Source organism: Panthera uncia, chromosome F2 (genome assembly GCF_023721935.1).
Source record: "Panthera uncia isolate 11264 chromosome F2, Puncia_PCG_1.0, whole genome shotgun sequence".
NCBI lineage: Eukaryota > Metazoa > Chordata > Mammalia > Carnivora > Felidae > Panthera > Panthera uncia.
The window spans coordinates 17,166,018-17,228,783 of record NC_064812.1 but is presented as its reverse complement, the minus strand read 5'-3'; the positions used below and the strand labels follow the sequence as shown (position 1 = coordinate 17,228,783).

Here is a 62,766-nt window from a genome sequence, read left to right as displayed (position 1 = left end):
GTTATATATATATATATATATATATATATATATACACACACACACACACATATATATATGAATGCTCACTGAGGGACACCTGGGTGGCTCAGTGGGTTAAGCAACTGACCTCAGCTCAGGTGATGAGTTCAAGCCTGTGGGTTCAAGCCCTGCATCAGGCTCTGTGCTGACAGCTCAGAGCCAGGAGCCTGCTTCCAGTTCTGTGTTTCCCTCTCTTTCTGCCCCTCCCCCACTAGTACACTGTCTCTCTTTCAAAATAATAAATAAACCTTTAAAAAATTTACAAAAATACTCACTGAGCTTTTGAATTCTAGAGAATTCAGGTAAAAAGAAGAAAAATGTTTCAATTCTGCTTATAATGGTATAATTTATCAAATTGCTATAGGTCAGTTAAAGAGAAAAGATTTCCTTACATCCACACAAAAAAAGGAAACATTTTAAAAAATCACCAATGTTTTAAAGTCATAACAATTACTATTCTCCTCTTTAGTTTATTCAGTCCCATGTTATTGATTGTTGTTTTGCTTGAATCCAGATTTTTCATTAGTTTCGGAAATTCTTTAAGTCAGTTTTATGATCTTAAGGTTATTAGAAACTGGTACTCAAGAGTTTTTTTTTTTTTCCTCTAAGTCTCACTGAAGATAAAACACATTTGTAATAGTATCCATGTAAACAGGAAAGTAAAGGACAAGACTTAAAATGGCCATGGTTGGGGCATCTGGGTGGCTCAGTTGGTTCAGTGTCTGACTCTTGATTTTGGCTCAGGTCATGGTCTCATGGTTTTATGGGTTCCAGCCCCGCATCAGGCTCTGCACAGCTCTGCACACTGACCGCTTGGAGCCTGCTTGGGATTCTCCCTCTCTTCCTCTCTCTCTCTGCCCCTCCCCAACTCTCACTCTCTATGTCTCTCTCAAAATAAATAAACTTTTAAAAAATGGCCAGGGTTAAAGATTTTTTTTAACTTTTATTTATTTAAGTAATCTTTACACCCAACATGGGGCTCAAACTCATGACCCCAAGATCAAGAGTTACATGCTCTTCCAACAGAGCCAGCTGGTGCCCCAAAGGCTAAAGATTTGATATGAGTTCATTATGATGCAATTGGCAAGGAAATTTAGTTATTTCTATGGCATACAACACTCAAAATAATAATATATCAGGATATTCAATTTATAGTTTTATACAGTTTTGAGAACACTTATTTTAATTACGTATCTACACAAATATAATCTTCACAGAGATTAGTATCACTTATTTGACAATGTTTCCTATTTAATTTAATGTACCAGGTATGTCTAATTTTTCATAAAACCTTTGAAATCTTCCAGGAACTCTGGAACAGCTCAGAATGTGCTCAAAAGATTTTATTCTATAGAAAAGGAAAGAAAATTTCCAAATTTATTCTATGAGGCCAGCATTATCCTGATACCAAAAGCAGATAAAGACATCACAAAAAAAAAAAAAGAGAGAGAGAGAGAGAGAGAGAACTACAGGCCAGTATTTCTAATGAACATAGATGTAAAAATTCTCCATAAAATACTAGCAAATCATATCCAATAGTACATTAAAAAATCATTCACCGCAATCAAGTGGGATTTATTCCTGGGTTGCAAGAGTGGTTCCATATTCACAAATTAATCAACATGATACATCACCTTAATAAAAGAAAGGGTAAGAACCATATGATCATTTCAATAGATGCAGAAAAATAATTTGACAAAGCACAACATCCGTTCATGATAAAAACACTCAACAAAGTAGGCTTAGAGAGAATATACCTCAACATCATAAAGGCCACATGTGAAAAACTCACAGTTAACATCATCCTAAATGGGGAAAAACTGAGAGCTTTACTTCTACGGTCAGTAGGAAGACAGGGATGTCCACTCTCACCACTTATATTCAACATAGTAGTGAGAGTCCCAGCCTCAGCAATCAGACAACAAAAAGAAGTACAAGCATCCAAATCAGAAGGAAAGAAGTAAAAACTTTTACTATTTGCAAATGACATGATACTATATATAGAAAACCCAAAAGACTGCACCAAAAAACTGCTAGAAATGATCAACTAATTCAGTAAAGTTTCGGGATACAAAATCAATGTACAGAAATCTGTTGCATTTCTATACAGCAATAATGAAACACCAGAAAGAGAAATTAAGAAATCGATCCCATTTACAATTGCACAAAAAACAAGAAGATACATAGGAATAAACCTAACCAAAGAGATGAAAGACCTGTACTCTGAAAACTATAAAACACTGATGAAAGGAATTAAAGAAGACACAAAGAAATGGAAAGACATTCCATGCTCATGGATTGGAAGAACAAATGTTGTCAAAATGTCTACACTACCCAGAATAATCTACACATTTAATGCAATCCCTATCAAAATACCAGCAGCATTTCTCACAGACCCAGAGCAAGCAATGGTAAAATTTGTATGGAAGCACAAAAGACCCTAAGTAGTCAAAGTAATTCTGAAAGACAAAAACAAAGCTGGAGGCATCACAATTCAAGTTCAATTACAAAGCTATAGTGTTCAAAACAGTATGGCACCAGCACATAAATAGACACATAGGTCAATAGAACAGAATAGAAACCAGAAATGAACCCACAATTATATGCTCAATTAATCTCCAACAAAGCAGAAAAGGATATCCAATGGGCAAAAGAATGTCTCTTCAACAAATGGTGCTTGGAAAACTGGACAGCAAGATGCAAAAGAATGAAAGAAAAATTCAAAACGGATTAAAGACCTAAATGTGAGACATGAAACCATAAAAATCCTAGGAGAGAACATAGGCAGTAAGTTTTTAAAAAAAATTTTAAATGTTTACTTTTTTTATTTTGAGAGAGAGAGATTATAGCTGAATAATATTCTATTGTATATATATATATGACATCTTCTTTATCCATTCATCAATATGTAGACCCTTGGGCTGTTTCCATAATTTGGCTGTTGTAGATAATACTGCTATAAACATCAGGGTGCATGTATCCTTTGAATTAGGATTTTGTATTCTTTTTTAAAATTTTATTTAAGTAAAGTCTATCCCCAATATGGGGCTTGAACTCATGACCCTGAGATCAAAAGTCACAGGCTCTTCTGACTGAGCCAGGCACCCCAGGGTAGTTCTATTTTTAACTTTTTGAGGACAGTACATATTGTTTTCCAGAGTGGCTACATCAGTTTGCATTCCCACCAACAGCATAAGAGGGTTCCCCTTTCTCTACATTCTTGCCAATACCTGTTGTTTCTTGGGTTGTTGACTTTAGCCATTCTGACAAGTGTGAGGTGATATCTCATTGTAGTTTTGATTTGCATTTCCCTGAAGATGAATGATGGTGAACATCTTTTCACGTATCTATTGGCCATCTGCATGTCTTCTGCCCATTTTGTAATTGGATTTTTTTTGTGTGTATCAAGTTTTTTAAGTTTGTTTGCTTTTTTATTATTTATTTGTTTGTTTGTTTGTTTGTTTAATTATTTTAGTAAGCTCCACACCCAATGTGGGGCTTGAACTCATGATTCCAAGATCAAGAGTCACATACTCTACTCACTGAGGCAACCAGGCACCACCGAGTTTTATAAGTTCTTTTTATATTTTGGATATGAACCCTTTATCGGATACGTCATTTGCAAATATCTTCTCCCATTCCACAGGTTGCCTTTAAGTTTTGTGGATTGTTTCCTTCACTGTGCAGAAGCTTTTTATTTTGATGTAGTCCCGATAGTTATTTTTGATTTTGTGTCCCTTGCTGCAGGAGACATATCCAGAAAGAAGTTGCTATGGTTGATGTCAAAGAAATTACAGCCTGTAGAGGTGCTTGGGTGACTCAGTCAGTTAAGTGGCCTACTCTTGATCTTGGCTCAGGATATGATCTCAAGGTTTGTAGGATTGAGCCCCATGATAGGCTCTGTGCTGACAATGTGGAGCCTGCTTTGGATTCTCTCTCTCCTTCTCTCTCTGCCCCTCCTCTACTCATGTACTCTCTCTCTCTCTCTCTCTCTCTCTCTCTCTCTCTCAAAAATAAGTAAACATTAAAAAAAATTATTTTTAATTTTTTTAATTAAAAAATATTTTTTTAACATTTTATTTTAGAATTTGATTTTGAGAAGTATGTCCAAAAAATCAAAACTTTTGATTAAATAGGATCACAGATTATTATAAAGAACATGTAATTATGCATTTCACCAAAGTGACAACAAAAGATATCAAAAACAAACACATAAAGTTACACACTTAGGAACAAGATATAGTTGGGATTTTTTTGTTGTTATTGTTCTGTGTTGTTTTTTAAGTAAATCAAAGTCCTGATTAAACATAGGAAATTATTTTGGCAAATCAGATTCCTTACTTTTTAGGCAGATAACATTAAAGAAAACAATATTTACAATTTATTATTAAGAACAGATCAATAGTTTTTTTTTAAAAAAAAACTTTATTCTTTTAACAAAGAGAAAACAAAAATTTTAATTTTTGCACCAGTGTATTTTTTATATTAAAATTAATTTACTTACTTAAATGTATTCTAATTTTCACCAGTGTAGACCACACACAGAATTCCCTTTTAAAGATTCCTTTCCCAGAAAACTTCTGCAACTTTCCTGTTTATACTCAGTTTGTCCTAAGCTTTTCTTCTTTAAATAACTAGTCTCATTTCACTTTCTTTTCCCTCAACAAAAACGTATTCCCATTCCACATATTTTTCCCCAAAACACATATCTTACTTGGCCTGTATGCAGAGTTCTCTTATTTCTAGTGGTCTCAACTTCATTTATTAGAATTCGTCACGCTTAGGAACCTTCATTTCTAGTGTAAACTAAATAGTGAATAATTGTGAATCGTTTCTCATACCAGTATTTTTGGTTAGCAAATTTATGAGTATATTTTATAATTTCTAAAAATATATATTTTCCATAATATAATTTTTTAATAAAGCACAAAGTTTACTAATAGAACTATATTCATCTTTTTTTTTATAGAAATCTTTTTTTTTAATTTTTTTTCTTTAACATTTATTTATTTTTGAGACAGGGAGAGACAGAGCATGAACGGGAGAGGGTCTGAGAGAGAGGGAGACACAGAATTGGAAACAGGCTCCAGGCTCTGAGCTGTCAGCACAGAGCCTGACGCGGGGCACGAACCCACGGACCACGAGATCATGACCTGAGCCGAAGTCGGCCGCCCAACCGACTGAGCCACCCAGGCACCCCTAGAACTATATTCATCTTTAGTTTGTTTGCAATAAGCCAAAAAACAGACAAACCTATGTTTAGTACTTAATATTTCATTATTTTATCTTATTTAGAAATGATCTAGCTATTCACACTCAGCTCATCATTTCACTCAGCAAAATGCCAAAATTTCAGGTTACCACCCAAAAGTTTACCTATAAACATTTTAATCTTATTTACATCTATTTAATCTACTTGTTCTTAACAATTACGTTAAGATTGCCCACAAAATTTCATGAGGCATTAGACAAAGTCAACCATTATCCTAATTTTTTGTGACAAATTTGCAACAGAGAAAATAAGAACCCATTTGACCTTTGTTAAACATGGGTAAAATAAAAGCCTTACATGTTAATGCATAACTCTAAAGACAATTTTATTTTAATTAAACCAACAGCCTTAAATTGGCTTTGGTACCAAATACTATCCCAGATTCATGTGAACTTGAAAAGACATTTGGGTTAGTTTGACTTTTGGAATGCCAGATTCTTACAAGGTGTTGCCTTCAAACCAACTAAATAGAGCTCTTATACAAATGAATTTTAGCAATAGCATCCAGAGGTAGAAAAAATATAACACAGATAGATACACATACAGACGAGATGGATGGAAACACAGATGAGATGCAAATAATCTTCTAGATTTTGTTTTTGCTAATATTTGTGGGAAAGACATTAAAAGCTCAATTTCCAAGTATCTCCCTTTCTCTCTCTCTCTCTCTCTCTCTCTCTCTCTCTCTTTTTAATGAAAAATGTTTCACCAAAGTTCCTAATCCTTTTTATTTCAAAGAATTGCTCTTAGGCCCTCTAAAAGATGGGGGCAGAAAATTTACATCACCAAGGCAGAGAGAAAGCATCTACATTTTATCCAAGGTAAAGATTTGGAGCATATCTGTCTAAGAGATGCTATTGTCTGGCACAAAAGCCATTCTAGAAGTTAGTATTTTTTTTAATGTTTATTTATTCTTTGAGAGAGAAAGAGAAAAGGCACGAGCAGGGGAGGGACAGAGAAGGAGACACAGAATCTGAAGCAGGCTCTGGGCTCTGAGCTGTCAGCACAGAGCCCAACGTGGGGCTCAAACTCACAGACTGTGAGATCATGACCTGAGCCAAAGTCGGACGCTTAACCGACTGAGCCACCCAGGCGCCCCGAGTTAGTATTTTTTTTTAATTCTTTTCCCCTTTTATTTCTTCAGTTTCAGGTAGTTTTCTTTTTAAAGATGTAAGATTTATAGTTTCATGGCACAGAAAGAGTGCAAAACAGTTTTTGGGTTTGTTTGTTTTTTTCTCAGAGTTTCAGGGTAATTGCGATTTAAAGTTCACCTTCCTTTCTCCTAAGTACAGGACAATTTTGTTCCAATCTTGATCTTTTTTACAATATCCACAAACATTTAAGAGGAATAGGCAAGTTTGGGGATTGGTAAATAGGTGGGACTTGACTCGTTTCTGTAGTTCCATTTGGGTCTCATATAGATTTGCAAGACAATGAGTTGTTTTTAATTGCCCAAAGAACTAGATTACAGCCTGAGTATTAAGCGATTGGCCTGTCTTTTTAACAAAACCTGCTTCCCTATATTAGAGAGATTTTTAACTAAAATTGGAATCAAAAGGTTTTTGTCTGTATAAAGCATTTCAGTAAGAGCTTTCTAATTCAACCTTGGCTTCTATTAGTCCGTAACACTGGTCTTTTCACAGATCATTTGTAGGAGGGACGAGGAGAAATGTTGGTCCCCTTTTCCTCTGAAGGGAAAGTAGTGAATAAGTCATTAACCTTTCAAATTTCTCTCTGCATTTTGTAGGACATTTTAAAAGTGGAAGTAAAAGGGCTTATAATTTAAAAAGATATCGCCACTCTCCAGGAGACACAAATTCCTTGGCACCGGGGGGTGGAAGGGTGTCTAGGATGCACCTGCAAAGGGCATCGCATATGAACGCCCAAAGCTGGCAGAGCCCGATTCTCAATCCCTGGAAGGTAGGAGCCAGTCTCAGATACTTTTGTTAAATTTATTTCCTGGCTTTCAGCATTTACATGAGCAACCTGTACACTTTGAACCTAGAGATTAGGGCTGAGTGCTCCCTGTAAATCTCATAGGGCAGATGAGGCCCTGTAGGCAAATGAGGCCAGATTTTAAGGGAAATTTACATTGGATATGGACATTTATTTCTGAGACTTAAGCCTAATTTCTGTCATTTTATCTCATCAAGGGAGTCCCCAACGCTAGCCATTATACTACTAAGAAAACTGAAAGCTTTCTAGAAAGAATATTTTCTTTTAAATATAGCCAATTTAAAGGATCCATCATCTGGCCATTGGCAAGTAGGATCTAACAGCAACTCAAACTAATAAGGCTTAAAGCGTTTACCAAAGATGCAAGATGCATCCGAAGAGGGCATAGGTGATACAGTTCCACAATCCAAAAGTTCATTCCCAAAATTAGCCTAAGAGAGCAAATATCTTCATTGCACAGATGGTAAGAACGATGTGGTGAAAATGGTGTCTCAGGTCTCACAAAATTGTGAGATGCCTCCGGTCACAGACTTGCTAACCTGTAACACCAGGTAGGCAATACTGGAATGGGACTTTCCAGCACTAACAAGCAACAAAAGTTTAGACAACAAAGGTTCCTATGGGCTGGAACCTCTCATGACAAACACCCCTGAGAGCTGGCACAGTTGGACAGAAAGAGAGAGAGAGAGAGAGAGTCAGAGTTGGTTCCCTAGTCTGTTTGGCCACCAAAGTGCACCCCAGTAAGTACACCCTACAATGGTGGAAAACGAAGAGAATATTCTCATTGGTCACAAAGCCAAGCTCTGAGGATATAGAATGAGACAAAAGGAAAATATATGCATATCAACAGTCTTGGTCAAGCCTGAGTCTCTTGGAACCATGCTACTACCTAAAAGGGATGTGCCAGGGGGTTGGAGACTGTGTGATGTTTTACAGCGTACCTTGATGCATGGAAGTTTTCTTATTTTTCTTTTTTTTTTAATGATATTTTGGGATTTTTAAAATAAGTTTTAAATATTTTTTTTAATTTTAAACACAATCTAACCCCCAACATGGGGCTCAAATTCATGACCCTAAGATCAAGAGTTGCATGCTCTAGTGAATGAGCCAGTCATGTGCCCCCACAGAAGTTTTCTTGAGGTTGGTAGGTGACCTAGTGTCAACCTAATCCATTCCACGACCAATTTATCCTATGACGGGAGTCTTCTTGAAGTGGTGAGCACTCTAACAGCTTTTAAGTGCTTGACCTGTGCCCACCAATTTTGCAGCTTTGGCTTCCAGGATGGCCCTTTGCAGTAACCTTTACCTCATGTGCACATCACATGACACAGACAAAAAAATACAAAGACCATATCTGGGAGGAAATGGATCAGTAACCAAAAAGTACTCTACCAAATTTAGCCAAAGAGTCACTAGGCCCAAGGAACTAGTTCCACAAATATTTTCTATTGCTAACCTAAATTTTGAAAGAGAGAAAAGGACTCTCACCATTCTTGCTCCTTTGGATTCTGCAGATGGAGATTCTTGAAAGCTAACATGGTGATATGGTACGAAATCTCACCTTCTGCCAGCTACTTGTCAGATGTCCCAAGGATCTCTCAGCTCCAGCAGAGTCCAGGGTAAGTGGTGTCCAGCAAGTTAACATCATCCTGCCAACTCCACCGACTGTCTGGGAGGCAGAACTTCCTCTGTCCTATGGTCCTTCTAGCTAGACTTAGAATCAGGTTGACATGATACAGATTAACAGGCAGAAATCAGGGTTTGACTGGTTCAGTCAGTAAAGCATGCAACTCTTGATCTTAGAGTTATGAGTTCAAACCCCACACTGGGTGTGGAGCTTACTTAGATTAAAAAAAAAAAAAGAAGAAAGAAAAGGAAAAAATCAAATTTAATAGGCATTCGTACAGGGAATCCACACAGACATGAAATTACCAGCTCATACAACTTTAGAGTCAGGATTAATTTAAGCCTCAGATATGGCTAGATCCAGGGGTACCATGATAACAACATGTCTCTCCACTCTGCTTTTCCATGTTCTGACTTTATTCTCAAGCAGGCTCTCCTCCTAGAGAAGGTAGTCTCTCACAACTCCAGACTAATGTGATACTTAAAGCCAACTGTCTCCAAAAAGAACTTGCTTTCTCCATAATTCTAAAATTCCCAGGAAAGTCTTTAAATGTATCAGATGCTGGCAGGACTCCCTATCTCCTTCATTTTCACGGAGGCTGAAGAAATAGGAAGTTTGTCCAGCATCTGATATATTTATTCTTTCCTGCATTCATTTATTCATTCAACAAATGTTATGAAGCCACTACCTGGCCAGGCACCAGTCTAGGTTCCAGTGATCCAGCAGTGAACAAAACTGACAAACAAAATCATGGGTATTAGATGCCCCTGATACATGAGTTTGGGCTCTCCTAGGGAATCTGAGCTATGCACTTGACTCCCAGCTCCTTCTGGGCCCTCAGGCAGGTGTTCCTGGACACTGGGCCCCATCTCTGGAAGTTGAGAGGTTAGTCCCCTAAACCTCATAGCTGGCAAATCACTTACCCATTAGCTGAGCAAAGAGAGAGATAATTTCTGTATTATCCCTTCACAAACTTTTTTCTCTTCCTTGTAGAACCCAGAGGAGGTCAGGGAAAAATAAAATTTCCCCCATCCTCAGCTGCCAGTAGTATTCCCAAAATAAGATAAACTTCTCCAGGGGACTCACCTAAAAAACAGTCCAGACTTCTGTGCCCCTGAGAAAAACAATAATGAGTAGCTATTATTCTGGGCTACAGGTGGAGATTAAAGATGGACATTCAGCTTAACAGGGGCCAAGAGTGAGCAGAGAATATGAACTTCAGAGTTCCAATCCTGGTATTCCCACTTAGCAGCTTTGACACCTTGAGCAAGTTACCCTGCCTGAGGAGAAGCCCACCCATTTGCAAGTGGCAGTAACAATAATGATGGCACCTATATCCAAGAGCTGTGCGCAGGAGATGCAGTCATTCACTCAAGTGACCACAGGGGCTGAGGGCCGGGTGTGGTGCACTGTCACATCAAAGTTGGGGGCTGCAGCCAAAACGGAAAGACAACGAATGTCACAAAAGCAAACATCCAACGCTGTGAAACAGTATTTACCTAATAGCTCACCCTCCTTCCAAACAGCTCAGCCTGGACAGGAGAAGCAGGAAGAATAAGATTTCTTTGTCTGCTTCAGACACCGAGGTTGGTACAATGTGTACTTAATTCTTCATTCTGGGGCCAATTGGCTTATGTCATATATTTAAAGAAAATCTATCTTTCTCTTAAAAACATAACTTGGTGCAAACGTTAGGTCAAAATTTCAGCTAAAGATTGGTTTCCTGCAAAATGTCAAGTAAAGTGTCCTACCATTTATGACAGGACAGCTGTTGCCTCTTTTTCCAAGAAGGAATTAAAGGATCTTATTACCCTAAATGAAAATGACTAAAGCATGATTATTTTCCTTTTAATCTTTTTTTCCCCAGTGGAAATTTACATAAGATGGAGTTGTAATCCGTTCCTTTCATGCCAGCAGTGTGTCAGAAAATCTCTACTCTTGTAGTCCCCGTGGCAGCAACCCTTAACCTGAGCTGAGGCTGCGTTTGCCTCATGGAGTAGAGCTGGCTTTTATCTGGTGAATGCAATCAATGTAGACAAGTGCATTGGATGACTCAAACTGGAGATTATTTCGGGTTTTGAATTCCGTGTGTATTTTGGCCCTCTTCTTTGGCTAAATCCACTGAATGAATTCAAGTCTGTTTGTTACTTGATGTTGTGGTGAAATGGCCTGAGAACCCTCCTGACATTAGGAATGCTGGCTTTCATCACTCCATACTGGTGATGGTGCATTTTCCAGTTTTCTAAGAAGGGATGATTCTCCAGACTCACTTCCTGGATCAGTGAGGACATGCCCTTTGAACCGTTCTCTCAGTGGTGGACCACTCTTTCACAGCTCACCTTTTTGCGATGTTCTGAAAAACACTGATTTGTGGCCACTGAATAGAGTTAACCCCTGGGGGGCGGGGGCATGGGGGGTGGAGGGTCAGCCATTTTAAAGCTGAATGAGCACACCTAAATGGGAATGAGACCCATGATCTGCCCTCAGGAGCAGCAACCAATGGAGTGACCGTGTCCAGCACTCTCGAGTAGAGGCCAGGCTTTTCTAAATGGGAATTTAAAACCTCCACTCGTTTTGTGCTGCGAAGGACCCTGTTTAGAGGATGAACAAATAAACTACAGCGTAGGAGAAAATATTTGCAAGTCACATATCTGATGAATGCCTTGTATGAAAACTATATAAAGGCCTCTCAAAACTCAACACTATAAAAGCAAAGAATCAAATAAGAAAATGGCCCAAACACATGAACAAATATTTCAAAAGAGAGGAGTTACAGATGGCAAGTAAGCACAAGAAAAGCTATTGAACATCAGTAGCCATTAAGAAAACGCAAATTAAAACCACAATTATATATCCCTACACACCTATTCAAATAGCTAAAATAAAAAAAATAGTGATAGTATCAAAAAGCTGGTGAGGACCCAGAAAAACTGGATCTCTGGGGCATCGCTAATGGCAACGTAAAATGGTACAAGCACTATGGGAAACAGTTTGGCAGTTTCTTATAAAACCAAACATGCGCTTACCATATAACCCAGTAATCACACTCCTTGGGCATGTATCCCAGAGAAACGAAAACTTATATTCATGCAGAAACATGTACACAAATGTTCATAGCAGCTTTATTTAAACTAGCAAAATACTGAAAACAATTGCAATGTTCTTTTCTGGGTGAGTGGTAGAGCAAACTCTGAGATATGCATAAGGAGGGAATACGGCTCAACAAGAAAAATGAAGTATTGGAATGTGCAACAACCTGAATGATCCTTGAGGGCATTATGCTTAATGAAATAAGTCAGTCTGTAAAAGTTGCATACCTTTTGAAGTATGACTCTACTTCTGTAACATTATAAAAAAATGACCCAAACCCCCCACATGGAAATGGAGAGTAGATTGATGGTTGCCAGGGGAGGGAAAGGATAGGAAAGTGGGAATACAAGAGGTAGCATGAAGGAGTTCTCCCATGGTGACAAAGCGGCTCTGTGTCTTGATTGTGATGGTAGTTATATGAATCTATTCACGAAATACAATTACATAGACACGGACACACACAAATGAATGCAGTCTTCAAAAATGATAAAAACAAGGGCACCTGGGTGGCTAGGTCGGTTAAGTGTCTGACTCTTGATCTCAGCCTAGGTCTTGATCTCAGGGTTGTGAGTTCAAGCCCCATGGTGGGCTCCACCCTGGGCATGAAGCCTAGTTTAAAAAAAATTATAAAATGTGCTCGCTTTGGCCGCACATATACTAAAATTGGAACGATACAGAGAAGATTAGCATGGCCCCTGAGCAAGGATGACACGCAAATTCGTGAAGCGTTCCATATGTTTTAGGGGTGTAAAGCGTATCGAGGAGGGTTAATAAAATTGGAGGAATAAGAATCCAGAATGGATTATAACAGTGATTACTTTCTTAGCCACAGCTCATAGGGTTTTTGTTCTTTGGTGGTGAGGAATAAAAAATTTATAGCAGACTTTGACATACTCATTATAATTTATAAAATACATTTGTGGCAATGTCATCTTCATAATAAACTACATATAAAATCAAAAAAATTATAAAAGCAAAATGAGGTCTGTAGTCTAGTTAACGGTAATATACTAATGTCAATGTCCTGGCTTTGATATCACACTACAGCTTGTTATCACCATTAGGGGAAGCTGGGTGAAGGACATATGTGACTGTGCTATTTTTCGCAACTTCCTATGAGTCTATAGTTATTTCAAAATTAAAAGTTACAAAAAGCCCTCTATTCGTCATTTTCATTTATCATTTGCTTAATCATTTATTCATGGTGTTAACTCTAATGATAACCCTCCGTGTCAAAACAAAAACAAAATGGGGCGCCTGGGTGGCTCAGTCGGTTGAGCGTCCGACTTCGGCTCAGGTCACGATCTTGCGGTCCCTGAGTTCGAGCCCCGCGTCAGGCTCTGGGCTGATGGCCCAGAGCCTGGAGCTTGCTTCCGATTCTGTGTCTCCTTCTCTCTCTGCCCCTCCCCCGTTCATGCTCTGTCTCTCTCTGTCTCAAAAATAAATAAATGTTAAAAAACAAAAACAAAAACAAAACAAAAAACCCAAACCCTCAAATAATCAGCAGATCTCCTTGTTTATTCTCAAAGCATTGCTGGGAGCTGTCCCGAGCCTGCCCGTGATCCATCTGCGCACTTGTCTTACCCTCCATCTCTGACAGAAGCATTGAGGGTGGACGCGATTGTCCTTTGTTGGCAGGGCTTCATCTAGACCGTCCTCCGGGGTCGGGAGATTCACTCTTGGTCTGTCGTCCGTGAATTTACGCAAATTCTTAAGGACTTTATCTTTTCAAACACTGTTCCTTCTAAAGTCACTGAATTTCATGTGTTTATCTCCATTGTTTAAAACACTCACACTCAATATTTGTAATTCTTTTAGCCCTTTGAAACTTCATGGGTGCCCCTCTTATTTGGGTCCATTGAAATTTGGTCAACAAGTTTACTTACAGACATACTTTCTATGTCTTTCGTGAATTCATAGCATTTGCTTATTTCTTCAAAGCTTTGGTCTTTCCATACTTGAATCCATACCTTTTGAGCTCTTGCTCAGATGTAGGTTCCTCTTAATAATTTAGTTTGCCTCTTCTGACGTGTCCTCTGCATGTCCTTCCTTGAGTGGCGGAATGACTAAAATCACACACATTCCTTCAAGTGCTGACCCATCTAGGTGTTGTACAAGATAGATGGAACCAAACTTTTAGAATCCAGGACCGGTGGAAGGCTCTTTTACATGCTAAGTTTTACAGGTGTAAATTTTTCTTCTAGACTTTTTTCTTCACTCGTACTTTTTTTTTTTTTTTTTTTACCAATTGAAATATGCATAAAAGGAACACAGAGGGCAGCCTCTATCAAAGGAATTGAAAGCTTTGCCCGAGAACACCAGGCACTGGGGAGAAATGTTTCCCAGGCGCCCATAGCAGGCAGAGACAGTGAAAGAGGAAAAGTGAAGGTAGCAGACATTTACATAATGACATCAACATATTTTAGCTGCCAGCTGTGAGCTGTCTCCAATTCTTCTTTCACGAGCTCCTCAAAGTGCTAGACCCAGAGTGACCCCTGGGTTTTATTGGCCCCAAGGGCAACTCTGAAAGTAACTACAAGTAAGTTTCCTTTTGTTTCTAATGCTGCCCAGAATACTGAGCAGGATTTTCTTATCCTGATAAGAAAAACACAGCGCAAGTATTTTTGGCAAATAATCTACAGTGAATACTATATCTGTTCTCTGGCAACTGATGGCCATCATTGTATGGTTTGACTTGTTCAGATCTGTCCGCTTTTCATGTGTTTTTATACATTTGCCTACCACGCTTTCTCTCTTTTGCTTACTCAGTTGTTCACTGGTTTCATGTCATTTCTCATTTGCTTATTATCATGCAAGTCCCTGGGTTATGCCCTGGGAGCACACCACAAATATCACTATGACTGAGTGCCCGACACTCAAAAAGTAACTGGCATTTGGTAATGGGGCACGTGACCCAGCCCAAGCCAATTAGCGTATCACATACTCCTGGCTACAGTGATTGGTCCACAGACAGCACGTGTCCAAAGACAGTTCAATCAGAGCCCCCAAGGGCTCTCGTGTGAAAGCCCCAGGATGACCCAAAGCTCTCCTACCTCTTTCTCTCTACATCCCCAGCACGTAGAGGAGCCCTTGACATGTAGTGGCCCCTCAATAAGTATTTTTTGAATTATTGAATGCTATGCCTTTCTTTCTTATTGTACCAGAAATCTGAGAGGACACGAGAGGCTAGACCTGCCATCTTACCCCCTCAGGGAGCCTGAGACTGAGCCAACAGAGCACAAAGCATGCGGCAGGCAGAGACACGTGATTACATCTGGGAGCCCTGAATCTTGCCATGCCTGAAGCCAGAGCTGCCCTTGGTCTTTTCACTTCCATGAGCCAGTAAGTTTCTGTTTTGCTTAATCCGTGTTTAGTTAGGTTTATGTTATGTCACTGTTTACTGCCGAGTCCTAAATGAAAAAATTAAAAGAAGGGTCATGCCCCAGCCTTAAACTGGAGCATTTCAGTCCCTTGGAAGGTGAAATATGGAGCACAGGCACGTGGGATGGGAGTTTGACGGAGGTGCTTTCCATGACGATGTGCTGATGCCTGTGGCAGAGGGGTGATGGCAGCAGGCATAGAGACAGCACTGGCGATGGTGACGATGCTTGTAATAATGGTGGTGAAGGGGCACGTGGGTGGCTCAGCCGGTGAAGACTACAACTCTTGGTTTCGGCTCAGGTCATGATCTCACGGTTTGTGGGGTTGAGCCCCGCAGCAGGCTTTGTGCAAACAGCATGGAGCCTGCTTGGGATTCTCTCTGTCCTTCTTTGTCTGCCCCTTCCCCACTCGTGTGCAGGCTCTTCCTCTCTCTCAAAATAAATAAACATTTAACATGGTGGCGGACCCAGTGGTGTTGGTGATGCTGCTAATGGTGATAATGGTGGGGGGGGGGGGGCTGGGATGGCTGCAGTGGTGGCCATTAGCACCAAGTGACTCTCCTCCTGTCTCCTCCAACACTCAGCACCACCATAAACTAACCTTACAACTGCCTTCAGAATAAGAAATCCTAGAACTGAAAGAAACCTCAAGAAAGTATCTAGTATGAGCCCCACATTGTGCTGAGCATGGAACCTGCTTGGGATTCTCTCTCTCCCCCTCTCTCTCTTTCCCTCCCCTTCTCGTGCATGCTCTCTCTCTCTCTCTCAAAATAAGTAAATAAACTTTAAAAATTAAAAAAAAACAACTGATCTTGAACTTCTAGCCTTCAAAACTATGAGAAAGTAAGTTTTTGCTTACCTACTTTGTGCTACTTTGTCATGGCAACCCTAGAAAACTCATGTAGGGTCAGTGAACTAGTATTTCTTAATTCCCCCCAGTTTGTTCTAAGACTCAATCAGTGTCTAGAATAATTGCCTTAAAAGGTAAACTTACATTTTCCAGCCCTCTTTCAAGACACTGGCCACACTTCACCTGTCCTACCACAGGTCCAACTTCCCTATGAAAGTTCCTAACCTCAGTTAGGACCTTCACTGCACCATCTCTTAGAAGTACCATGCCAGTGCCAAGAACTCATTTGCTCCTGCTAGCTCTTTCCCAACCCCCAAGTTTTCACCTCTCCCTTCCCCCAAACCACATGCAAGTCAAGCTTTTATCAAGCATTTACTAGGCAAGGTGCCATGATGCCTAACCACATAATATATTTTTAAAGAAGGGACTTTCAGGGACCTTTTCTCCTGAGCAAGGTGGGGGGGTGGGGGTTGCAGATTCAAGCTTTGCACTGCATCTCTCAAGTTATGCCAACCGGGAACCTATCTAAACCACCTGTTAAAAATTTGATGCTAAGTTCTCAGAGAGCTAGAGCAGGAATTTATTTAAGATTTTGTTTTTAATCAAATCTCTACATGCAATATGGAGCGTAAACTCACAGCCCTGAGATCAAGAATTGCATGCTCTACAGACTGAGCCAGCCAGACAGCCCTAGAGCAGGAATTCCCACCACCGGCACAAGGAAGGGAATGAATCCTTGGTTCAGGCAAAGCACCATGAATGAGTTGGTAAATTCACCTTGGCAACTTTGAGCTGTGTTCTCAGTTTCTGTGCACAATTTTCTTTGTCCCAGACTGCCTTGCTACTCTACCAACTAATGCTAGTGAGAAGGTATGTCCATTAATAGTTAAGAGCATAAGCCCTGCACTTGGAAGAACCTGGTTCAAATCCTAGCTGCTCCACTTTGTAGCTCTCTAGAACAGCATCCTAAACTTGGGAATATGCAGAAGAGGTTCCTGGGTGTTCTTTTGGTGCAGTTTTTGGACTTGACTTTCTACTGAGTAGGCAATTTTCGTTTCTGTAGGGGCAGAGGTTAACTTGTAAATTTTGGTCCAGTTAAGATGCAAATAATTTAACTCTGGTGGTAGAATTGGTTCCAAGGGTTATGGTTTATGGCCCTGTTGGACATTAACCAGCTTTCCATCTAATCCAGTAATATTTCTGTATTGATTTCCTGCTGCTGCTATGATAATTTACCACATCTTAGGGCTTAAAACAACATAAACTTATCTTAGTTCTAGAAGTCAGAAGTCCAAAATCAGGTTCATGGGCTAAAATCAAGTGCCAGCAGGGTTGGTTTCTTCTGGGGGCTCTACAAGAGGATGTGTTTCCTTGCCTTTTCCAGCCTCCAGGGTCACCTACATTCTGTAGCTTGTGGCCCCTTCCTCCATCCTCAAAGCGCATCACTCCAGCCTCTGCTTTCACTCTTCTGTCTCTCACTCAGACACTCCTGCCTCCCTTGTATAAGGATGCTTGTGATGACACTGCACTACCAGATAATCCAGAATAATCTCCCCATCTTAAAATCTACAACTTAATTACATCTGCGAAGTCCTTTTTACCTTTAAGGGGACGTATTCACAAGTTCTAGCATCGGGATGTGGACATCTTTGGAGGGTGGGGAGGCATTATCTAGGCTACCAGGCTTTCCTTGTATTTCTTTGTTAAATCATCTGCATATACCTAAATTCTCTAATGCTCTTTGGGTAAGCTTTAATATCCTACTGGTTCTCACACAAATTAAAGACTAAAAATCTTTGACATGTGATCATTTAATACTCACCTGAGAATCATGATGCGCATTTTGTAAAAATACACTTAACATAGCTTCGTGACCCTAGGCAAGTCACTTAACCTCTCCAAGTTTTACATCTCTATAAGCAAGGATGACATAAATAATAATAATACTTAATTTGGGGGGTTGTCATTGTAGGGGACAAATGAGACAATGTATGTACAACAATTGGTTCAGCGCCTTGTGCATCATAAGACCTCAATAAATGTTACATGCTGATGCCGATAAGAACCCGGACAAGTACTGTGGCCCCCTGTACCTCCACTTGCCTAAAACCAGAGTGCTGTGCTTAGCGCCCTCTATTTGCCTTTGTAGCTCCCTCTAGCTTTAGGACCAGTTAGCAAACATCAGGTAGTTTCATTCAAGTTGCAAAAAGGCGCCCCCTCTCGGTGAAGAAGGCATTGCAACTCCAGCCAGAGCACCTGACCTGGCAAAGGGGTGCTGACTGGTTTTCAGTCTCCACTTGCCCTTCCCCAGCCGGGTCCCTTTGTGGCACACACAAACTGTACACTCCGCGTGGGGAGTTCCTGACCATGATTTTAAAACTAATTGATGCTGGTGATTATCATAGGAAGCACTCCACATTGTTCTCTGGACAGAAGGAGAGTGATGTAATAATAACCTGAGCAGAAAGACAGGACTTGTCTTTGTACTGATTTCATGCCAAAACATGGCAAATTGCAACAGACAATTGCCAGGAAACTTATTAGCATCAATAATAATGTTCTTGCGCACACACACACACACACACACACACCCCAAAAGCAAACAAAACTAAATCTGCCCAGAACAACGGACAGTCATCATTCAACAGACTACAAACAGTTCCTCCCGTGGCATGTATAATGATGGATGAAACTCAGCACAAATGTAGTGTCCTGCAGCTATGGCTGCACTGACCCCAGAACTGCTTGAACTCAGGGTCATGTTTACACTGTAAATATGTAAATATGCTATGCAAATATGTATACTCGCTCCATTTCTTAAAAAAAAGAAAACAGAACCATGCTTAAGATGAGCAGAGCAGCCTTGCCACTCAATGTGTGGTCTGGATCGCCAGCATCTACATGACCTACCTGGCTGCTGGTTAGAAATTCAGAGTCTCAGGTCCCCCAGACCTGCTGGATCCGAAGCTGAATTTTAACAAGATTCCCAGGCAATTCAAATGCACATCAAAGTTTAAGAAGCTCTGCTCTAAGAACTTCTGAGTGAAAGCGGTGGGTGGTAATATCCTTCTGAATAGCTGTCCCTCTTTGTAAGGAAAAATCACACCATTGCTACCAACCAGCAGGGATGTCAGAGAAGGGAAGTCACTGAAGCCGTCTTTCTACACAAACATTCATTAGGGTCTGTTGTATGCCAGACATTGTTCTAGATGCTGAGATACAGCAATGGAAAAGAAAGAGAAAAAGAAAAAGAAAAAGAAAAACCCTGCCCTGGAAGATCAAATGAATAGTCTATAGCATGTCAGGTGGTGGTAAATACTATGAAGAAAAATTAAAACAGGATAGGGAGGGTGACATTTTTGCACTTTTTTAAAAAAAATTTAAATCTTTCCTTTGTTTTCACATTTTTGCTTCTTTTTACTTCCAAAAGTAAAGGAGATCGTAGCTCTGCAGTTTTTGCACTCTTCAACATCATGGTCAGGAGAGGATGCTTGTGCAAAGATCCAAAGGAAACAGAGACAAGCTTTGCAAATATTTCCTGGAACAGCATGGCAAGGAAAGGGAACGGCACATGCAAAGCCCCAGGGAGTAGAAATTACAGCATGTGTGTATGTGGACGAGAGTGACCCATTGATGATTGATCGAGGGAGAGGGAAGAATTGCTGATGATGTATGTTCTTATCAGTGGAAGAGGATGAGACAGAGGACACAACAGAGGCCAGTCCAGTAGGGGAGTATAGAGTCTGACCACTAATATGAGGGAAGGTAGAACACATGTGCCCAATGTGGGTAAGCTGGTAAATAAAGTGGCAAAGCTCCCAGAGGTTTCCTGTAGGGTTTAAGATTTCTCCTTGTAATAGGAGTCAAGTTCATGAGTTGAGAGAGAGAGAGAATACTAGAGGTATAGCAGAGAGGGTAGCGTTTGAAACGGCTGGAAGAGTGAACAGACCAGGGAAGCGGGTGCTTGTTAAGTAGCACTGATTCCTCCTGGTGACACAGCAGCTGTCTTTCTCCAGCCACATTCAGCATCAAGTGGAGACGAGGAGAGAGTGGGGGGTTGGCAGTGAAGATAGGAGCGGCCTTCCCCAGGGAACAGGGGGCTCCCTCTTGACTGCTTGAACCTACAACCAGAAATGCTTAGTGTTGGAATTTCCCTGGAGATGGGGGCTGCTGGAAGCAGAAGCCAAGCTTCAGGGACCCCATACTGGAAACCTACATGAGTTCAAATCCTGACTCGGTCACTTACTACTCTGCATCCTGGGGTACGTGTTCTCACTTCCCTGAGTCTACACCCCTTCTCTTCAGGCTCTGCTCGTGTTAACGCCTCTGCCCAGAGGCTTCCTCTCCCTTTACCAAGCCAAGGAAATGGTCCTGGTCTGCTGCTTGAAGATACACATTTTAAATATTCAAATGACTGTTCATGTATTCATTCAGGGAATACTAATAGCTCATATTAGGAGAAAAAAATGGATAGGGGCATCTGGGTGGCTCAGTTGGTTAAGCATTTGACTCTTGATTTTGACTGGCGTCATGATCTCACAGTTGGTGGGATCAAGCCCCACCCTGGGCTCTGCACTGACAGTGCAGAGCCTTCTTGGGATTCTCTCCCTCTCTGTCTCTGTCTCCCCTTCTCTCTCTCTCTCTCTCTCTCTCTCTCTCTCTCTCCGTCTCTCTCCCTCTCTCTCCCTCTCTTTCTCTCTGTCTCTCAAAATAAATAAATAAACAGTTTTTAAACAAAAAAGGACAACAAGTGGATAAATCCAGGTTCCAGTAGAAGTTCTACCAGTTACCAGTTTTATGAAACACACAGAAATAGCTGCACCAGAAAGTTTCTAACTACGCCAAGGCTCATTTTTCTCTGCTGCAAAACAGAAACATTAACACAATGTTCCTCACAGGGCTGTGTGAGAAATAAGTGAAATAATCAAGCTCACCCACAAAGATACTTAGTGCAGTGCCCAGGCACATAGTAAAGGCTCATTAAGCGTTAGCCGTTATTAGTCACAGATATGTTTTGCTAGGCACTGTGCTAAGAGCTGGGGATGCAAGGATAAAGGGGGTCATTTGTGTTTCACACGATTCATATTATAGTGAGGGAGACAGTATCTAAACCAATACATTATAATTATGATGCAATTAGACATGAGCTCTGCCAAAGACGTGTATACAGTTACCACTGACGGGTAATGAAGCAGAAGTTTTCACTGCACCTTGGGAAGATGAGAAGTCTTCCTGGGGTGATATTTGGAATGGTCTTCCAATGACGAGACATTTGCCAGATGGAGGAGGGGAAGGGCATCCCACGTGGAAGGAACAACGTGGCATCTTGAAAGGGCATAGTGTATCCATGAAGCTGTGCGGAGCCACAGTCACTGGAATGGAGGGGACATGGAAAAGCAGAACAGCAGATGAAGCCTAAGAGGCAAAGGTCCCACGTGGGGAGGGCCATGTTTGCCACGCTAGCCCTTCCCACGTGATCTTATAAACCATGGGCAACTGTGTTCAGGCTTTTAGGCAGAAGAACAAGATCAGGATCCTGGCATTACAATGGAACATAGATGAGAGGAGGAACAAGGCTGAGGATGGGAAATGGGAAATGGCCAGGAGGCCATTGGAATAATGCAGGTGCGACATGATAAGAACTTGGACAAGGGCAGTGGCAGAGGGCATAGAAAGGAAGCTAAGGATGGGAGAGACCGTTCAGAAGTCAAATCCACAGTACTCAGGAATGTGTTGGGGCTGGATGTGGAGTAAGAAGATGAGGGAGTCATTCACCATAGCCTATTAAACTCACATAGCGATGGGTTAGTGAAGCGGAGGTTAAAAATGTTTTAGCAAGTGAAGGCTCCAAATCTAGGGCAGCTTGAGAGTTACCTTGGAGCATATCTTCTTTGACTCCCTGATGAACACTTGAGCATTTCCTGGTAATCATGTAATAGTAAAGCAAATAGCACCCATTGCCCTCAGAAAAGACTATATGACCATGTATCTATAATGCAAATATAATATTGCTATAATATTAACCATTATGCCATGTGCGTGCTACAGGAGATATGGAACAAAGAATACAAACTTAGCAGAGAGAAACGTCTACTCCATGGAGGCACTCAACCATGAGAACATTTTTGAAAGATAGAGATGGGCACTGAACGAGGGAGGAAATGCCTGAGCTGAGCAGGTGAGCAGGAAAGCATTTTTCAGGTGTGTTGTGACAGCCCTTCATCCTGTGAGCTGTTCCAGAACGAAAGGATCCATGATCAGAAAAGTCTGGAGATTCAACCCCCTGTCACAGCATGTCTCACAATTATCTTGACATATTAAAGATCCTGAGAAGCCCTGCAGTTAAAAATAATTTGTCTAGGGGCGCCTGGGTGGTTCAGTCGGTTAAGCGTCTGACTCTTGATTTTGGCTCAGGTCATGATGTCACAGTCCGTGGGATCGAGCCCCATATCAGGCTCCACACTGACAGCAGGGAGCCTGCTTGGGATTCTCTCTCTCCCTCTCTCTCTCTCTCTCTGCCCTTCTCTGCTCATGCACGCATGCTCTCTCTCTCTCTCTCTCTCTCTCTGTCAAAATAAATAAACTTAAGAAAAAATAATTTGTCTAGTGAAAAAAGCAAGTTAGTGGTTACTTGAGACAGGTGGTAGGGATAGGGAGGGGCACAAGAAAACATTTTGGGGTAACGTACATGTTCTATATCTTGATTGGGGTGGTAGGTTACATGGATGTACGTATGCGTCAAATTCATTGACCTGTACACAGAATGTAAACATTTTGCTGTACATTTTATGTGTAAATTATACCTCATTTAACTTGATTAAAAACAATAACAATTTGTTGGGGGGCCTGGGTGTCTCTGTTGGTTGGGCATCTGGCTCTTGATTTTGGCTCAGATCATGATCCCAGGGAGGTGGGATGGAACCCTATGTTGGGCTGAGCATGGAGCCTGCTTAAGATTCTCTCTTTCTCTCTCTCTCTCTCTCTCTCTCTCTCTCTCTCTCTCTGTCTCTCCCTCTATGTCCTGCCCCCATTTGCATGCTCTCTCTAAAACAAAAATTGTCTAAAAATTATTATAACTCGTCTTTTTTTTTTTTTTTGCCTTGGAGAACCTTTTTATTATTTTCATTAATATTCCCTCAAAAGGCCTATTTCTCTGAACACCATCTGGAGAAACACCAGTGTGTCCATTTCCTATGGCTGCTGTTACAAATTACCACAAACTTAGTGGTTTAAAACATCATAAATTTATTATCTTACAGTTCTAGAGGTCACACATCTGAAATGGGTCTCACTAGGCTAAACTCAAGGCGCTGTGTTTGTTCTGGAGGCCCTAGGGGAGGAAAGGATCTGTCTTCTTGCCTTTTCCATCTCCCAGAGGCCACCCACATCCCCTGCCTCAGAGGGTCCCCGTTCCTTCATCTTCAAAGTCAGCAATCATATCCCTGTGACCTCTACTTCCTTCCCCAGATCTCCTTCTCTGACTTCTACTTCCCTCTCTCACTCACTAGAACCCTTGAGATTACCCTGCACCCACTCACATCATCCAGGATTACGTCCTCATCTCAAGCTACTTAATTGAATCACATCTGCAAAGTCTTTTTTGTTGTATAACACTGCCAATTTCCAGGAATTAGGACAACTTGGGAGACTGGGGGCATTATTCTGCTTAACATAACCAGTTTTTAGTGTAAAATAAGAGGGGTGAATAATAAGCCCAGAAATGAAGGTTGAGGAGGTTGAGGTCAGATCAGGCTAAAGAATTTGGTAAGCGACAGGCAGAATTTCTTTAACCTTAAATTGGTACATTTACATGTTTTAAAATATGAAAGCTATCATCGGGTATAAAGAGTTTTTCCTCGGATCACCAGCCATCCAGTTCCCCTTTATGGGACCAACAAATGTTACTTACCACTTTCTTATATGTTATTTCAGACATAACCCATGCCTACATAATTCCTTTACACACATGGTAACATAGTATAAAAATTGTCTTGGTGACTTTCTAACTACTACTCAGCAATATAAGTTGGATATCACACCAGAACAAGACAATGAGAGCTTTTTAAAGAGTTTATTTATATTTTTTAGTAATCTCTACACCCAATGTGGGACACGAACTCGCAACCCCAAGACCAAGAGTCCTATGCTTTACCAACTGAGCCAGCCAGGCATCTCCAAAGAGAGCTTCTTTATTCATTTCAAATGGATACATAGCATTTAATTTTATGGACTGGTGATTCTTCTCATGGTTGTTCATTGGAATGGCCTAGGGAGATTTTGAAAGATCCCCAGGAGTTCCAGTTATCTTTTCTCTGCAATAAATCACCTCAAAGGTTAGAAGCATAAAACAATGACCATTTTGTTATACTCACAATTTGGGGGGGGGGGCAAGAATTCTTGTAGGGCACAGTGGGGACAGCTTGTCTCTGCTCCACAGTGATGGGAGGCTTTGGTGGGGTGACTTGGATGGCTGGGAGATGGCAGGAATGGTTTGATTGGAGCCGTGTATCTGGGGCTTTGATTTTGACATCAGTTGGAATGCCTGGTTACTATCCACATCATATCTGCAGAGGCTGAAATATCTAAAAACGATTCCTGACTCACATGCCTAGTGCCTGGGCTAGGATGGCTGTAACAGCTGGGGCTGAATGGACCTCTCTCTCTCTCTGTCTCTCTCTCTTCTTTCTTTCTTTCTTTCTTTCTCTCTCTCTCTCTCCCTCCCTCCCTCCCTCTCCACCCACCGCCTGTCTTCATGCAGCTGGTTTGGGCTTCCTCAAAGTATGGCGGTCTCAGGCTAGTCAGATGTCTTACAATGGCAGCTGGCTCACCCCAGAGCTTAAGTTCCAAGAGTCAATGCAAAAGCTACAAATCTTCTTAAAACTTAGCCTTTGAGATCTCAGACGACCTATTTGATCCCCTTCTATTGGTTCAGCAAGTCCCTAAACAAGAGACTATCCCTGTTTAAGAGAGGGGGAATTAGACTCTACCTCTCAATGGGAGAAGTGGCAGAGACTTTCAGATCATCCTAATATACCACACCTAGGTGACCTGAAAGTGCAACCAGGCTTAAAAACCACAGTTAAAATGTTCCAGCCCTTATTAGCCAAGCCCTTATTGATGAATATGCTGGTTGCTTCAGATTTGCTGCTGCTGCCAGTGATACAGCACTCAGTATGAACAGCATTTGTGATTTCACACACGGGCAGATGTGTCTGGGGCAAATTCCAAGAAGTGAAACTGGTGTGGACTAAGGACACCGGGCTGGCTTGGTTGGTAGAACACGTGACTCTCGATCGTGGGATCGTGAGTTCAAGCTCCACAGTTGAGGGGAAACCAAGGGAAATTGGTGTGGATTACAGATTAGATACTAGAAGTTTTTGAGTGATAATAAAGTGACACAACCAAGGTGGAACTTTAGAAAATCCAGTCTGTCTGCACTGCCCGGGATGGAGCAGAGGGATGCAGGAATTGTAGACAGAGACCAGGTTGATTGTGGCCAGACTGTCTGGCGGGGACAGATCATAAGGTAGAAGTACATCTAGAAAGCGACAGGTGAGACAGAGCTCCCGAATGCTATGATTCTCGTTACAGGTGATGGAAGACAGAGGGTAAGGGGGTGATAAACTTATCAGTAGGGATAATATGCACTGGAGTGCTCATTGCCAGTTTCTGAGAAGGGGTGGGACTTCAGATGCAGCATGTAGGATGAGGGGAATTTTAATAGGCAGCAAGGAAAAGGGAAGACAATCTGGTCAGCAGCATTTCATGAGTTAGAAGCCACGGAGAAAGCTTCTTCTTGAGATAGATAATCCAGCTCAAGCACTCAGGGCTTAGCTGTTACCTGTCACACAGCAAGTATTCAAAACGATGATGCATTGTTCTCAATAATAGCCAGTAAGGTCTACTAAAAGCCTAACAAATTGGAACAAGACTTTGGATGACAACTGTCAAATGCTCTCATTATTTCTAAAGAGATCTACACGGAATGGGAAAAGCTTTGGTTCGGCCATCGATTCTTCAACCATAGGCCCAATCCGAAACCGAGAGGAGTTTCCTCATTCTGTCCTAGAACCCCTCATCAGCTTCCCTTCCTTCCGAGGGATGATCAGTGAGAACTGACGCTAGCTGCACAGAGAATCCCTAGAACCCCATTCCTGACCCACCATCACCCACTCAGCCTGGTGCTCCTGGTACTCCTCTCCTTGCCATCTGGTGACACTTGGGCCCAGGAGTTGATGCTCTTTGGGGTGCATTAACAAAAGATCCCAGAGCAACTCTGAAAAGGGTCTCGCTCTAAGTGCTGGAAAGACCTTCTCTGAAGACTTGATACAATTCTGGGTGGTACATGGTAATGAAAAGAAGTAACATCTGGATAGTATATTAGGATATGGCTAACTTCAGTCATCCTCTGGGTCTCAGCTTAAAAAGTCACTTCCCATGGGGTGCCTGGGTGGCTCAGTCAGTAAAGTGTCAGACTTTGTCTCAGGTCATGATCTCACGGTGAGTGAGTTTGAGTCCCACATCAAGCTCTGTGCTGACAGTACAGAGCCTGCTTGGGATTTTCTCTCTCTGCCCCTTCTGTGCTCTCTCAAAATAAACAAATTTTTTAAAAAATCAATTCCTTGGGGCGCCTGAGTGGCTCAGTCAGTTAAGCCCCAGACTTCAGCTCAGGTCATGATCTCATGGTTCGTGAGTTCGAGCCCCACACCAGGCTCTGTGCTGACAGCTCAGAGCCTGGAGCCTGCTTCGGATTCGGTGCCACCCTCTCTCTTCCTCCCCACTGCTCGTTCTCTCTCCCTCTCTCTCTCTCTCTGAAACAAATAAACATAATAAAAAAATTTTTTTAATCACTTCCTCCACAAAGTCCTAACAACCCTGACACTGTTTGAGTGCCCCCAATATGTACTTTCCTATACTCTAAGCAATTATGACACTATTGTTATTCTTGTGTATATGTCTCCCTTATATGCACACTCTCTCTTATAAATGAACTCTTGTTTGCACATCTCTGTGGTAGAGAGACCCCAGTGACTCCCACTTCCGGTTTTCTATGCCTTGGTATAATCCCTTGCCCCTTGACTATATAGCCAGGACCTGTGACTTGCTTCTAATCAGTAGAATAGACAAGGTCAAGGGATATCACCCCCAAGGCTGTATTAGCTTATATAACACTCCATCTCGGCAGACTGGAGCAGGAGACTCTGCTGGCTGGCTTGATGAAGTCAAGCCGTGCTGAAGAAGCCGCCGTGGCAAGGAGCTGCAAGTAGGCCCCCGTTATCATGGGCGGCCTCTACGGCTTGCAGATGGAATGCAGCTGACGGCCAGCCAAAACCGAGGCCCACGGTCTTACCGTGATAAGAAAGTCAACTCCTCCAGCAAGCTGAAGAAGCTTGGAAGCAGACTTCCCTCCAATCAAGCTTCCAGATCAGAACGAACCCAGTGGACACCTTGAGTGCAACCTTACAAGACCCTGAGCAGAGGAGCCAGCTAAGCTGTGTCCAGACCCTTAACCCACAGGAAATGTGATATAAAAATGTATACTTTCAAAGCCTCTAAATTTCTGATAATTTGTTACAGCAATAGAAAACAAATATATCCCCCACTAGACTATAAGCTCTGTGCGGGCAGGAACCACCTCCATGGCGTACCCCTCATTGTACCTCCAGCAACCTACAGCGTGCTACACAAATATCTGTGGACTGGATGTACATCATCCCTACGACACTTCTAAGCACTCCATAAGGAGGATCATTTTTACTCGAGTTTTCCTCGAGTGAATCCAAGATTCACACAGAAAGAGAAGAGACAGGACTTGAACGAGCATTTCCTCAGACCGGACCCCAAGCTCACTCTCTCACATCTGTAGGAACAGTGCGGGCTTTCCATCCCGCCAGGCCCAGTAGAAGCCTACACGCATTACTGTCCCTCACCCACACTCACGGCAGACATCACGGATAAATCCCTGTATGCTCTCAGGCTGAGTCCATTGCAAACCTTCTCAACTCAGCATTTCGGTAGCCACGAGCAATTGATCAGAGCTGGCCCAGGAGAGGAAACCTATTTATCATCTGAGCTCTCAGCTCCTAGTTCTCTCCATATCTCCGTGCAGCTGAATTTGGGATCTATCCCTAGGAATGTGCAGGAAATAATAGGAAAGCAACAAAAGGCTGGGCATAGATAGAGTGGTACCCAGGAAAGAAAAGTCGAGAAAAGAAAAGGGAGCTAGGGGTGGGGGGGCAACGTTCCTAGAACTTTCCCTGCAGAGGAAAGCCCTACAACATTTCCAGGCAGGAAATTCCACTAATGACACATGCTACAGCTGGGTTCTCTCATGGATGAATTCCCTAAGTTAGCTGATGGATTCTTCCTTGCACAGAAATTGGATTCAACAATTTGAATCCTTTTTTAAATTATTATCACTGCCATGCCACCCCAGCTGATGACTACACCAGGGGAGCAATGGACTGAACATTTGCCATGGCTGATATTTTTGTTGTTTTGACAATTAAGGTGTTATGTTTGCCTGAAGGGTTATAGTTTTGCTATTTTAAACATTAATCTCCAGAAAAGAAAGCTAACTGTTCAAACAAGGAATACCTATGCCGCCATAAATATGATAGAGCCTTGAAGTAAGAAAAAAGATTGAAAAGTGAGGAAAACAGTCAATGAAACAGTTGTCTGGCTTTGACTTTATTTGTTAGTAAATTGAGTCAATCCACTTTGCTCTAGGCATTAAATAGACCAGGGTTACCAAAGATATTATGCTGACAATACCACCTCTCCTGCCATGGCAGACATTACTAATTAATCACATCATTCCTTCCTCCCTGAGTCCCAGCTTGGTCTTGGGAACCTTCCCAACATGGAGCTCCAAGCAGCCAATAACAATCTATCATGTTGGATCTCCAGGCAAAACTACTTGCCGTCCAAGATTATCGGCATAGCCCCAACTCACAAGTTAGCAAACAAACAAACAAACAAACAAACAAAACCAGTAGAGTGAAGCTTTAAGATTAAGAACACAGAAACTGGACTAAGAGTGTCTGGATTTGAAGCCCATCCCTGCTATCCATTAGCCATTCCATGCCTCAGTTATGTCAGCCATAAAATGGGGATAATAACAGCATCTACCTCACTAAGCTACAATGTCGATGACATGAGTTCAAATACATACAGATCCTGGAAGAGTACCTGGCAATGGCACTGGCTGTTCTTATATTTTGATTCCCTTTGTTCCATGTACAAAATCTAGCCGTTCTATCGGACCGTAGGTTGTTCAAAGGTAAGCAACATGCTTTTTCTTCTTTGCATCCCCAGCGTTTAATACACAATAGGAGCTGAATCAGACTCTTCCAGCCAGACCGGCAGACTCACTATTTCCACCCTTGCACCTTGTGCATTTCTGCTTCCGTCTCTTCCACAGCTTCTCGCCTCCCCCACTGCTTCCCATCCCCCCACCAGCCTCCATGTCTTTACGGCTCCCCTTCATCTTCTTCATCCCTCGACTCTCCCCACCAAACCCACCCCGCCAATATTCACCTGATCTCTAGCCATCCTTCAGAGCCTACCCACCTGGAGTCCTTATTCATCTGTTCACCAAATATTTCCAGCTCCCTGCTTTCTGGGCTCGTAGTGGAATTTTACTTCCTGCCCTGCCCCCTGTGGTGGGGTGCAACCATATTAAAAGGTTGGCCCATGAGTGGAGAATTTGATTGCTGGTGTGAGACCCTCCCAATCTCAGATCCGTTTCCTCTGCCACAACAAGAAGCAAAGATCCAACCTGAGGCTGCTCTATCTGTCCGGTCTGGAGTGAAATTAGGGGAGCAGAGCCACCAGCTGACCCATGATGGACCAATAGCATGAATGAGAAATAAATCTTCATTTTTTTAAGCCACGGAAATTCATCATTACTATTTCTGCCACCATCACCTGATCTATCCTGACAGATACATTACCTTAAGGTCAGCGCCCTCCTACAAGCCTTCTCTAGGCTCCCCTGACCCACAATTTCTTCAAAAGGGCAGGAAAAAAACTCTTACCCATTTTTATCCCCAAATCTAACATACTGTCACACAGTATGTTACCCATTAACATAAGTTGGGTTTAATCTCTGGGCCTCTAGTTTTTCAATCTATAAAACAGGATAATGAATTTCTTGCTCTTCTTACTTTGCAGGGCTGTTGTGCTCCTAGAATGGAATTATGTGTAAGACAATGCTTTGTGAACTATAAAATGATGAACTCATCTCAAGCATTACTATTAGATAATAAACTACTGAGAAACATTCTCGGAATTCATCCATTCATCTTATACTTGGTACCGTTCCATTTTGATCATTAACTACCTACACACACGTCACTTTTTAAGTTCTGTAACTGTTCTTAAACTCAGGAATGATAACAGTGGTCAACACCTATTGAATGGTCAATATATGCCACGCACCGTGCTGCATGCTTTTCATGCCCTTGTCTCTATAATCCTCAAAGAGTCCTAGGAGGTGGACACCATATGCCTATTTACAGATGGCAAAACTGAGGTTCAAAAGAGTTAAGTATTTGGCCTGAGGTCAAGTGGCAAGAAAGTTGCAGAGTCATGAGCTTGGTCAATAACCCCAAGTATTTGGAGCCCTTGGAATGGAAGCTATTAGCCACAGCACTATTCTCTCTCCCAAGGAAGGTATGAACCAAACATTCTTCAAACCGGGCAGGAAGGACCACTGCGTGCTCAGGAGTCCCTGGTGTGGCCACCGAACAGACAGCAGAGACTCCGTGTATGCAGACTGCCAGACACTCCACTCGCTTCCCCCGAGTCACACGGGCTGAGCTGCTGCTGTGTTTTAAAATACATGCATCCAGGGGTGCCTGGGTGGCTCAGTCGGTTAAGCGGCCGACTTCAGCTCAGGTCACTATCTCGCGGTCCGTGAATTCGAGCCCCATGTCGGGCCCTGTGCTGACAGCTCAGAGCCTGGATCCTGTTCAGATTCTGTGTCTCCCTCTCTCTGACCCTCCCCCGTTCATGCTCTGTCTCTCTCTGTCTCAAAAATAAATAAACATTAAAAAAATAAAATAAAATAAAATACACACATCCAGGAGGGAGGGGAGGGTGGGTGATGGGTATTGAGGAGGGCACCTTTTGGGATGAGCCTGGGTGTTGTATGGAAACCAATTTGACAATAAACTTCATATATTGAAAAAAAAAAATAAATAAATAAATAAATAAATAAATAAATAAAAATAAAATACACACATCCATGTAGATGAGTTCACCCCCAGTTTAGGAAACTCAATACATACAAGACACACACACACACACACACACACACACACACACACAAGCGTGCTTCTCACTTTAGAAATATCTATGCCATAAAAAGCATTTAAAATAGTGCCAGCTTTGTGAACGTCTGCCTGGTGCGGTCACACAGGCCCAGCCCGCAGAGGCCCCGTGCCTGGTGTTTAATGCTCTGCAGTCACCATCTTGAAGTTCTCAGATTCCACCCCTGAGTATGTGTTTTGCAAGTGAAGTTGGATGGGACGATGGAGCATGCTTCAGAGGCCTGGAGCCTTAGCTCACACCCAGTCCCAGCTCCTGCCACCTCGTAGCTTCCCAGGGGAGGACTCTCAGCTGCCCACGCCCCCACCCCACATGCTCCAGAAGCCCCTTCCCTATCCTCACCTGAGTGAGTACCCACGTGGAGACGGCTGGGCCAGGCAGCGTGTGGGGCAAAGTACTAGAATCCACATCCGGGCATATTATCTAACCTCTCTAAGCCTCAGTTTCTTCATCTGTAAAATGAACAAAAAACCAATACCGGCTCCATGGGGTTGCTAGAAGAACTAAATCTGAAAACCCCTGGAACGTAGCACGGTACTTGGGACGTAGCAGCGGCTCAATAAATGGCAGGTGTTACGTTCTCACCACAAGCTCTGAGACTGGTACTGTGACTCAGGTGTCAGATGACACTGACTGTCAGTCACAGATGTGACTCAGGCCTCAGAAGATCAGGCTCCGCAGCCAGGGGCCCCCTAAGTGGGAGAGTCCAGATGCACACCTACGGCTGCCTGCCAGATGCCAAAACCCATGTGCTGGACCACCATCCCCCACTGCCTCTATCACAGAGCGGGGCCTGTCTTGATGGCCAATGTCACACTCCAGGCCCAATTCTGAGGTCCTCAAACCACACAGCCCTCCCAACAGAACCTTTGTAGCAATCAAAGTCCTGGTGGGGATCAAGATAGCCCTGCTAGGTAGCGACCGCGACCGCCAAGTGCGCCTGCCCCAAGAGATCTCCCGTCTGTCTGACTTCCCTTCCAGAGAGGCTCATACAGTGCCACGCCCAAACGGGTACTTGATGAGCTCCTTTGATACAAATCTAGTAGCTGATAAGGCTATACAGCACCTGCCTAATATTTGATGCTGATGCTGAACAGTAGGAGGCATCCAACAAGAAAAACCTAGGAGAATCTCAATAGAAACTAAAGGCAAAGGAAAAAAAGTGAAAAAGACAGACCAGGCACCAACTGAATGTTTGAAACCAAGGCTTTTATGCCTTTGAAACGGATTCCGGGGAAAAGGCAGCAACGCCTGCAGACAGTTGGAGGGCTTTTCTCCCCTGGATTGTTGCACCGCTGGGGAGTCTCCGATGTCGAATCTCACAGGTTGGAAGCACAGCCCCGGAGTCCCTGTGCAGCAGGGTGCGCATGAGTCAGCCCTGGAGCTGGCGCGGCCCCAGGGCCTCGCAGTGGAGTCCAGACCCATCTCTGACACATGCGGGAGAGCAGAGGCAGGAGTGGGTGTTTGCTGACAAGCAGCTTCATGGGAACGCTTGCCTTGGCATTTCTCAGTGCTGAATCAGGGAGAAAAGTTGGGCAGGGTGCCTGCGAGGTTCAACGGACTGGGGAGCAGGGAAGGGGAGGGAGGGAGAGACCAGGGCCCGAGGCGGGAGGGTGGTAGTCGCAACAGCAAAATGACCACCCCTGGCGGCCCAGGTGGGTGCATTCCACGCTCTGTCCTGTTTGTCCTACCACAGCCCTAGGCGGCGAGGAATCCCCTGGGGGAACTCTCTTATTCTCTCCTGCTCAGGAGGAAACCAGGGCTAAGAAAGACCAAGGGCTGCACAGCTAACTAGTGGCTAAAATGGAATCCACACTCCAGTCTAACCAAAGCCTGCCATTCTCCCACATCTGACCCATCACTTGGCCCTACCTCTGATACGCCCCGTCTCACCCTGCGCTCCCCTGCTTCTCCTCCAAAGCTTAGCGAGAGCCAGACAGACACAACAAATGTGGAGAATGGCATTCACCTCTCGCACAGACTGGGAGGGAGGGAGCGGCCCCCAAAAGCAGGGGCCTAGGTGTGTTTTGCTCAGCCCTGAGTAGGGCCATCCTACACCTGTTGATCCAGATGAAGAGAGAAAAAGCCAGACCTCCCCATTCCTCCCTGATTGTGTCATCCTGAGCAGCACCGTCCAATCAAAATATCATCCAAGCTATGTATTATGAGTTTCTAGTTACCAGATCTTTAAAAGGAAAAAGAGGTGAAGTTAATTAACAGTATGTTTTATTTAATCAAATCTATCCAAAACAGTACTATTTCAAGACGTAATCAACATAAAATATTATTGAGATACTGCATGTCCTTTTTTTTTGTATTAAGTCTTCAGAAGCCGATGTGCTCATTATACTTGCTCAACTGGGACTAGCACACATGAGTCGTGGCTGCCATATTGGATGGTGTAGACCTACAGGGCAGGAAAATACTTAAACGAATACGCACGCTCCATGATGAGAAGGGTTTTTTAACTGTCATACAGGGAGGTTGACTTTTTTTATTTACAGTTCTATGAATTTTAACACACGTATGGATTCATGTAACCATCACCATAATCAGGATACAGAGCAGTTCCATCCCCACCAAAGAATTCCATCCTCCACCCATGCCAATGGTTTTTCCATGCCAAACTTTCCATCCTCCCCCAGTCCTGGTACACATGGAATCATACGGTAGGTAACCTTTTGAGACTGGCTTCGTTCACTCAGCGTGATCCCTCCGAGATTCATCCAAGTTTGTTGTGTGCCTCGATGCTTCGTTCCTTTTTACTACTGAGTTTTAGCACAATGTATGTATACATACACCACAATCTTGCATATCCATTCAGCTGCCGACGGATGTTGGAATTGTTTCCAGTTTGGGATAATTATGATCAGAGCTGCTGTAAATATGTGCACAGGATTTGTGTAAACATAAGTTTTCATTTCATATCTCAGGAATGGAGTTGCTGGGCCACGTGGTAAGTATATGTTTAACTTCATAAGAAACCACCAAATTGTCTTCCAGAGTAGTTGAACTATGTCTTATTCCCATCAGCAATGTGGGAGAGTTCCAGCTGCTCGGCATCCTTTTCTGCACTTGATGTTGTCCGTATTTTTATTTTAGCCATTATGATAGGTATGTAGTTGTGTCTCGTTATGGCTTTAATTTGCTTTTCCTTAATGCCTGATGGTGTCGACATCTTTTAATGTGCCTCTGTGCCCCTCCATACGTCCTCTATGGTAATATGTCTGTTCACATCTTTTACCCATTTTTAAATTAGGTTGTGTGTTTTTAAGGTTTTGTATGTTCTAAATTCAAGACCTTTGTCGGATATGTGATTTGTATAATATTTTCTCCCAGTCCCTAGGTTGCCATTTTATTCTCTTAACACTGTCTTTCACCGAGCAAAAGTTTTCAATTTTGATGATGTTCAACTTAACAATTTTTTCTTTTATGGACTTTGCTTTTGTTATCAAGCACTCTTTTGCCCAACCCCAGGTCATGGAGATGTTCTCATATTCAGTCTCTGAACAACAAATCACATGTTTCATATGCAAGGGGTTGAAACTCCTTAAAGAAGTTCAGCTGTGGGTTTTAGTTGTGAAAATCTACCTTGTCATGTGGATTCATTCATCCACTCTGCAGATATTTAGTAAGTGCAAAGTCATCACTAGTAAAGCAGAGATGATTAAAATTTGGCTCAGGATAGTGGCTGCCATGAATTGAAGATCTAGGGCCAATGGCCATGTCAATATCCTCTGCACCCTCAAATCTGGCGTTACTATCCTCATTTTATAAGAGAAGAACCTGAAGCTTAGAAAAGATAAGTAATTTTCCAGTAACACAGGCAAGTGGCAATAGAGTTAGGATCAGCTGATTCCAAAGCCCTCAGGTATGGGAGGGTTCTTTGGTTTCTAGCAACAGAAGGGGTAAATAATAACAATAATTAATAATAATAATAATAATAAAGAAGTAATCCACAGGTATTTCATAGAACCAATCCAATGGTTCAAGAACCAAATCTTGAAAGGGGGAAAAAATAAGGAAGTTCAAAGATCTAGGTAGCAGAAAACGTATATATGTTAATGTTCAGACATCCTCTTTGAATGAAGCATCTTCAACTAGTTTCAGCCTTTTCATGTGTCCTCTCTAGATTGAAGTTCCCTGGAACAATCATCTGACTGACCTGTCATGGGTCACGAGACCATCTTTTGACCAAGAAATGACGCAACACCTGGTTTGATGGTCGCATCACAACTGTGTCCAATTAGGAGCCCAGTCCCCTTTCCTTGTTGAGATGAAAACTCAGGTACTATTACTGCACAAAAAGGGAAGAATGGATCCTGAGAAGACAAAAACCACAGAGGCCCACAATGGCAGCCTTCAAAATTTTTGAGCATGATCCATGTTGAGAAATATATTTCACCAGCACATGAGCATATTCACACATGACTGAAATGAAGTTTTCATATAACAGTAGGTACCCTTACAACGAGTAGCATACTTTACTATGGCACATTCGTTTCCTTTCATTTTTTAAAAATGGATGTTGCAGGGCACCGAGGTGGTTCAGTTGGCTGAAAGTCCGACTCTTGATTTCAGATCAGATCATGATCTCATGGTTCATGGGACCGGGCCCCATATCAGGCTCTGTGCTGACAGCATGGAGTGTGCTTGGGGTTCTCTCTCTCCCTCTCTGCCCCTCCCCCACTCACACACTCACTCTCTCTCTCTCTCCCTCTCTTTCTCAAAATCAGTGAATAAAAATGGACATTGTAACTCCCTCATGGGTCACAACCTACAGATTGTGAAGCATTGTACTTACCGTGCTTTCCTTCCCCTCTCCATCCATGAAGACCCCAGAAGGGAAGTGAGACAGGGAAGGAAGGAAAGTCAGGAAAGGGTTCATGATGAGGGGCTTGTCACTGTGGTATGTGGGGCTCAGTCACACAGGAGACTTTCTAAGAAACTGTGCAGAACATGCCTGAGGACTGTTCCACCAAAGGGCAGGGAAGCTGGGGTGTTCATCTGCTAACTGACATTCCTCCATATGAAGGTGGCACCCAAGCCATTAATTTCCCAATACTTCCAGCCCTCCATCAAGTGAGGGCCAAGCTCCCAAGGCTGGAGAACACCCCCAAGCAGAGAGGGGCAGGAAGCTTCAGACTGTATGGGAATTATCTTTAGAAGACCTCTGGGTGGATCAAGAGTATAGTTTGACAGTGTCCTCCAAGACGTAACTGGGAGGAAGAAGGACTAACTCGGAAAGCCATTTTCAGCCATAAACACCTGCTTCCCTTCCCGAGCCACACGTCACAGTCAGGCACATCCTGCCCCGATCCCCTGATTTCTAAATTCACCATGTTCATCCTGGCCTGGCTGCCCGGTTCCCTGCTTCAGCACTGCTGAATGCAGACAGGAAATCTGCCCATCTGGTTCGCCAGCCCTACCTGGACCCACTGATTCTCAGTCACTGTCCCAGAGAATGTCTCGATTTCAGCCAATCATCTCTGCCACAACATTTCAGTAAATCTTTACCCACCCTTCCCCTCCCCTTAGTGCCAGGAGAGAATATGTCCCTGCTCCTGTCAAGATGCCAGTGAAAACAAATATCCTGGGCTCAGGGAGGGATCCGGCACACAAACCTTGATTAATCATCTGCCATTTGTCAGATTAAAACACAGAAGACAAACTGACTTTTGGAGTCGGGTCCAATGGGATGGGAATCGAAGCAGCACTGGGTTCGGAGAGCAAAGTCTTAATCAGCAATGTCTGAGGGCAGTGGGTTTTCACCCAGGCTGCACCAGTCACCTGAGGAGCTTTTAGAGCATACTGATTCCCACTGGGAGATGGGGTGGATCCCGGGGATCCGTAAGTGTTTTCAATCCCCCAGATTGTAATACACAGGAAGTACAAATGGGACAAGAAGGAGGAAATAATTTTCCTTGGGGTGGTTTTCTTTTTGAGCTAACCTTTGTATCTCATCGAATTATCTCAATAATGCTACAGTAGCCTCCCTTATCTGCGAGGGATATGTTCCAAGATGCTTGGCAGATGCCTGAAACCACAGTTAGTACCAAATTCTATATATACTATGTTTTTTCTGTGCCTACATAGCCATGATAAAGTTCAATTCATAAATTAGGCACAGTAAGAGATTAAGAACAATAATCTAATAGAACAACTATAGCAATATACTGTAATAAAAGTTATATGAATGTGACCGATCTCTCTTTCAAAATATCTTATTGTCCTATACTCACCTTTCTTGTGACGATGTGAGATGATAAAATGCCTGTGTGAGGAGACGAAGTGAGGGAGCAACGTGTGCATTTCGACGTAGTATTAGGCTACTTGTGACTTTCTGATTATCCGTCAGAAGGGGGACCCCTCGTTTCCAAACCGCTGTTGACTGCAGGTAAGTGAAACGGCAGAAAGCAAAACCAAGGATAAGGGGGAAGGACTGTTTACATTATGGATTACTGTACCCATCTCAAAGGTGAGAAGACTGAGGCTGAGGGAAACCAAGTAACTCACCCAGGTCCCCATTGTTATGAGCGAAAAGACTACCATCACCATGCAAGATGGAGTCTGAAGGCCACGACTCCTTCTACCCCGCCGTGCTATCCCCCGAGTAAGATTTTAAGAAGATTAATGATGAAAGGAAGGGAGCAGGAAAACATTTGAGGACAAGAGTGTCACTGGATAAATCAAGACTGGGCCAGGGGAGGCATGTGGGAAGGGCTCTGGAGGCAGGGCAAGCCCTAGATACCTGCTTCAGGAGAAATGAGGCAAAGCCACCAAAGGGGAGGCTGAGTACCAGCTACCCTGCCCTGTCCCAGTGTCCCCTGAGGCTGGCCCTGGTCTCAAGGAAGTCTTGCATTCACAGTTAGCTCAATGGGCCAATTTCTCATCAGACCTGAACTATGACACGGAGCGCCCCAGCCCACCAGCCCATGTGAACCTTCCCCCTCTTGTCCCCGCCTCCAGGCTGACTACATTCAGCTGCGAGAATAAGCCGACATCCAGCGGCCAGCCTTTCCCCATTTCCGCCCTTGATTTCTCTATTCTCTGTGTCTGCCTGGCTCTCCAGGCTCAGAGGCCCATCTGGTTGAAGGGACGTCCTGCTGTTTCCAGCCTCCTCTGGGACTGCTCAAAGACAAGGGAAACCCTATCCGTCTCTACTCCTCTGTGTCTGCTCCATGAAACGGAATTTTATTTAAGCATCACATTTGGGGAAGGAAAAGGAACTTCAGTCTGTTCTTTCTTGATTGTATGTTTCAGCAACAAGATGCCCAATAAATTAAGGCAATCTTCGAAGGGAAAACTTCAAAACCAAGGTCTCCCCAGCACGCTGTGCTTCCCAAGTCCACGAGCGTCTTTCAGAAAATCCTGGAAAACTATAGGGCTGGAAGGGGATCATGTCGTGGAAGGGGAGGCTGAAGGCCCACATGGGAGAGCAACATGCCCGATATCATGGCCTGAGATGACAGCAGACGAGGGCGAGGGTCTGGAACCTGGGGCTTTGACCTCCTGTCTCCAGATGGCGTGTTACTGGCAGCGACTGAGGAAACACAGAAAAGCAGCAGACTGAAGGTGGTCTCCCTTGGGCCCACCACGATCCATGTTGAGGAATATATTTCGCCAACATGTGGGCACATACACTCATGGCTGAAACGTGTGTGTAGAAAGTACAGCCGGTGCCAAGAAAAACAGCGAATGGAAAACATGCAGGCTCAGCCCCAAGTGTGAAGCAAACAAAGTGATCTTCACTATTTACCAACCCGTCCCTCCCAAGTTGACTGATCGGAGGGGGCCACCATACGACACGACTCCAGGGGGCATACCGCACTCTGTACCGTGAATCTGTGTTTTAGAAAGGCGAAGAGAAGAGCTGAAATATTAGCTGTTATTTTTCTCGCTCTGCATTAACAGCAGGAACCGAGGCATTAATTGATAACTACAGGATTCGTTAAAAACAAATAGTAACTTAAGAACAACCCCGGGAGACTTGGCTTTCGAGATACAAAAGAACGAATCTATAAAAGCAAGTTAATCACCAAGATGCCTGAAAGGACGTCCAGAAGGAGCGGACTTAAGCACACACAGGTGTTGGCTGTGGTAGGCATTGTTCTCAGTGCTTTGTGTACATCGAGTCTCCCAACAACCGTATGACATGGTTACTATTATTATCACCCATTTTACAGATGGGGGGACTGAGGGGTACAGCTATCAACTTGCAAATCACATAGCCAGGAAGTGGCCAGGCGTGATTCAAAGGCTGCCAACGCTGTGTGCTCGACTATTTACCACATCGCCCTTTGCAGGAGCCGGCTAATCAATGTTACTTGCTATCAGGAGCTGGGGGCAATTGACTCCTCTGTTGCTCTCGCGTCAGTGCAGGTAAGGAGCGTGAAGTTTGCAGAGGGGCCACAGTGAGGAAGCCATCCTGCTCCAGGAGATCTGGGAAGGAAAGAGGATGTCGTAGCAGGGAAGCACAGGTCTGGACAAGAGTCTCAGCATCCCCAAATATCGACATGGGAGCCTCTGGGAATCCTCCCTTATCCCCAGGCCCAACCTTCTTCAGGGTGAGGCGTGAAAAGAAGGAAGAAAGTGCTTTAGCTCCTCCCTTGGAGGCCCAACAGAGTAACAATTCTGAGTAACTTGGGACCTCCTCCACTTCTGAAGCCAGTAAGGAGAGAGGAGATACTTCTTTTTCTTTTTAAGGAAGAAATTCTTTTTTTTTTTTAAGTTTGTTTATTTTGAGAAAGAGAGAGAGCACCCACGTGCATGCCAGCAATCAGGGGAGGGGCAGAGAGAGGGAGAGAGAAATCCACGCTGTCAGCACCAGGCCTTGATCCCATGAACTGTGAGATCGTGACCTGAGCTGAAATCAAGAGTCAGTTGTTCAACCAACTGAGCCACCCAGGCGAGATACATTTTAATTCATTGCTCTCTGCTACCTGGAGCAAATTACTTAATGCCTTCCAGCCTCAGTTTCCTCACCTCTACCCTAGAGTTCCCGCCTGCCACACCTACCTTAATTAACTTGAGTTGGCTGGTGAAAGGGCTTAACACAATGCTTACCGCCGCTAAAAGACCAGCTGAACCGATGAGTGACCGTTCTCTTCTGCCCCTTTGGGATAAAAGGGCACAGTTAAATTCCTGCCCAATACTCCTAATTTTTCTTTCCCAACAGACCCCTGATTTGATGCAGGGCTTCGATATGGCCAAATAAGAGGATGGCCTTCCCAGGTTCCTTTGTGAGTAGGAGTGGCCATATTTCAGTTCTGGCAAATGAGATGTAAGGAGAAGACTATTTGTGGGTAGAGGACTTCCAGGACATTAGTTACCTCCCAAAAAACAGGGGGAACAAACTCAGCTAGGATTTCCCTCTACCCTTCCCTCTCCTTCCTTCTGAAGGTATAGCAGCCAACTTTCTGCCATCAGGACAAAAACCACAGGCTGATGGCCTGGGTGGTTCAGTCAGTTAAGCCTCCAACTCTTGATTTCAACTCAGGTCATAATCTCACGGTCTGTGAGATTGAGCCCCATGTGGGGCTCTGCACTGACCTGCTTGGGATTCTCTCTCACACCCTCCCTCTCTCTCTCTCACTCTCTGCCCCTCCCAGCTCATGCTCTCACTCACTCTCTCTCAAAATAAATAAACTTTAAAAAGAAAAAAAAAAAAAAACAAACCACAGGCTTATGGCAAAAACAGAGGAGCCTGGCTCTTAAATAACATCCCAATTCTTGACTCCCTGCCTCTTGGTTTGTCATGTTAGAAAAATAAACTCTTATCAGGTTTTCCATTATTTGTAGCTAAACACATTCCTAACTGATATTTACCAATTTCAGTTTGATATATTGAAACAAACAAAATACAGTGTTTGCCTAAGGTCATATCATGAATTGATTGATGGCAAATCCAGGCCTGATGAGTATCTTGAGTATCTTAAATTCCCACTCCAAATATTCTCCTAATAGACTACATGCCCATGAAAGTCATATTTATGGCGAGAATCAGAATGAGCAATTATAAAATATTTATATGGAAGCCAGTTGTGCCCATGTATAAGAAACTCCCATCAGAGCACCTGGATGGCTCAGTTGGTTAAGCATCGGACTGTTGATCTCAGCTCAGGTATGATCTCACGGCTCCTGGGTTCGAGCCCCATGTCGGCTTCTTGGGGTTCTGTGTCTCCCTCTCTCTGCCCCTCCCCCGCTCTCTCTCGTTCTCTCAAAATAAATAAGTAAAGTTTAAAAAGAGAAAAAAAATGAACTCCTATCTAGAAATTTAGCCAAATTTATTTTTGAAAACCATGGATTTCATTTAATCTGTGCAAGTGGCCTTTCAGTCTTGGGGCAAATCACGCAAGGAGCTGAACACCTACAGAGCCTGACTTCACCCCTCAGTAAACACAAGGAAGTACCTTTGCACATCACACCGTGAACTCAAACCCAAAAGAGCCGTCTGCCCTGAAATCTATCCTAAAGAAGATACTGAATTTGCAAAAGCAATGCTTTTGAACCACTAATAAATATTTTATAAGCCGATCACTTAGGAAGTCAGGACTGAAAAGCACTCTTATATAAATATAATCTTTGCATGGCAAAATTGTTTGAGCTTAAGGATATCATCTGCCTTGGATTGTTGTAATTTAATGAAAACTGCTGGACTCGAAAAAACGCAATTAATAAAATCATATTCAAATGTTCTTGCTGTGAATCTGTATCTGCAATAAAGCTGCAGGGTGTGTTTGGTCAGAATCTCTGGAACTTCAGGATCCCTGGGAGACGGAAGCCTATTCCTTTCCTTGGGACAAGCTATGTCCTTGGAACTATCCAGGTGGATGTAGGTAGCGGTGCTTAGAACTTAATTCTGCCACCAAGCAGTTAGACACCAAGCAAGATGGCTTCATAGAGATTCCCCCAGTGGCTGTGGCTGTGCTCATGTCCCTGTTCCCCTGGACAGATCCAGGTTGTCCAGTGTAAAAACAATGTTGGGCCAGATTCTCTCTCGTGGGAAGTCAAGACATAAACAAGAAGTCATAGTGATGGGAGGTTTTTACACCCAAGTCACATGGCTGTCAGCAAATGAGAAAGTGAGCCCACGGAATGCTGCCAGCAGCTCAGGTCCCGGGGGCTTGTCTAGTTCTTGCCCTTCCTAGGACGGGCTGATTCTGTGAGCTCTCCCAGCACTTTTCCAAGAAATACTTCATTTTAAACTTGAGCTAGATGGAATCAGTTCCTGCTGCTTAAAGAAAAAGTATCTTCACGAATACATTTGACATTATTATGCACTTATTTGTAGGGTCACAGAATCAGAAAGACTAGCTCCTTCCCACATCCAAACAGAAATAAGCAGTCCTACTCTTGAAAAGACAGGAGGTGACAAGAGGGGGTGCCTGGGTGGCTCAGTCAGTTAAGTGTCCAACTCTTGATCTCGGCTCAGGTCACAATCTCGCAGTTGGTGGGTTCGAGCCCCACGTTGGGCTCTGTGCTGACAGCTCAGAGCCTGTTGGGGATTCTGGCTCCCTCTCTCTGCCCCTCCCCCCACCTCTCTCTCAAAATAAATAAATAGACTCTTTAAAGAAAAGGAAGTGACAGGGAATCTCTACCCTAGTGTCTCTAGGCCTCTCAGGACAGTAGTTTCAACATCTGCCCTCATACTATGCGCCAAACTCTTCTTTGCCTTGTCCCTTCTCCTCCCTGCTGTGGTGCCAGCAGTGTGGCAAGTGGTTCAGGGTGTGGGCTTTGGAGCCGGACCCCCTGCGTTGGAGACCTGACACTGATGCTTCTAGCTGTGGGACTTAGACTATTGTCTGACCTCTCCAGGCCTCAGTTTCCCCATCTGGAAAGAGGGGAAGACACCACAGCACTTACCTCGTGGGGTTGTCATGAGGACTGAGTTAACCCAGATGAGTGCTCAGAATAGCACCCCATCCCTAACTCCTCCACATTTCTCCTCCCGTATCCCAGGCACACCAGCCTGCCTTTCAGAGACGGTACTCTTCTTCCCATCTGGGAATCTCACCCCACCCAGACCGGTTCCCTCACATGCTCCCCATTCCCACCTAGTGATATATTGCAAAAAAAAAAAAAAAAAAAAAAAAAAAAAAAATGGGCCTGGTTCTCCACCCCTCCCTGTATCCGCACTCACCGTATGCTCTGTGATTTCACAGCCCTTCCCATCCGGAGTCTGTGTTCCCTGTCCCTTGGTCCCGGGCTTGCTTTAGCTAATAGAATGCAGCAGACGTGACCTTCACCAGTTTGGAGACTGGGCCTCAAGAGACCTGGCGTGTGTCCAAGCTCCCTCTCAGACCCCTGCCTGGCCACAAACCCAGGCTGGCCGACTAGATGATGAGACACAAGTGTGCCAGTCTCCACCCTCACCCCAGCCTACAACCAACCAGTCCCCTTGAGTGGGGGCACCTCCTCGCTGACCAGCATCCGACCATAGATGAGTGATGCTCTCCATGGCCCCGCTGAGACTAGAAGGACTGTCCAGGGGAACCCAGCCCAAAGTGTCAACTCACTGCACTGAAAACTACAAGAGGGTTTGCTGTCTCAAGGCACTACGTTTGGGGGTGGGTTGCTATGTTGTAAACGCTTACTGATAACACACCCTCTTTAGGCCCGGCTTCTTCGATGATATAACTGACATAAGGAGTAATGAGACCTACCTCCTAAAATAAGCGTGAAGATTATGTGACATAATGCTTGTAAAGTGCCTATGTGACATCACCCAACTGTTAACTACCACAGACACATTAATGATTCTTTGCCTCTTGTCTATAAATGGGGAAATAATATCTAATGAATAGGGTCGCTGTGAGGAATTGAGAAAATACGTGTCATGCGCTCAGCACCGTCTTAGACACAGATCAGCAGTAAATGGTTATTATTGACTTGTTAACATACTATTGCACAGGCTTGACTCGTTCATTCTCTTCCCTGGCCCTTAGACACAGTCCACCACCACCATCTCTTCGCCTACCCCTAGCTTCAGTTTTCTCGCCTTGATGATTAGACCTGGCCTCCCAGCCTCACCTTGGGGCACCCCCAGCCGGCACGGCCCCCCGTCGTGGGAGGAGGCATCAGAACCCAGGGCAGGAAGGTCACCTTTAGTCTCTGGGACTCGTTGAACTTCGGCCCTGTGCGGACCTTTGCCACTAGGGGGCCGCCTCCCCCTCCAGCCACACAGAAAGCCGGGGTCAGCCTGTGGCTCCTTTCTGGTTCTGCGACGCACCGCCCACCTTGTCTCTGGGCCGCTGGGGGACCCATTGCATTGGGGCCACACCCGCACTGTGATCACGCACCTGTCCACAGACCATCTCTGCCGACCGGGAGCCACCCCACCCCCAGCCAGCCTGCAGAGACACTGGTGGCGATACTTGCCCAGCTCCGGGCAACCTCTCAACCTACGTGAGTGGTTTCATAATTCATGTCTGCCCATCAGCGGACAGATTTAGCCTGCTGCCTGCTGAGTCTGGAAATACTGAATATTAAAATATCCCAGCTCGCCCTTCTGACGCCCTCGCCTCTCTCAGATTCGCATGCAGTTGGTTGCACAAACAATCCCAGAGACACACATCAATTTGTCAATTAAGGATTTTGAGTACTCACATGTGTAACTTTCATTGAAACAGGGAAAGGAATATTCAAGGCCCCGGGTTTAGGTGCCTGACCTTGGAGAAGGCCTAGTGCTCTTGCTTCAGAGCCAGCAGCGTATTTTCCACCGCCCCACATTGCTGCCCAAACTCCCTGGCCCGTTTTGTAGCACCATGCAATGAAGGGATGCAGGAATCCTAAAGGATTTTACTGAGCAAAGTAAAGCAAAAGACCTCTCCATCCACCCAGAACAGCAATAGAGAGGCTCCCAGGAATTAAAACCGTCCATTATCCGAGGATTGAGGAAGCAGAGAGAATCTTTCATATTTGGTAAAGAGGTGTGTGTGTGTGTGTAATGTCACACCCCCTACCAAAACTCTAGCCAACTTCCCTCATGCACATCAAAGACTACCAAGTATTTCCCACCTTCAATGTTGAGTTTTTAAAACTTTTACTAAAAAAATTTCTAGGCTAATACACCCACCTTTGCTGTGATATCCAGTAGTGGCTAACTGCAAAAGTCGGTTTAGGATTTCAGGGAAAGGAGGTGGGAATTTCCCACAGATTGAAAATAGAGGAAGGAGTTGCCTCTTTCTCTCCTGGCAGATTTCATTGTTTCCTCTAGGAGGAATTTGGTGAGCCTCTAAAGCAGGCTCCAGGTACTGAACAAAACTCAGAAGGACCCATTGCTACCTCTTAGAGAGCATGATCTAATTAAAGGGGCAAGAACTCCGTGGGGGAAATGACGGATAAAATCCAGGCAACACAGGGAGCATGTGCGGTAACTTAACGTAAGCACTGTAGTGGGCAGAGTATGGGTCTCCACAGAGGGAATCTGAAATTCCTCTATAACGTATTCAGCAGGAGAGTACTTGAGGTCAGGCAAACCTGGGTTCGAGCCCTGATTCTGCCATTCACTATGGGACTTTGGACAGTGTACTGATTCCCTCTGGAGCCTCAGTTTCCTCACCCGTAAAGTGGGTATAACAATACCCACTTCAGAAGCTTGTCATAAGGGTTCACTTAGGCCTTCTTTAGGGCATTTTTCCTCCAATGCTTCATTAGGAACTTCACCTGATCTTAACCTAAAAATGATTTAATCACAGCTGATGGATAAATTGCTAATTGGATTAGTAAACAGTTAAACTAAGCATGAAGGCTAACTGTAAACAGGTGGGCTTTGCCCAACGCCTCTCCCCTCGCTGAGAGAGGTCACAATATTCTCTTTTCAAAGGTGCCCTGCCAGGAATCCAGGAATATGCATTGTATTAGTTTGCCGTTGCTGCTCTAACATAGTACCATGAACTTGGTTGCTCAAAACAACACAAGTTTATTATCTTATAGTTCTAGCAGTCAAAAGTCCAAATTGAGTCTCAGTGAACTCAAAATCAGAGTATTGGCAGTGCTGCATTCTTTCTAGAGGCCCTGAGGGAGAATCTATTTCCTTGCCTTCTTCAGCTTCTAGAGCATTCCTTGGCTTGTGGTCCTTCTTCTGTCTTCAAAACCAGCAGCATCGGGCTTCATCTTTCTCGTGCTGACATCTCTTCTCCCCTGCCTCCCTTTTCCAGTTAAGGACTTGGGACAGCACTGGGCCTACTGGATAATCCAGGATAATAATCCTATCTCAAGGTAAACAGATTAACAACCTTAATTCCATGGGCCTTAAGTGCCCTTTACCACGTGATCTTACATATTCACGAATTCTGGGGGCCCGGGAGGTAGACATCCAGAGGGGTCATTGTTCTGCCTATGATACCTAAAGGTGTTCCAGAGACAGGCAGAGAGGAGCTGGTCCACTTCCCATCAGTGGTGGTGACTGAGCAACCTTGTGGGGATGAGAAGGGTACTTACTGGTCAGGGGGTCAGGAGGTATGAGGTCTGGCCTGACTTGGCTACTCATTGCTAAAAACTTTGGGCAATTCACCCTTTTCTAGGTATCAGCTCCTCATCTGTAAAACAAACTACCCCTGCCTACTGCCCCTCTATCTTCAAGAAGGCTCGAATGTAATCCTCCTGAAAGCGTCCTATGGACCAGGCAGTGTGGAGGATGCTGAGGCGTGGAGAATGCCACACCTGCCTCCGGGGAGCTCACACTCCAAGGTGTCATCACCTGACCAATATTCATTATTCTCCTCTCCACACGCCTCAGATGTGCCTACAGATTGTAGTTTCCTTGTCATCAGGAGCTCTGAGATACACATACAATGCCAAAAGATTAAAAAGAATTTTATCCAAATATTTTATTTGAATTTTCCTCTAATTTACCTTCATCGTCAAATATTTTACTACTAATAAAGATTCTTTAAATTTTTCCAAATCCATTTTATGAAGCCAGCATTGCCCTGATACCAAGACCAGATAGGGACACAACAATCAACCAATCAATCAGTAAATAAATAAGCAAGCAAACAAACAAACAAATAAATAAGAATACAGGCCAATATCCTTGATAAACAGATGTAAAAATCTTCAACAAAATATTAGCAAGCCATATTTAATACTTTAAGAGAATCATAACTATGATCAAGTGGGATTTATGTCAAAGATGCAAGAATGTCTCAACATCCACAAATCAATCAATGTGATACACCACATTAACAAAATGAAGGATAAAAATCATGAGCATCTCAATCGATACAAAAAAAGCATTTGACAAAAGTCAACATCCATCTATGATTTAAAAAGCTCCCAGCAAAGTGGGTATAAACGGAACGTACCTCACCATATAAAAGCCATACGTGACAAGCCCACAGCTATCATCATGCTCAACGGTGAATAACTAAAAGGTTTCCCGCTAAGATCAGGAACAAGACAAGGAGGACTAATCTCGCCACTTTTATTCAACATAGTATTGGAAATCCTAGTCAGACCATTTTGGCAAGAAAAAGAAAGAAAAGATATCCAAATTGGAAAGGAGAAATAAAACTGCCATATTTGCAAATGACATGATTTTTTTTGGACATGATTTTATATATAGGAAACCCTAAAGACTACACAGGGACACACACACACACACACACACACACACACACACATTATAGAACTGCTACATGAATTCGGTAAATTCACAGAGTACAAAATCAATATACAAAAATCAGTTGCATTTCTATACACTAATAACAAATTATCAGAAAGAGAAGAAAACAATCCCATTTACAATTACACCAAAAAAAATACCTACGAATAAATTTAACCATGGAGGTAAAAGATCTGTATACTGAAAATTATACATTAATGAAAGAAATTGAAAATGACACAAAGAAATGGAAAGATATTCCATGCTCATGGATTGGAAGAATTAATCCTGCTTAAAAGTACATATTACCCAAAGCAATCTACAGATTCAATGCAATCCCTATCAAAATTCTGATAATACTTTTCACAGAAGTTTTTTAAAAATCCTAAAATTTGTATGGAACTACAAAAGACCTTAAATAGCCAAAACAATCCTAAGAAAGAATAACAAAGCTGGAGGCATCAGGTTCCCTGATTTCAAACTATATTGCAAAGCTATGGTAATCAAAATTGTATGGTATTGGTATAGAAACAGACACATTAATCAATGGAATGGAATAGAAAGTCCAGAAATAAATCCACACATACATAAGTCAATTAATGTATCATAAAGGAGGCAAGAATATACAATGGGGGAAAGACAATCTCTTCAATAAATGGTGTTGGGAAAACAGGACAGCAACATGCAAAAGAATGAAACTAGCCTACTCTCTGACACCACACACAAAAATTAACTCAAAATGGATTAAAGACTTGAATGTAAGACCTGAAACCATAAGACTCCTAGAAGGAAACACAGGCAGTAAGCTCCTTGACATTAGTCTTGGTGATGATTTTTTTTTTTGGAGCTGACTCTAAAAACCAAGACCATAAAAGATAAATAAATTAGTGGCACTACATCAAAACAAAAAGCTTTTACACAGCAAAGGAAACCATCAACAAAATGAAAAGATAACCTACTAAATGGGAAAAAATATTTTCAAATCATGTATCTGATAGGGGGTTAATATCCAAAGTATATAAAGAACCCATATAACTCAGCATGCCTGGGTGACACGGTCAGTTGGGCCTCCAACTTTGGCTTAGGTCATGATCTCTTGGTTCATGAGTTCGAGCCCCATGTTGGGCTCTACGCTGACAGCTCAGAGCCTGGAGCTTGCTTCAGATTCTGTGTCTCCCTCTTTCTCTGCCCCTCCTCTGCCCATTCTCTCTCTCAAAAAAAAAAAAAATTATATATATATATATATATATATATATATAAACATATTAAAAAAAATTTTTTAGGGGCCCTTGGGTGGCTCAGTTGGTTAAGCATCCGACTTCAGCTCAGGTCATGATCTCATGGTCCGTGAGTTTGAGCCCCGCTCGAACTGAGGTCACACTCTGTGCTGTCAGTTCAGAGCCTGGAGCTTGCTTCAGATTCTGTGTCTCCCTCTCTCTCTGCCCCTCCCCCACTCACGCTCTGTCTCTCTATCAAAAAATGAATAAACGTTAAAAAAATTTTATAAAAAAATTTTAATAGCAAAAAAAAAAGGTTTGCTTAACAAATGGGTACAGGACCTAAAAATACATTTTTCCAAAGAAGACATACGATGGCCAGCAGGCACATGAAAAGATGTTCAACATCACTAAATATTAGGGAAATGCAAAGCAAAACCACAATGAGGTATCACCACGTTAGAATGGCTAAAATCAAAAAGACAAGAAATAACAAATGTTCATGAGAATGTAGAGAAAAGGGAACCCTTGTGCATTGTTGGTGGGATGGTAAATTGGTGCGGCCACCGTGGGAAACAGTACGAAGGTCCTCAAAAAATTAAAAATAGAACTATCATACGATCCAGCAATTCCACTTCTGGGTATCTATCCAAAGAAGACAAAACACTAAATTGAAGATTTAGGCACCAAAATGTTTGTTTCAGCATTATTAATGATGGTCAAGATATGGAAACAAACTAAATGTCTATCGATGGATGAATAAAGAAGATGTGGTATATATAATAGAATATTACTCAGCCATGAAAAAGAATGAAATCTTGCCATTGTGACAACATGGATGGACCTTGTGTGTTTTATTCTGGGTAAAATAAGTCAGACAGAGAAAGACAAATACTGAATGATTTCACTTATATATGGAATGTAAACAAACAAAACTCATAAATACAGAGGAAAGATGGATGGTTGTCAGAAGAGAGGTGATAGGACGATGGGCAAAATGAGCGAAGGGGGTCAATAGGTACAAACTTCCAGTTATAAAATGAATATGGGGATGTAATAGTCATTGGGAAGGTGAGATTCTAAGCCAAGACTTGAAGGAGGAGGAGGGGTGTATTCTAAGGGACTCTCTGGGGAAAGAACACTTTTAGGCACAGAAATAGCTAAAGCAAAGGGACTAAGGTGGGGCCATGTGACTGAATGGGAGTCAGGAGACCCGGGCTCTCCTCTTTGGGCCTCAGTTTCCCCATGTCTTTTAGGTCTCTTCTCTCGAGGTCCTGTCCAGCTCAAACATGCACACCTCCACCAACTTCATCCCTCAGAACTGCCCACCCACTCCTCACCCACCAAGAGGAGGCTTCGGAGATCTCTCCGGTTGTCTGAATCCTAGAAAAGGCTTTACCGGGAGCATGGGGGGAGGGGTAGAGACAGATAAGGCTTATTTATAGATCAGGACAGTCTGTGGGCTGCTCTGCAAAGCTGGCTCATCTATAGAAAGAGCAGCCAGTTGCTGAAAGGGTCATCCCAGGGGACCTGCTCGGCTCCTTTGCCAGCCAGACCTGTCTCCACAAAGGGAGTTGGGAGAATGGCAGGATCGAAGCAAATCAAATCACAATCGCTCCCTAATTGGTTTCCCTGCCACCTTTCGCATCCCCATCCTTTCTCCTCTTTGCCACACCGGTCTGAGCATGGCATACTGTGCTGAAAAGGGCCCCATGCAATCGCTCTAAGCCCAAAGATCTTAGTAGGACAAGTGAAGCCTAGAACAGCCTGGCCCAGCCAGATGCTTCCACATCTTTCGTCTATAGCGTCCCTTCCCAACACGCCCCAGCCTCCCCTCGAGCCCTTCTGCAAGAGGCACTGTGCCCCCAGCATGCCTTCGCTGCTGCTCCTCCCTTGTCCATCTGGCAGAACCCCCCACTCCTCCTTAAAGGACCGGCTCAGGTGTCCCCTTCTCTGAGGACACAGGTGTCCTGGGGTCAAGCTTCAAATCCCAGCTCCATCACTTCCTACCAGGTGTCTAGAGCAAGCTCCCTGACCATCCGAGGCTTTGGTTTCCTCACCCATCAAGTGGGATGATAACAAATAGCACATGCTCGTGGAATTGTGAGGATTGAGGGTCCTAACGCCCATGAAGAGCTCGTTGCAGAGCCTGGCACACACTAAGCACACAGTAAGCCCTGACGCTGTTACCACCTTTCAGGATTTTTATTATTGTTACTTTATCAACAACTGCTGCTTACCACCAGTGCTCCCTAATGTGGTGGCCTGAACATTTGTGTTCCTCCCAGATTCGTACATTAAATCCTAAAGCCCACCAGGATAGTATTAGAAGGTGGGGCCTTGGGGAAATCATAGGTCATGGGGGTGGAGCCCTCATGAATAGGATTAGCGCCCTTACCAAAGGAACCCTGGAACACTCCCTAGTTCCTTCCGTCATGTTGGGACACAGCTGGAAAGCACCATCTGTGAGGAAATCAGCCCTCACCAGTCTCCAAACCTGCCAACGCCTTTTTCTTGGACTTCAAGCCTGGAACTGGAAGCAATAAATTCCTGCTGTTTATAAGCTACCCAGTTTGCAGTATTTGTTACAACAGCCCAAAAGGACTAAGTCGGGCAGAATGGACCCTCCCCTCCAGTGTGTTCCTACACACCTTAGTTAGGGTTCCCTAAAATTGGTGCTGGTTCTCTCAGAATCAGACTCTGAGATAAGGACTTCAATGAGAGGAGTTTCTTTGGGAAGCGATCCTAGGGGGAAGACAAAGGAGGAAGAGGGGGAAATGAGACACCGAGAGAGAAGAGCCAATAGAGAGTGTATGAACGAGATGCACCTTTGTGGGAAGTGAAGCTCATCCTCGAGGGAGAGCCCTAACAAAGAGCCACACCCATCATTTAGACAATGACGTGCGGAAGACCCGACACGACCCAGTCACGGGATGTTTCTGAGAGGCTGGACCGTGGCTGCAGGGAACGAGTACAAGGTGGTGTCAAAGATCTGTCCAAAGAACCTCAAAAGTTTTCCAACCCTTTGACTCAGCAATTCCATTTCAAAGAATTTATCCTAGATGAATAATCATAGATGGCCACGAAAATATGACTAAAACCATTTTCATTTCCAGAGTTGTTTATGACAGCGAAACACTGGACACAATCCAAATATCCAACAGGAGGGTGGATAATTAAACCATGGCTTGTCCCCACACTGAAATCCCCAGCAGCCACTGAAAACCATTTTATATGAAAATATTTAATGTGACAGAATACTGACCGTGATATTGTTCAATCGTTTTTAAAAGCAGATACATACACACATAAACTAATATGTATGATATGACTTAATAAGAGCTGTAATGGGATAAGCACACACACGTGCACACACACACACATGCACACAGGCACATACGCGCACACACAGGCACACACATCCACACACAGACCTGGAAAGATAATGGCTAAAAAGGATGACAGTGATAATAGCTGAGTGGTTGAACTGTATTTTAATTTCCTTTTTTTCCCCTTCTCTGTATTTTTTATTTAATTTTTTTAATGTTTATTTTTGAGAGAGAGAGAGACACAGAGTGTGAGGGGGTGAGGGGGCCAGGGGCAGGCAGAGAGAGGGGGAGACACAGAATCGGAAGCAGGCTCCAGGCTCTGAGCTGTCAGCACAGAGCCTGACGTGGGGCTCGAACTCACCCACCATGAGGGGCTTGAATTCACGAACCGTGAGATCATGGCCCGACCTGAAGTCAGATGCTTAACCGACCAAGCCACCCAGGCGCCCCTCCTTATCTGTATTTTTAACATGTTCTACAGCATGCATGTGCTGTGGGGCTGCTCTGACGCACCAGGCTGCCAACACAGAAGGTCTGCAAGAAGGTAGAACACCACTCAGCTTGCTGCCTGTCCACGGAGGCTTGCATTTTTCTCTAATATGAAATGTCCTGCGATCAGGTGCCTTGGGGGACAGGCTTGCCTCCAGTCCCTAAGTAGTCCATCTGAGACATGTGCATCCCTGAAAACACACAGGCTTTTCCAACGAGAAGATACAGCCCATGACCAGAAAAGGAAATTAAATGCTTTTCCCTGTAAATTTCTCCAACCTCCAAATTGTAATCATTGAACTGGGGCTACCTGCTGGTTTATGTTGTTTGAGGACTGATTAAAATATGTTGATTCTATGAAGCTACCAGTAGATTTTAACAGAGGGGAAAAATGCAGTATTTACCCTGGGTTTTCTAATGTCTGATCTTCAGTTGCTTTTGATATCATTTTGTGTTCTCTGACTATCCTTTGAGGTGGGATTCAGGATCTAAGTAAGGAAAGGAGGAGACTGTTAGGGAGAATCTTTACAATAACTCAAAATATATTTTCTGATTTTTAGAGGAGGAAAGCCTTCTGCCTTTCTCTGGTTTTTCTCTCTCACAATAGGATTAGAGGAATTTTCATCCCTTTTATCACTTCTAGTGCCTCAGCCTCCTCCGTCCCTTAATAGCTTTCCCCAAAGAGAGGGACAAGCTCCTGTCATCGATCAGAGCCTGGCGTGATCATGGGACCATGAGTTACTAGAAGATGGACCTACTATGCCCTTCACATCCCGCATCCATGAACATAGCCCTCTTCACAATTCCTGTGTCGCAGGGAAGAGCCTGCTGGACCCAGCTCAGCCCCCAGTGCCTGGCTCCGTGCCCACTCCTGAGCTAGGGTGCAAGCTGGCCGGGTAAATGGGCCTAGAGCTGGCTCTACAGACCCAGCCATTATAGATAGCAGGGAACAGGGAGAAGAAAGCCCCAGTTTTTTCTTCTGCTCCGAGGCCCGGACCTCCTCCAGCTTGTATCAAAAGAGGCCTTCTTTCGGGGCGCCTGGGTGGCGCAGTCGGTTAAGCGTCCGACCTCAGCCAGGTCACGATCTCGCGGTCCGTGAGTTCGAGCCCCGAGTCAGGCTCTGGGCTGATGGCTTGGAGCCTGGAGCCTGTTTCTGATTCTGTGTCTCCCTCTCTCTCTGCCCCTCCCCCGTTCATGCTCTGTCTCTCTCTGTCCCAAAAATAAATAAAAAACGTTGAAAAAAAAATTTAAAAGAGGCCTTCTTTGGGGGACTTTATGGTGCCTGCAGATCATTAAGCAAGCTCGTACTTTGTTCCCCATTTGACTACTGTTCCTTATAATGATTTGGCCAAGAACCTATGGGACAGCAGGGATGAGTGGGAGGATTTACTCTCATCCTACGAGCTGCAGTATAAACACCTGATATGTTCCAGGGATTGTGCCAGGTCCTGAATATACACGGAAGTACCCACTGTTGCCCCCGAAGGGCTCTCAGCCTGTGGGAGGAGGCAGATATGTAAGCAAATATGTGTAATAATAAGAACAATCTGACGTGATAAATAATATAAGGCAAGAATGTACAACGTGCCGGTGAGCATAGAGAAGGGACAGCACGTCCCATTGTGATAGAGGGGATCAGAAGGAGACTGAAGTCTCCACAGAAGAGCAACATTTAAGCTGTGCCTTGAAGAATGAGAAGAGCAAAGGAAGGAGATTCTGGGCAGAGGGAACAGTATGTGCAAAAAAAAAAGAGTGGTGTCACTTCCAGGTGTGGTAAGTCATAGACTTTAGGGGTCAGAGTGATTTTCTTATTAGTTTGCATAAGTTTTTTCTAAAGTAAGGCTAACATTCCCTTGTCTAGTAGTGTTGTGAGAGACTTAATCTGTCATACTGTATGGAGTTATATCGTGGGAAAAAGCTGAAGATAAAGCATTAGTTAGGAAGTTGTTTGTCTACTTAAGAGCAATGCAGACTCAAAGGAGAGACGCCAGAACAATGCATCCCACGTGAGCGGTCCAAGGTCACACTTCGGTATATGGTAAATGTGCAAGCCAAACCAGAAGGTTAATACACCGCGTTCTACCTCATAAAAGGTGCAGCCCGGGAGGGTCTCAGGTAATGACAGGATGTCTCTGGAGCTTTAAGAAGAAAAATGAGGGAACATTGAAAAGAAGTATCTTCACAGCTTCCACTGAAGTCCTCGTCTTCTCATGGACTTCCACGTACCCACATTTCAGTTGAGGAAGCCCTGCTAACCAGGAAATCAGAGTCGCTTTTTAAAATGCACAACGTGCTGGACCATTAACAAGGGCTTTGTGAGGAAGCTGGAACTTAATCTGGTCTGAAAGAGTAAGATTCGGGTAGGGGGGGTGCTACGACCTGGTCTGAATGTTTGTGTTTCCTCCAAATTCATATGTTGCAATGGTGACAGTGCCTAAATCCTGAGGGTACAGCCCTCATAGGTGGGATTAGTGCTTTATCAAAAGGGCTCCAGAAAGATCCTTAGCTCCTTCTACCATGCAAGGATACAACGGAAGCGTGCAACCCGAAGGAGGACCCTTATTTAACCATGCTGGCACCCTGATCTTGGACTTCCAGCCTCCAGGAGTGTGAGATAGAAATTTCTATTGTTTATAAGCTACCTGGTCTGTGATATTTTGTTACAGCAGCCCCAGTGGACTAAGACGTGGGAAAGAGATTGACATAGAAATTCCAGGAGAGGATTCCGTCATGCGGCTACTAAACTCAGGCCAGGGTTACCACTCTTTCTCAGGTAAGACTTCTTTGGTTCCAAGTAACAAAAATCAAGTCAGTGTAGCTCAGTGAAAAGTGGAAAATTTATGGAAGAGATAGATAGTTGGGCATCTCACAGGCTATCACCGCATCACAAAGCTGACAGGATCTCTCTGAATCCCAACTCTCAGAAACAGATCTGACTGGTCCAGCTTGTCTCACATGATCAAACTTCAGCCAATCAACTCTTGCTGAGAGTCCAGATCCCATGGGGTAAACATGGCTGCTTTGAGTAACTCTCAAAATAGACAGTCCGTGTTGATGGCCTGGCTAGCTCCATTGGTAGAGCATTTGACTCTTGATCTTAGGGTCCTGAGTTTGAGCCCCACACTGAGTATAAAGTTTACTTTAAAAAAAAAAAAAAAGACAGTCACTGCAAGCCAGACTATAGTCCCCAAATTCAAGTTCCTTTCATATGCTAAAGATTCCTTTTGTTTTAGAACTAAAGATTCAGCCGAAATCTGTGAACAATTAAAAATTTTAATTCAGTGTGGAAAGCAGGGTTGTCAGATTTAGCAAATACAAATGTAAGGTGCCCAACAAAATTTGAATATTTAACAAAAAAATTAGTATGTCCTATGTGATGTTTGGGACCTACTTAACTAAACTACGCTTCATGGTCTGTCTAAAATTCAAATTTAACTGGGCATCCTGTATTTTACCTGCCAGCCCTGGTGGAAAAGTGGTACTTTTGCAGGACTCTGAATTCTTGACATTTCCAAAATAATGATCACATCTCTGGGAATTTAAATGCCCAAGACATATGTAAGGGTTTTCAATATGCCAAATCGAGGACACCGTGAGCAAAGCTAGCATCCTGAGAGTGAGAGGTAGACCTGAGCAATTGTCAGGGAGTTAAATTGCTTTGTCGTAAAGAGTCGGCTATTAAATCTGCATTTCAATTTTGGAGGGGTTGGCTGAAGAACTTGAGTATCAACAGATGGGAAATCCCTCACTGCAGCCGTGACCTTTACCTGTCATGCTAGCACAAAGGACCACAGGCAAGAAGACGTTATTATACCTCCGGATGCCATTCTCCACAGCCTGTGGACAGAGAGCTCTGGGCTCCCCTAGGCTGAGCTGGGAAGGAGGAGAGCCACAATAGCTACCTAGATGCAGGCATGGCCTCTTTGGCATATGTGGGTATTTTCTGTTCTTTTCTTTTTTTAAGTTTACTTCTTTATTTTGAGAGAGAAGGAGAGAGAGAATCCCAAGGCCGACAAGGAGCTCAAACTCACAAACCATGAAATCATGACCTGAGCCCAAACCAAGAGGCTGATGCTTAACCAGCTGAGCCACCCAGGCGCCCCAGATATGTGTCTTTTCATAACTGCATTGTTGTGTCTCTATGAAGAGGACGTTGTTCTTAGTGTTCAACAAACTTAGGTCCTAGGCCTGCTACTTCTTACATGCTACCTTTTCATGAGCTAGAGCAAATCATAAAAGCACTGTAAGCCTCAATTTCCTCATCTGTTAATTGGGGATAATAATATTACCCATCTTACAAGGTCATGGGAAAGGCTGATGATCTCCTGCCTATTTAAGCGTCAGATTCTGTGGACTACAGTCTCTCAAATTTGTCCCAGTCCCTCTGCTTCCTATTATCCAAAGCCCCAAGTTCAGTCATTAATAATGTTCTCCCAGCAGCCTTAAAATAGATGTCTTGTCCACAATCCTACTCTGCTTATCACCAGCTTTAGAGATTTGTTATCCCACTGTCTCTACCTCTGAGCTACTCGGCATAACTCGTAAGTCATGTTATCAAGTCAAATCAGGTCATCGAGCCCCAGGTGGGCTCTCCATGTCTTCAACAATAATATGCTTTTACTCTTTTCCAATGGCTGAGGGGTTTCATGACTACAATAGAAGTTGGGGCTTTGTTTTCACATCACACACGTGACAGGGAAGAGGAACAGAAAAGACCAGATCTAACCCTTGGAGTCTTGTCTAATCCGTAAGCAGAGAGATGCTTTGAGAAGAGCTGAAAAGGCTGGTTTCCTGAAGTATTTTCTGCAGTAGGGAGCCCACACGGCACCTGCTGCGGGACCTAGGAGGCGAAGTAGAACCAAGTGTGTGGTCCACAGGAGTAGAGCACAGCAGATTCTGATTCTCCGTTCCCTCGTACTGGAGCGGAGCCACGTGACCTGTTCTGACCAATAGTGTGAGTGCAGATGCTGTGCGTCATTCCCATGCCCAAGCATTTAATTGCCCCTTGGAGCCCCTCCAGAACCCTCTTCTCCTGGCATGTCTACAAAGAGGCTGAATGTTCTAGACAGGGAAGCTCCAGCCAGAGGACGGTCCATGATCCTGGATTGCATAGTTGCCTCTAAATTACTCTGGATCCATACAAAACACTGCAGTCCACACGCATATATGTGTGCGGGTGTCATCAGAACAAAAATTTCCAAGAAAAAACCCAAAACAAAACAGACACACACACACACACACACACACACACACACACACACAGTTTACCTTTATTTACTACATCCATCATGCTGTAAGATTTTTCATTTCACTTCATTTTTTTTTAATGCAGATCAACCTCACTAAATAGATTTCCTGATATGTGCTCTGATCTCAGACTTCCCACTCTGAATTCAGCCCCCTATTATTCTCTGGCATGGGCAGCACCGGATTCCTTCTCTCTGCCGCCAGTCTGTAATCCCAGATCTGTTTATGTTTGTTCAATGCCCACTTGTCCACTAGACTGTAATTTCCATGAGGGCAAGGCCAGGTCTGTGTTATTCACTTCCTTACACCCAGCACCTGGCACTCAATGCGCCCTCTTAAAACCCTCCTTGACAGTTTTTTTTTTTAATTTTGTTTTTTTAATGTTTATTTATTTATTTATTTGAGAGGAAGAGAGAGACAGAGCACAAGCAGGGGAGGGGCAGAGAGAGAGGGAGACACAGAATGCAAAGCAGGCTCCAGGCTCTGAGCTGTCAGCACAGAGCCCAACACGGGGCTCAAACCCACAAACTGTGTGATCATGACCTGAGCCAAAGTGGACGCTTAACTGACTGAGCCACCCAGGCGCCCCATGCAATTTTCCTTTAAAAAAAAAAAAAACCTGCTGGGGCGCCTGGGTGGTTCAGTTGACTTCGACTTGGAACTCAACCTCTGTGGATATGAGAAGACTACTGTATAATACTTCCCCTAATGGGTTGTTTTAGTCACTAAATAAAATAAAACCTGGAAATGCATACTTCTTTAACTGTAAAGCCCTATACAAACTAAGTTCTTACTAGTTATTTGTGCTTTTCTTTTTCCTTAATTAGTATCCACACTTTTACATTCATATGAAACAGATCGCGTTGTCCATTCAGGAGAATTAAGAAGTAAAGTTTATTTCAGAAAGACTGTGGGATGTTGTTGGAGGGATGGCATTTCTTTTCTGTCCTTCCAACTTTGAAGAAATAATATGCAAATGCCATGATCGTGCTAAGGTTTTTCCATACAAACCAGACTTGGAAATATCTTGCACCTGAACAGTACAGGTATGTTTAAACTGTAAATAATAACCTAGGGGAATAATACGGTGAGTGAGGAAGGGACAACCCGTAATTACAACTGGAATTTCACTAGGTGAGAATCCAAAGCAGCCAGAGCATATAAATCAAGTCTTTCCCTCTGGTTCCCAAATTTTTTTATTTTTTTTTTTAAAAAAATTTAATGTTTATTTTTGAGAGAGACAGAGAGACAGAGTGCAAGAGGGAGAAGGGTAGAGAGAAGGAGTGAGACACAGAATCTGAAGCAGGCTCCAGGCTCTGAGCTGTCAGCACAGAGCCTGACGCGGGGCCAGAACCCAGAAACTGGTGATCATGACCTGAACCAAAGTCAGTCACTCAACTGACTGAACCACCAAGGCCCCCCACCCCAAATCTTTCCTTTTTTTTTTAATTTTTTTTTAACGTTTATTTATTTTTGAGACAGAGAGAGAGACAGAGCATGAACGGGGGAGGGGCAGAGAGAGAGGGAGACACAGAATCGGAAGCAGGCTCCAGGCTCTGAGCCATCAGCCCAGAGCCCGACGCGGGGCTCAAACTCACGGACCGCGAGACGTGACCTGAGCTGAAGTCGGATGCTTAACCGACTGAGCCACCCAGGCGCCCCCCAAATCTTTCCTTTTTAACTAACAAGGTGTGTGTGTGTGTGTGTGTCTGCACCCACAGTGTGTGTGTGCACCTGTGTGTGTGTCTGAATGTTTGTGTGGGTGTATTTTTTCCTAGTCTTTTTTTTTATTTTAAAAATTTTATTTAAATTCAAGTTAGTTAACATAATAGTGTAATAATGATTTCAGGAGTAGAATTTAGTGATTCATCACTTACATATAACACCCAGTGCTCATCCCAAGAAGTGCCCTCCTAAATGCCCATCACCCACTTAGCCCATCCCCCCCAATACCCCTCCAGAAACCCTGTTTTTTCTCTATATTTAAGAGTCTCTTATGGTTTGCCTTCCTCTCTGTTACCTTATTTTTCCTTCCCTTCCCCTATGTTCATCTGTTTTGTTTCTTAAATTCCACATATGAGTGAAATCATATAGTATTTATCTTTCTCTGATGCTCTTATTTCACTTAGCATAATACACTCTAGTTCCATCCACGTTGCTGCAAATGGCAAGATTTCATTCTTTTTGATCGCTGTGTCATATTCCATTGTATATGGAGGCCACATCTTCTTTATCCATTCATCCGTCCATGGGCATTTGGGCTCTTTCCATAATTTGGCTATTGTTAACAGTGCTGCTATGAACATTGGGGTGCGTGTGCCCCTTCAAATCTGTATTTTTGTATCCTTTGGATAAATACCTACTAGTGCAATTTCTGGGTCCTAGGGCAGCTCTATTTATAATTTTTGAGGAACCTCCACACTGTTTTCCAGAGCTGCAGCACCAGTTTGCATTCCCACCAGCAGTGCAAGAGGGTTCCTGTTTCTCCACACCCTCGCCAGCATGTGTTGTTTTTGCCTATTTGTTTGGTTTGTCTGGGGTGGGGGTATTTTACTTTATTTTTGATAGAATAATACATGCATGTGGTGTTAAAATCTAAGAGACCGTCTATTCTATGGAAGGCTGCTCCCAGCTCTCTGGGGTTAGGCTAGAGAGGACACAGACTGGCTCTAGATGACAGTGCCAGAAGTGGCAGAGCTGACAGGGAGACAACTGTTTTCCTTGAAGCGTTCTTGAGGTGGAAGGAATCTTAAAGGTCACTCTACCGATAAGGAAATGGAGGATGACCAGAGAGGGAAAGTGACTTCCCCAAGACGACAAACTCTTCAAGCCCTTCCTAAGCATCTCTCACATGCAAGCCTTCATTCTGTCACTTGAGGTGGGTCCAAGATGAATAAAGCATGGTCTCCATACTCAAAGAGGTGACAGACTAATGGAGGGGCATTAAATGTCCTATAACACAAGGCACAGTGAATCAAGACTAAAAAAAAAAAGTGCTTAAGAATACTGGAAGAACTAAAAAGAATTTCTGAGTGGGAAATTAGAAAAGGTTTTATGAAGAAGGTGGCATCTGAGCTGGATATCAAAGACAGAAAGATCCAGGACAGTAGCACCCACGCTGGTATAGTTATCATGTCACCTGCTGTCTTAGGCATCCATTTTGGAAAACAACATCAAAATACCAGACTATAAAACAATAACAATAATCCAGCACAAGGGAAGCTGAGAAGCACAGGCTGGGACGGGACGAGCAGCATGAAGTCACATTTCTGAAGGCGACGGGGGAAAACAAAACAGGGAGTACCTGCTGATGTATTGCTTCCATTTAAAATGCAAAAAGCAAATCAAAGGGTAAATATTTTCTGATCATGCTAAAAAGTAACAACAAGTCTGTAGGTTTATTAAACATGAATATGGTGCACCGACCTCATATATAAACTCATATATAGTTTATAGTATATAAACTATAGGTTAGAGGCCTGCTTAGCTTGAGGTGAGGCAAGGGAGAGCAGCTAAGGGGGAAAAATACAAAGAAAAACAATTTTGAACTAGATTCCAAAATGGGGGGGGGGCGTGGAAGAAATGCCACTGTAAGTGTGGTGACACTAAGCCCCGCCTCAGGGGGCCAGGCCAGCAGGTAGAATAATAATCTGTAAAATTAACCAACGTGATGCCATCACCTTGAGTAATTATTGAAGCCCCAGGGTTGGGGTGAGATGATCCAGCAGGCGTGAGGGTGAGTGCAGGGTGCCAGGGAGACTGGGCCAGGACTCTGGAAAACTGTCAAGGGCAGGATACGGCACGGAACAGTCAGTAGTGACTTGGATGGTTACAGTTTCCTGCCGTGGTGGGAGCAGAGGGCAGCTCTGTGGTTTGGGTAGATGTAAAATTGTTCTTCTTGTTTCTTTTATGTTTATTTAGTTTTGAAAAAGAGAGAGAGTGTGTGTGTGAGCAGAGGAGGGGCAGAGAGAGAGGGAGACACAGAATCTGAAGCAGGCTCCCGCAGCCTCTGAGCTGTCAGCGCAGAGCCCGAGCCCACGAATCGCGAGATCATGATCTGAGCTGAAGTCGGATGCTGAACCGCAGCCACCCAGGCGCCCCCATGCAAAATTGTCCTTAAACCTGTCCTCCAGGGGGCTGCGCCCTACTGCAAGCGGGAATGGGTATAGCGTGAGCTCGTGTGGGGGCAGACCTTGCAGAGCAGGACACTCACAGGCCAAAGGGGAGGGTCTCTCAGGAAGTTCTGGGAAGGTTATTTGCCCTGGGACAGCTAAAGAGCCTCACAAGAGCTTCACTCCCTGTCACGCTCCCAACCACACACACCTACCTCCACCACCACCAACCAT

General features: G+C 43.7%; 1 long non-coding RNA gene and 1 other non-coding gene across 2 annotated transcripts; both read left to right on the top strand.

Annotated features, from left to right (window-relative positions):
- The first annotated feature begins 12,599 nt into the window (after nucleotides 1–12,599).
- Nucleotides 12,600–12,706, top strand: LOC125925003 (U6 spliceosomal RNA). The gene has a single exon (XR_007458659.1). It is a non-coding gene; the product is annotated as a U6 spliceosomal RNA (small nuclear RNA).
- Nucleotides 12,707–14,954: 2,248 nt separating this feature from the next.
- LOC125924434 (uncharacterized) lies at nucleotides 14,955–22,533 on the top strand. Its single transcript, XR_007458415.1, has 2 exons — nucleotides 14,955–15,308; nucleotides 22,245–22,533. It is a non-coding gene; the product is annotated as an uncharacterized LOC125924434 (long non-coding RNA).
- The last annotated feature ends 40,233 nt before the right edge of the window (nucleotides 22,534–62,766 follow it).